This window comes from Thunnus albacares, chromosome 2, assembly GCF_914725855.1.
Source record: "Thunnus albacares chromosome 2, fThuAlb1.1, whole genome shotgun sequence".
Taxonomy (NCBI): Eukaryota; Metazoa; Chordata; class Actinopteri; order Scombriformes; family Scombridae; genus Thunnus; species Thunnus albacares.
The window spans coordinates 13,552,388-13,615,962 of NC_058107.1; the positions used below are offsets into that span (position 1 = coordinate 13,552,388).

Genomic DNA, 63,575 nt, shown 5'->3' on the forward strand with positions numbered 1-63,575 from the left:
GTCAGCTGTTCGAGGTCAATGATCCAGTTGACAACTTGAAAATGTCTGATTTCACAAGTTGTCAAAGCCTATCAAATGCACATCAGTCTTGGTCTGTATGGTGGCAGGAACTCATGGTAGTGGGTATTTGGGAAGAAGGCATTGGCTCAGCCTGCCAGCATTCAGTCCCCAAAAGCTTCACAAAAATAGTTTGTTAAATGCCACACAGCAATGGCCTTTGTTGGTTTTATTTTATTTATTTGTCTCCGTGGGTAACAAATTGAAGGGAAAACCTGAATAATGTGTGTAAAATCACAGTCTCAACCCTACTGAACGCTTATGGTTGATTTTGGACCACCGTGTTAGACAGCACTCCACACCTTCATCAAAACACCTGCATAATCTATGCAGAGGAACACTGAAGCTATTCTGGAGGCTTATGTTGGCTCAACACCCTTAGTGATGTTTTTTTTCCACCCAATACTAGTACACTAAAAAGCCAGGGGCTAAAAGGAATATATTAAAAGGTGTGTTGTAATCCTGAGCCAATTAACAGAGTAACTGATTAGCCTAATATATTTAAAGTCTTTGCAAAACAGTTAAGATTTATTGTTCACATGCAGCAGATTCAATATTTATGGCACGGTCACACAAACACATGGTTTGTTGTAACACGGAGATGGAAAAGGCCACACTTGACTGAATTTGGTCACATAAACTGGAGCGAGTACTCCCTGGGAGTTTCAGGTCAATGGCTTTCACTTGGAAACCTGCTCATTAAGTGAGATTTTTTAAAAATAAAAAGCAAAGATGGATAAAATTGAGAACAAAAGACACAATTCACGGATCAGTTTTGATTAGTGTATTTCCCTTGTTCATTACATAAAGTACTCAAAGATGCCAGGAATCAGATTTTTGATGAAAGCAAGACAAAAGATTCATCCCACCATGCTGTTCTTTTAGAATCATACTGATTGGGGTGCTAAAATTTCAAGTCAAGAGTGACCTATTCTATTTGATGCTAATTGGCAAAGAGAATGATTCTATTATGCGCAGTGGATGCTTTTTATATGCCTTTTATCTATGGAATATTGAATACAGGTGTGCTTGAAACTAAAGTTTTATACTTAGTGTTGTAGATCCTTACTGAAAGTGAAGTTTGGATGTACATTCTTGCGTTTACATCTGTCATGTATACTATTTACAATAAGGTGATAAAGCAAAATGTAATCACTGCACAAAAATTATTTCGGAAAATGTTAAGTGATACCTATACTAGTCCAAGACCAGTCCTCATACATAATGGAAGTATTATTTTTGCACTGCTGTACTTCCTATTGGTTTCCTCACACAGGAAATTATCAAACAGAACTGCTCACACAGGCCTGAGAGTCTATAGAGTCCCATTAAGAACAAAGACATACTGTATTCTCTGATGAGATTATTTGCACCAAAATTTCTCAGTTTAGGTTTTCAACACTTACACTATTCAAATTTTGCAGACTATTTATGATGTCCAGAAATTTATGGTGTCTTCCAAACAATGCCTCTCTAATGCTACTTGGGTCAGTTTCAGGCAGTCTGGTATAGCACTATAGTAAGAGTGTTAAAAGTTGGGCTGAGCTGTGGGCTTGGGGGTGTCCCTGCTGCCATCAGTAATTCCATAAAACAGCAGGGAAATGAGCTATGGTCTACCCTGAGCCAGGGTGCCGTGACAATCATTCCCTAGGTTGTCCTTTCCCCAGGACATCAGTCATTAAAGCTAGCAGACCTAAACCTAAATATACAGCTACAGAATGCACCTTGTTCTCCACAGGCCAGTGGCTGACAACAGAGAGAAAGAGGCTCCAGTTCCTGCACTGACCTGATTTTACTCCATTTCATACCTTACTTGGAGGATGACTTGTTCAAAAATTATATTTTTGCCTAATAAATGTCCATGAAGATTTGATGGAGCCAAAAAGATGACATTATAAGAATGACTCCTTCTGCTATAAAAACAAACCTGTCACATAAACATGTGGGATGACCATATTCACATAACGGAGCCATTAGCTCCAAGTGTGACACGCAGATTCAAACTTTCTCTGCTAAGGATGCCCTGTTGGCATCGTAATTTAATGTATTTGTATCACAATTTCAGAACATAGTGTACCAAGAACATTAGGCACCTAGTGGGCAGTACATATTGCATTGAATGTGTCATACGCAGTAGTCTCTACAGTTCAACAGTTTTGTAGGGACTTCTTTGTATTTGCACAAGCGATGGTCATTGAGCAGAAAAAGTAGGTCAAATATGCTGCTGACATAATCCACACAGAGAGTCACAAACTTTGCTGAAAGCTGAGTTTTTTGAAACCTGAACTCTACTACTGACAGCCCCGCCGATGATTGAGCCATACATGTTTTCCATGAAAACTCCGGGACTCTCCTGTATTACTACTCTTTCCTCCCGAGTCTATGACAGGCCATAAGGCTGCCACCCTTGAAATTCAGTCATGTATAATACCCATATAGAACGATAATATTTTCAAGTGTTTCCTATATAAAACAGGCCTTTATTTGTTTTTCTATCCTGCTTCCATGGATCCCAAATCACAGCACCTGTTAAGAAGCCTTTACCTAGCAAGTATGTTCCTTTGGATTCTTTCCAAATGATGTAAAGAAGGCTGTCTTGTAAAACATGTCTGGAAACCATACGGTAAATCTTTGGCATTCCTGACAAATAGGTACTGTAACCTTGATCTTTAAATTCCATGGTACAAGGCATGATGTCAAATGTAATATATGTAGGACACTGAGCTGATTTAATGCTTGTTAACAAACAAGCTGCAAAAGGATGAACAGGAAAATACTCTGAATCTGTAGTATCTCCACAAATACCGGTTAGTCACATACTGCATATGGCCAAATCTGCTTAATGCTGTTTGCAGATCCAGCACTATTAGCAATAAATTGTTAAAATCACTGTGTGATTTACGTTGTGTGAATTTCAGAGGAGGCCACACAGGCTGCTCATGCTTTCAGCATCAGACTAATGGAGTCTGAATGAAATCCTTTTCCTCTGAATTCTCACACGTTCCATATTTACTGGTCTCATTTGGTGGTTTCTGCAACAGTTGGGGTGAGCTTGACAAAATCCTGAGCCAGTCCCATTCTTTCCACTCAGATCATAAAACTCAAAATTTTCCTCCCAACAGAACAGTCCTTGTAGGTCTAGCCACCAGGCACAGTGCGTCCTACACAGCAAGGCCATGGAATAATTAAGCTAACTCTTTCCATGCCACATCACAGAAGAATATAATAATATATTGATTATTTGTTACAGTATAGCCACACAGAATTAATGTGGGAAAAAAAGGCCAATTACAGCAATGATTTACAAAAGTGATTTCACATTTTGAAGAGGCTTGTCAATCAAACATGCAAAACAAACAGCAAGCAACAGTAGGCCAGGGGTGGCAAGGTCAATATAGGTCACCAGAGAACCATCCATCATGGCTGGCAGACAGGGAGACATGCTGGCCTTGTACATACCCGTGTTTAAACAAAGGTCACTATGGTGGTCTCACACAGTTAGGCACTCATATTAGGTACCCACTGACAACCAAAACACAATCTTGTTGTAATGGTCACACGGAGTGAGTTGAATATTGTGGGACATATATCTCAAAAGTGAATTATAGCTTTAGTAGTATGAACAGTCTTCATAGCCAGTAAAAGGCAGAGAGGAACAACACTGCCAGCAAACATTTCAAACTTTTCAACAAATTGGCTTTGGAAATGCAGAGGGAGGAAGGGAGGATAGAAATGCATTCAACACGTTTGTTAGACCTCAAGGATACTCACAATGCGTTTTGGTGAGTAATAGTAGCAAGCCTAGATATTATTAAGGTCAGGGATGGCAAACTATGCTTTACTGAATATCTTTATTCATTTTATCATTTTGTACTATCTACCCAATTCTGATCAGGCTTTTATGATTTTATGATATTTTCTTACCACTCAGGTGAACCCTGTTCGTCATAGTGAAGTTGAAATTTGTCCAACAGTACGTTATGTTCTTATTCAACTGGTAACAAATTGTACTCAAAACAGAAGCTTTACTCCTTTTAATACCAGATGAACTGGTAAACGACCAGACACCTTTCTCAACATGCTCATTCATTCACCGACATAGAAACCCATCTGTGAAACATTTCCAACATGAATCCACTTTCCATGAGCTCCCCCGTGGTGCAAGCAGCTTTAAAATGCATTGATTGGTTACTATTTCAATATGGGAGGAACATTTTCCCCCTGACATTTTTATGATCCTATGTTCCTCCACCTGCTGAGGATTAGAGATGGAAAGAGAACTAATCATTGCACCAACACCGTGGTTTTGGATGAGACCCAATGAGTCACTCAAACACTCAACAAGATTCAAAAGCAGCTCGACTTCCCGGCCGCTGAGTAAGAGCGCCATTCATCAGTTAGCCACAAAGTCAGCTGCAGTTGTCATTTAATAGAGGAAAGAGCATAAGAATAGCAAGAACAATTGAAAAATACTGTGCCAGTTCTGTATAACATGTGATGCATGGGAGTTAGTGTTGCTTTGATCAAAAGTCTCTTTAAGGGATTAACTTGTCAAATATGTGACCGGTCCTTCAGTCTGGCTTAATCTTAGATGTTATGAAATAAATTTGTCCAGTTCTTTCTGCTCAAGGACCTTCTGCCAGGAACTTTGTCTCATAAACCTGGTTGCACATTTTCGCTGTGTGATCAGGGGAAACATTTAGACAGTTCTATTCATTTTAGGAAGAAATGGAATCAACGTGGAAGAAATCGGTGGCTGGCTGCCTTCAAATATCAAACCACACATGGTCTGAACAAAGAAATCATACATTGATACATGAAACAAATATATTCCTTCATGTAATATCCACAAGGACTATGTTTACTGTAGTGATGAGGCTCTTCATTATACATGTTTAATTCTTGGAAACTGCAGCCAGCTGTTGTTTTCACTGCAGCTGGTTGAATCTTCAGCACTTTGTAATTTACAATATTTTCTTTCAGTTACCATTATGTTATGCCCTGAGGATGTTCCAGCAACTGCCATTAGAAAGGTTAAATTCTACCCATTGCAAATAGCTTTTCAAATCTTTGGTTAATAGTGCATGGGAACTAAGTGGAAGTATGATTGTTTCATGATTGGAGGATTCCTTGATAAAAAACGATGAATGAATGCAAACTGTATAGCAGTCTGGATTTTAGAGAACACTTTAAAACAATACCATGGAAAATACTGTTTGTATATATAAATAGTTGCACACTGTATGACTTCAACTATTGACTCGTGAACATTTGGAAATTTTAAGTTGCCTTTTAACAGCTGAATAAATGGCTAATCGTGTAATTGCATAGTATTTCACACCTTCATTAAAGTGATAAAGCTGAAATATTGGTACAAAGTAAATAAGTGGTGCAGTAAATAGAGACATGCAACTCATTCTCATTCACTCATTCTTTCCTTTTACTATTTTATATACATCCCAACATTTTTAGAGTTTATTGTTAACACACATAAAAGTTAGTCACCATCTGTAACATATTTATTGTTTATACAGCACAGGGGAGAATCACAAATCCTGTTCACTGTAAAACAAACCCTATAGCCAAACATAGACATTTATTACACACAAAGCCACAATAAAACATTGAGGTGATTGTTTGCACAGTCTTTTGGGATATACTGTAGCCTATGAGAAACTGTAGCTCGACAAGATGCCTAATTTTTAGTCTGGCTAGTATCTTGGCTCTAGTGATGGAAGTCAGTTGGTCTGTCACTTGGTCAGGTCCACCACTTCCAGACTGCAATTTCTCATCAACTACTGGATGGATTGCCATAAAATGTTGCAAAGACATTCATGATGCCCAGAGGATGAATCCTAGTGACTTTGGTGATCACCTGACTTTTCCTCTACATGAGGTTGGCATGTGGTTTCAAGTGAAATGTCTCAACAACTGTTGGATGAATTGGTACAGACATTCTTTACCCCATCAGTATAAATTGTAATCACTGTAGTGATCCACTGACTTTTTATCTAGTGCCACCATCAGGTCAAAATTTCACTTTGACCAATACTTTGGTTTATGACGCTAATTTATTATATCGTGATAATGCCCTCGACATGTATAATCTTGATTACAAGAGATTGTGACCAAATACCTGCAAAACTACTACTACTACTACCACTACAAAACTAATAACTTTACCATCAGCCCCCGCTGTACTTTGTGTTTTGTGTAGTAAATGTTAGCATGTTAACATGCTAAACTAAGATGGTGAAGAGGGTAAACACATCAGCTTAGCATTGTCATTGTCAGCATCCTGACGTTAGCATTTAGCTCAAAGCACCACTGTACCTAATTACAATGTCACAGAGCTGCTAGCATGGCTGCAGGCACTCAAGCCCAATTCAAGGTTGACACATCTGTGTACGCGGACAGCTGGAGACTTGCACACAGACAGCAGACATGCACACGCTTCTATACATACTATAATCGTGGGTCTGCAACTGCAGACACATTCCACACATGTGCACTAGAAAACAAGGTGGTGACCTCATAACAGCAAGAGGAAGAGTTTGGTGTATCTGGCTGAACAACAAAAAAAAGAAGTAAGAAGAAAATTGTGTGTGACAGCTTAATGAGAATAGGACCAAGGAAGGGGAATACATTATAAACATACAACACACGAAACAAGTGTCCAGTATGCTTTTCTAGCATATCAGCAGTCAGTGCGGGTACTTTCGAGTAAACTATTAAATATTAAGTAACCTCAGTGGAAAAATGAAACCAAATGACAACATTATTGGCTGGGCAAAAACTATATTACGCTCATTGAAAACAGAAAGACAACACAAAAACAACAGCCAACAGCCAAGGCAACAGTATCCAAAGCCAAGTCTTAGCTTGAGAAATTTATAGAGCATTAGCAGGACTGTCCACACTCTGACATGACAATGTGTTTCATATCCACTTGTCTAATAAGCACATGGACTCAAGTGAGTACACATCTGCCTTTGAAGTTATTACGTAATTATCGCCTAGCAAGATGTAGTTCAAGTGTGCTGCTCTACACAGAGAGATCCAGCAAGATTTAGACATCTCACCTTCAGGATATAAACCAGGGTCAGCAGTTGCTCACCGAGACCTGGTCTAAGTCAAACACCTGAATCTGCTTCCTATCTGTCAGCCTCTTTCCGTCTCTCTCGGGCCAAGTGTTCATTCATGCCTAATTAGGATCTGATCAGTGTAACATCAGTAAAACCATCCAGTCCCAGCCAGAAATAGTGGTAGTGGTGGTGAACCAGTGGCCAGGGGGCAGGGGGCAGGGGGTTGGAAATTTGAGTAGTTTGTGTGTGTGTGTGTGTGTGTGTGTGTGTGTGTGTGTGTGTGTGTGTGTATGTATGTGTGTGTGTGTGTGTGTGTTGGGCTTGTGTTGTGTATGCTTGTGGATCTCTTTTGTGCCATAGGGAGGAGGGGTGGAGAAAGAAGGCTGTTGCTTTAAACAAGAATGTGTTCATTTTAAGGGAGAGGGGGAGGCCCTGAGCTCAATTTGTCGGCCTACTGAAACACTGCTAGAGGATTTTTCATCATTTAAAAGCACCAAGGAGGGGGAGAGAGAGAGAGAGAGAGAGAGAGAGAGAGAGAGAGAGAGAGAGGTGCAGTTGAGAGAGACAGCCTCTTAGAGCTGTGAGGCAGAAGTGATGGATTCAGCCCACAAAAAAGTGACAGTCTTTTCCTAACGGGCCACAGGCAGTACACAACCTGCCCTGGACTCTCACCATTTATCAGGAAACTACCTCCAACATCTAACTAGAGTTACAATTATTGTCTCTTGACAGTGTTTAAACTTTTTGTAATTGGATTTTTGGAACAATCTCCTAAATGCTTACTGAAGAGTTTCTGACAAGTTGAACTTCTGTTGGGCTAATGACAGTCTTTTAAATCATAGGCTTTAAAACACGTCTACCTCTCCACTGCTGGAATGGACTAAGGTGACAAAGAGTGAGTAACTAGACGGGCAGAGCGCTGAAGGAGGAGAGGAGGACGCAGGGGTGCAGCCGTCACACTTGGGATGACTTTCTACCTGGAGAAACTTCAATCAACTCTGCTGTAGGAGGGCAAGGCAACTGAGGGAGCCTCATCGATACTCCACAATTATCTCGTAAGAATTGTGCAACTTTTGACTTATCTGTTTTATTTATTGGTTCATTAACAAGGACAGTGCACATTAATGCACTTTTGCGTTATTAAATCATTTGTAACACATACAAAGCGAGTGAGCTCAGAACGAGTCAGCCCAGTGATATTTCTCCTTTCAATCTCCTGTACTTCACATAATGTCTTATCTTAAATTCAGCAGGCATCAAGCAGCATCTATTGTCCGACTCTCTGTTTGTTACCGAAGGGTTACTCTACTCGCTGATGACTAACCAGACAGATGACTCTGATAGACTCGGTCGAGGGGGGTTAATTCAGCGCAGGGTGATGCTGGAGAGCGGGCTCTCCACACTAAGTGCTTCTTCACTACTGATAAAAAAACACTCAGCTTGTCAAAACACAAGACCCTAAAGATGTAAAAAGAAGGCACGTGGGCGGTGAAGATGGTGCGTAGAAGATGATAACAACAAGAGCCTTGTATACATGCTGTCATAAGATATTTCTTTTCTAGCATCTAAAAAGCACTATTCACTTCTAAAAAGGAAATAAGACAACCTGACTATGTCAAGCAGTCTGCAGCTTCAGGATGTTCCCCTGGGCTCAAGAGGACAGTGAAGCAGGCACTTGAATCCTGTCTTTGTTTCTGTTGCCAGGGTAGTGTTTGGATAAGGGGGCTTTGAGGTAGAATGCTGGAACTTATCGAAACAATTCGTGAGACCCCCTGCCTCCCTGTCAGATTCAGATCACAAGTGAGGTACGGAAGAACGCACCAAGAGGCAAGAGACACAGAACGAAACCTAGAATTGAACTAAAACCTGAACTCTCCTGCTCCAGGGAGAGTCAAAACAAATACTGTCCTTTAACATCAAACTGAGCCGGTAGTTGAGGCTAATCATGTTCTAAATGTCATGTTACGCGCTTACAAGGATAACATGCTTGAGGAAAAAATTAGGTCACTCTCAAGGTAATGTAATAGTGAAGATTACCATGAGCAAATTGAATTTGACTCTGATCCAACACATATTGGGTATCATGCAGGAGACTCTGCCAGTTCTCAGTAGAGTTGACGCTAATTTGAACATGCAGTACAAAGCCGTCCTGCAAAGTGCCCACTTCTTTTCAGCTACTGACAAATGAGGTGTTGTGTAGTTGTGTTGTGATCTCCTGTTGCAGATGATGATGATGATGTGATTATGAAGCATTCACATAGAAAGTAGGACACCGCAAATGAAATGGGTCAGTACTCAGTAGATGCAGTATGGTTTGTAGGTGCGGCGGGCATAAGGGATGTAGTGGTCCTGCATCTAGAAGGTCTAGCTTTCTCCCTTCTGCCACTGCCATTGACTCTCCATGTGTGTATGGCAGCTCACTCTAATGAGGTGACGAAGAATGTGAGGAATGCCATGCTCATGCTGAAATGAGAGGGGCTGGGGTGAGAGACATCAACCAGTCTGAGAGAGGCTGCCCACCTTCTAATTAATATGTGCTGAGCATTACCAAAAGGCTGGAGCGCAGCACTGGTCAGAGGCACACTGACCTAACCGCTGCACCCACCTATCACACTTGATTTAACATTGAGTAAAGGAGTCGTGTAAACACAGACTTACCACCTGAAGACAGTAAAACCAAAACATTTTAGTGTGAAGCAGACTTGAAGGAATTACTCAAGGGGAGCTGCCAATCAAATTAGGATAGAGTGGTTATTCACTGCACCTCTGTCATTCGTCTTTAGGCCCTGAGCAGTGTAGACATATATGACACTTCTCAACACCAGTTAATCATTGCAGCTATTGGCCAGTCAATAGCAGCCTGTTAAAGTGAACTGATGTTAGTACAATAATGAGCTGTGGCGGCTGTTAACAGTGAAGAAGGAGGAGGAGGTTCTCTGTTGTTCCCTCTGGCAGACTGCGGATGGGTTAATAACAGGCTGTCTCTGGCGGGGCAGATGGGACTCTCTCCGGTCCCTGGGACTGAGCCGAGCCCAGCAAGTGTTGTTATTTGAAAACACGCATTAACGGAAAAAATACTCACAGACACGCACATACCGCATACACTCACACAAACACACATTTCATCACAAGCTGCAGACATTTTTCCCCTCAGCTTTGAAGTGTAGTGAAGCCTAGAGCAGGAGATTCCGGGCTAACGATGTCCAACATGGGACTCCTCCGCAGCAGGGGCAAATCACACAGCATTTCTCAGAGACAGAGCTCATGTTCCAGGGGGAGAAACCGCAGGAGCCACTAGCCAAATACAGTCATCAGCACATTACAAGGGACAGGCTCTGGGCTGCTTTACTATCTTGGTATGAGCTTACTTGTAAGCTATTCCTGATTCATTCAGGACTCGATCTATTTGACTATAAGATTATTTTCAGTGATAATTGAAAATAAGTTTTTCTTTGCATAGTGTAAAGAATATTTATGACCCTACATTCACATCAATCAGCATTTGCCAAAGTGACGTCATACAGCCAGGCTTTGTAAGAAGGATTAGTACTATGAAAGACCTCATACTGTGCTGTCAGAAGACAGTTTCATGGTAAATGAAACAGAAACAACACTCCTCTTTGAGGGTTTTTTTTTATTCATAACAGATCTTACGTTCTTCTTTACTGTAGGTGATTTTTTTCTTGTAAAGGTAAACTATAATATCAATAAGACTGACTTGTTACACAAGTGTCTTTTCTATGTACATTTTTTTTTTTTCAGTTAGAAGGTGTTTACACATTCTATTCTAGACAGATAAAACCAGAAGGGTCGAATGTGCCAAGGGTCATGTTCTTGGAGAGCGCTGCATTTCTCTTCTCCATGTCTCCAACCTAATGTGCTGGCAGCACGCCCAGATTAACAAGACAAAAACAGTTCTGCTCTCTTCCCAATCTTTGCTGAACGTTATTTGGTAGGTTATCTTTCACACAGTGATGAGCTAAAACAATTGTGGGAGGGGAGTACACGGGCGACCCTTACAGGGCTCTTCAAACTCAAGCCAATATAGGCCTCTCCATAATGCTTTCTGATTAGACAGGCCCCTTCTGACTCTTGGGAGGTGTTACACAGGACCCCTCTGTAATCCAATATGCAGCAGCTTTCAATTAAGGTGCCCCGGGAGTTCAAGGCCTTGTTATCCTTACACAGGAGTTACATTCTCCTCACACTCTCCTCAGTGGCATCTGCTCCGCTTTTAATAACAGCACATCATCTCCAAAAACTGCCTGCACTTATTTTTCTAATAAATGTCTACACTTTGGATTGTAGGGCAAACAGCTAAGCGTCTAATTTTCATTTTCTTCTAAGGAAAGTAATAAGCTGTGCATGATGGGCCATTTATGGAGAAAGCAGAATTTGAACTTGAGACTGAACTAAAGAGGTAATACCTCAGATGTTATCATATTTAGCATGCTAGATGGCTAAAGAGAGCATTTAGTCAAACAGTCAAAACAGAAACAGACATGAAAAAAAAGGATATAATAATAAATTATGACTATGACTATGCTCTTTCAGTGTCTGAATGTAACTTATTTCCGTCTTTTGGTAAGGGTTATTGGAAAGGACTGATGCAACAAAATCAATATTTAAAACAGTTTCATGAATAGCATCATCCGGTAGTGTATCAAATTTTCCATAAGCAAAGATGTCCAGGCCTGCAGAGAGGAGCAGATAGGAGTGTTTCTGTCTGTCAAGGACTAACAGTGGCAGTCACCCAAAGAGAACCGGAGCCAGGACTGCAAACTAAGCTAAACACACTCCCCTAACACCAATCTATCTGACTACAGAGATCAGCACATCATTAGACAAAAGAAATATTTTTCTTCGGGGCAGAGAGGGGATTAGTAACATCCAAACAGCATGTACTGTGTACATTTGATAGCAGAAAATGGATTTAAACAAACTGGGATAGCCAGATGTATTTAGTGAGTTACACATAAAAGCCACTGGGAAAAACAGCAGTGTGTGTTCATGCCAGTATTGATGCAGTATGAACAATGTACAAACCGTGAGATTCTTGATTTATATACATGAATATATGCGTTTCCTATCATGGAAAGTCACAGCAGCCATTGGGGTGCTCAGCGGGGCAAGTGGGCAATTTCCCTGCAGATCTAATCTTATACAGTAGCCCATATTTTCGGAGCTTTAATGGCCTGCAGACGTGCCTAGGTTGAGATGTGTGTGCTCGAGGCTGCCTGCCTGATCGTGACAGGTAATGGAGGATAGGACTAGTGTACCCTGATGGGCAGCGTGCTTCTGGTCTCAATCAGTATAGATGTGAAGGACTCCATTGATGTCCTGTCAAAATGAGCATGGAGCCCGATCCTGAGGGCTTGTAACTACAATAGTAAGGGAAAAAATAAGTTAAAGCATGCTCACTGGCTACAGACAGAAGCGAGTCAAAAGTGAGTCAGTGATAACATTTCTCTACAATACAATCATGTTCTCTATTTTCTTCTCCTCAGGCTTTGGTGAGTTGAAAAAAGTCATGGAGCCCCGTTCAATGGTCCTGCTGGGGCTCCTTCTAGTTTATGGACTAGTCTGTGGTGTCCACCAGACTCAGGGGAGTCCGTCCGACAACAGCCGTGGCAGGGAAAGGGCCCAAGAATTTCAGAGTAGTGATGATGGACTAGAGAAAGAGTTTCTCTATACAAGAAGGAGCAAACGTGCTCCAGCTGACCAACCACAGGACAAGTGCTCTTACACTTTCATTGTGCCCCAACAAAAAGTGACAGGAGCTATATGTGTCAACTCCAAGGAGCCAGAGGCCATGCTGGAGAATCGGGTCAACAAGCAGGAGCTAGAGCTGCTAAATGTGGAGCTACAGAAACAGAAGAGGCAGATTGAGACCCTTCAGCAATTGGTAGAGGTGGATGGAGGCATCGTCAATGAGGTCAAGCTTCTGAGGAAGGAGAGCCGAAACATGAACTCCAGAGTCACCCAGTTGTACATGCAGCTGCTCCATGAGATCATCAGGAAGAGAGACAATGCCCTAGAGTTGGCTCAGATGGAGAACAAGATCCTGAACCAAACCTCTGAGATGCAACAGCTAACCAGTCGATACAAAGACCTAGAGCACAAGTACCAGCACCTGGCCTCTCTGGCCACTAACCAATCAGCTCTTATTGTCCTGTTGGAAGAGCAGTGCCAGAGTCGTCCTCCCCCCCGTCATGTCCCTGTCCCCCAGCCGCGGCCTCAGCCACCTCCACCATCACCACCTCTCAACAAGCCTTACCAGCCACCAGTCCTTCCACGTGCTAACAACCCAATCAGCAACGAGATCCAGAGCGACCAGAAGTCTCTACCACCTGTCCTTCCAACGATGCCTGCTGGCACACACAGCCCGTCCACCACTGATAAGCCCTCTGGTGAGTCTAACAAAGTCCATTTCTATTTTTCTATTTTTGACGCATTCTTTCCAAACACACCAGTTGCCATCACTAATCCTGGTCACAAACAAAGTATTGTGTGTTTGACGTAGCTACTGTATATTTTAACTTCTGAATCATTAATCATATAACAACACCAAGCATGCATTCTTCCAGTCATAGCAAATTTAAATAAGTTCCACTCAAGTCCCACACATTCCCAAATGGCTCTCGGTGAGCACAGAAACGCTGTTGTCTACAGCCTTTTGGAGATGCATATCATGTAATTGCCATGATTCAACCCACACAACAACACAAAGTATATTAGCGAGGTAAATACATGTGCCTAAATGGATAGTTGGATCCGAGCCCAATGTTCTCTTGAACACATGTTAGTTGAGGATAAAGCTTTAAAATTGATGTGAAGGCTGTTTTTGTGGTATCAGTTCCAGTGAATAATCTATTGCCATTCCCTTTCATTAGAAGACGTCTGTTTTAAAATGGTGGAAAAAAGAACAAATCATTCCCAACATGACTACTTGGAGGTTTTTCCATTGATATTTTGTGTGATTGCTTGCCATTTTCACTAAGCTGCATGTGAACGGTAGCCTTTGTATGGAATGTTTGAAAGGAGGCAAGTAATTTCCTGCCCACAGCCACGCAACTAACACCCTAAAAGTTACATAAACCCTTAACACGAAGAGAGAACTCCACACAATGCAGGAATAGAGGGAAGAAGAGAGAATCTTGACAGGAATGAGCAACGGAGAGAGACAAAGGGATGGAGTTTTAAAAAAGGGGGGCGGAGGGGTTGAAATACGAACAGAAAGAGATACTGAGAGTCAATGATGTCATTTGTTCCATCTGCACCAGGCAAGAATCAGTCATATGTTCCACCAAAGCAGCAGACTTTATCAGGCAGAACAGGGCAGGGCAGGGCAGCTCTCTGGCTTGTATCTGCTCAACAGAGACATTCCTGAGAGTAAATGGATGGCACAGAGTGGGTAGAGAGAGATATCACCACAGAATAATTAAACAAAACCAAAAACAACCTTTTTACCAACGGAAGAACTTCTTGCTGATCACATAATTAAAACATTTTACTGTTATATGCTTGGATTGTCAGCTGAGCAAGACCTTTTAACATATGTACAATAACTAAGGTGCTTTGTTTTGTCTTCCATATACTTCTTCTGTAATTTTCAGAATTTATCTTGCAAACTGTTGACGCTCCCCACCTCTACGTCTCTATGTGACCCCCTAATGTATTCTTTTTGCATTTGTCTTCGTTGTGTCCGAGCACTTTGTAGACTGGGCCAGTTGGAAAACCATACAAGTGTGAAATCTTGAGAATTTAAACACTTTCACAGCCAATTGAAACAGGGGAGACAGTTGACCTATTAGTGTTTTTCCATATCTACTGGGGTCAGAAATTTAGGGCGCAATCATAATGGCACAGAGGAACATTAGTTTTCACCGATTTGCACCATAAAATCTAATAAAATAACCTGAGCGTGCACAGAACCTACAAAGCCTTTGAAGCATGAATTCTACTACTGCTGAATACAGTAGGGTTGATACTGCATTACTTTATGGTCGCTCTTCTTAGACAAACTGTCAAATTAGGCCTTTTTTTCAGCTGCAAACAGATAACACATGTTTATAAGCATACAGTAGAGGCTATCATGTTACTTCACATAACTTATTATAATACTGGAAAAAAAATCTAGCAGACTTCTTGGCAACGGAGTGCAGCTTATGACAAGGTTTTACAAGCTGTTCTTAAACTAATTTAGTTCCGACAATCCACATGATCTAAGGCCTAGATGGGTATGCCTCCACTGAAAATGATGTGTCTGTCTAATATAAAACACAGAAACCTAAGTGAAAGTAAGTAAAATAATAGCCCTGCACTGTAAAGCATTACAGATGATCGAAAGTTTTTGCTACTGTTTCATCATTCAATAGTCAGGATTCCCTTTGCCCTCATGCCAGTGTTTCTTTTGGCTGCACAGCCTGTAGCCATTTCCCTTCTGAGAGGAGCAGCCAAAGTCAATTTTACTGTTAAAATGAGAAGCGCTCCTGTTGAAAAATGGGATTCCCTATGTCAAGAGTATAAAAACTCTCTGTGGTACCATTTCCTTTTGTTAATTTTTGAGACACTGTTGTACTAAAGGGTATAGCAGGGGTTTAATGGACAGAATTTTACATGCTTTACAAGTTGCCTTATTTTCTACTCAGGTCCATTTAAGGATTGTCTGCAGGCTCTGGAAGATGGCCACAGTAACAGTGGCATGTACCTGGTGAAGCCAGAGAATGCCAACCGACTTATGCAGGTGTGGTGTGACCAGAGACACGACCCAGGTGGCTGGACCGTGATCCAGAGGAGGGTGGACGGCTCTGTCAACTTTTTCAGGAACTGGGAGACATACAAGGTGCAACAACCTCACACCAAATCAAGGACCTCATAGTTTAGAGGGAAACTGGTGGCTTATGTAGGTTGTTATGACACTGACCAGATGTGAACAAGTAATGAATAGGTAATAGTTAAGCTTTCAGAGTGTTTAAAGTAGTACCTGTTTGAATCACTGCCACAGCCTTATGACTCATTAATTCCAGCTACATCTGTTGGTCTTTGTGAGGTGATTTCACATGAAAAAAAGAATGTTGTAATACTGGACTTAAATGTCACAAGAGTTGTTTGTGTAAACATTTGTGATGCTCAGGAAAAACCTTATTTTCTAAATACTACGTCAAAAGTTGACTGTTTGCCAACAATTCACAGAGGCCCTGATTAAATCTTAGCTAAGTGCAACAATAGAGATCTTTCCAAGACTTTTGCGAAAGCCTTTAAACCACACGAGATCTGAAATTACATTTGTATGCTCATCAGAAGGGGTGTTTCCATGATTCAAAGCATGTGTATGTTAGGGAATACCACAAACCAACTCAAAGTATGACCGGAGCCATAACAAAGCAGTAAGACAGCATCCAGTATGTCGGATTTCTATATGCATGGTATCCTGCTGTGTTTCAATAAGAAAATAATAGTGGAAATCTGGACACCCGATGCTAGCCATAAACTTGACTCAGAGGGTCCATTTATTATAATGTTCCTTGGCGATAAACAACCCCACAGAAGAGCTAAAGTCATAATTACCTCCAGAGCATAACCAGTGACCCTGAATCATCCACCAGACATCCAAACAAAATGTTCAAAGAGCATTCAGAGAGGATTTTCTAATTATACCAATAATGTTTTCTTTCTTATCGTTGCACTTCACAGCAAGGTTTTGGCAATATTGACGGCGAGTACTGGCTAGGTCTGGAGAACATCTACTGGCTGACTAACCAGGCAAACTACAAACTGCTGGTCACGCTAGAAGACTGGTCCGGCAGGAAGGTGTTTGCTGAGTATGCCAGCTTCAGAGTGGAGCCTGAAGCTGACTTCTACAAGCTACGGGTGGGTCGTTACCATGGCAACGCTGGTGACTCCCTCACCTGGCATAACGGCAAACAGTTCACAACACTGGACAGAGACCATGATGCCTATACAGGTAGAAATCATAACGTTACAAAGTGCTCAAATGAAATGTCTGCAATCTAAAAGCAATTTATGGTTGTGTACACACTGTGACTGTCTTTTTGTTTTGTTTTTTTAAATCTTTCTAGGTAATTGTGCCCACTACCAGAAGGGAGGCTGGTGGTACAACTCTTGTGCCCATTCTAACTTGAATGGAGTTTGGTACAGAGGAGGACACTATCGTAGCCGCTACCAAGATGGAGTCTACTGGGCTGAGTTCAGAGGAGGAGCCTATTCTTTAAAGAAAGTGGTCATGATGATCCGTCCAAACCCAAACACCTTCCACTAGGCATCAAAACAACAAATGCCATATCTCTCACAAAACAAAAAACTTTACAGGTTCTAAAATCCATGTCATCACCACCATACCAAGCCAGGTGACTAAAAGGAAGACGATGTTGAAAGTGCAATATCAAAACATCAGGCCAATATTTTGGTACCTCCTGACAAAGAATTTGTGCACTGTTATCTAGCTGTCTGTACCATTTTCCCTTTTACATATGACTCAGTAAAGATGTGCTCATTGCTCAGGAGTTGTGTACACTGTCTCTGGATACTGATAGTGCCTTATTTTGATCTGTGTGAGATAGAAAATGACATTTTAATTTGACATGAAAATGACAGATTACAATCATTCAGTTATGTAGCTTTGAGGTAGGAACCCTACAATATGTATTTAGTATATACTGTATGTATAGTACTTTGCAGTTACAAGCAAATGACGATGACACAGGAAACGTATCCAAAGTGACTGTCTTTTAATTTCATTCTAAATACATTTTTTTTCAAAATGTGTAATTTATAGGAACATTTGCAGGCTTGCTACAGGGCTGATATTCTGGTCAATTATAATAAAATATACTATAAAAAATATTGACATTTTCTTTTCTAACATAAAACCCACAGTTTTGCAAAAACAAATCGTAACTGTCAATACCAATACTTGACTTTATGAACTGTTTGTTTATGCAACATTTAAGATCTACCAAAAGTTTGAAGAGATACTCTCTCTTCAAAGTCCTGTTTTTGTTGTTTTTTTTAAGTACTTGTTTTGAAATCATCCATTGCTTGAACAGGTATCAACCAATTTGCTTGTATGAATCAAGCACTGTATTTACTGTATAAATTTAGTGGTTTGTTGATGTCAATAGATCCAACACATTGCGTTTGTACATAAGATATTTGTAATATAATGTATTAAAACCTATTATGTCATTATTAAGTTGCAATAAAACATGTACAGCTAATGTCTTTTTCTTATGTGCCTCTAGTTAACAAGCAGTCACAACAACCGACTCTAAGGTAACTGAACTATTTTCTACACTGACACAACATTGATATAAATATATCAAGGAAACTGAAATGAATCAACCTTAAGAGTGTTTATGACTGCATGTCATGTTTGGATTTCAATAAAAAGTTTACACAGATCTCTGTCAAGACATCTTGACATTGGCCATGTGGACATAGCCTGTAATAAACATATCAGGTTTATAGCAGTGTTTTATTAAAACAAGTCTACAGCTCCACTAGCAGCTCTGTGACACTGTACTTAGGTACACTAAATGCTGCCACCAGCATGGCAATGTGCTCACAATTAATTTGCACTAAACACAAAGTATAGCTGAGGCTGATGGAAATATTATAAGTATTTCAGTATTTCAGTTCTTTTACATATGACGGTATAAACTGTGTAAATATTGCGCCAACTCTACCACTTTACTGTGAGGACATTACTCACGGTAGTAAACTCATTTGACAGTACAATTACACTTTAATAACAACTGCCATGAAATGATGATGACTTTTGGCTAATGTTATATTGTCATGACTCTAAAACAGTGTCAACATTGTATTGAAAGTGACAATATTAACCAAATGACACTTGTAGAGTACAGAGCAGAGTGTAGCATGGACATAACGTGTGTGGCCACGGTGCCAGTTGTCAGAGCTAATCAGCTGTATGTAGCTACTGTTGGGCCTTCTGTGTCTCCACTGGCAAGGTGATGTAGATAATTGGCATGGCTGTTAGTACAGTTGGGGTGTCACCGAATTAAACACACTTCAGAGTCATTGCTTTACATCATGGTTGAGGGTGGGGGGAGTGTGGGGGAGGGGTCAATGATGTCATGTAGTGCAATACCTTGGTTTTTCGCTTTAAAGGACCAGTGTGTAGAATTTAGTGGCATCTAGCGGAACAAACTTGGCAGAAATAGAATATAATATTCATGTATGTTTTAATTAGTGTACATTCACCTGAAAATAAGAATTGTTGTGTGTGTGTTGTGTTTCTGTTACCTTAGAATGAGCTATTTATATCTACATAGGGAGTGGGTCCTCTTCCACGGACACTACCATGTTGCACCGCCATGTTTCTACAGTAGCCGAGAAAGACAAACCAAACACTGGCTCTAGAGAGGGCCTTTCGCATTTCGTGGCCATCGTAGGTTTTCCTAAATGCTTCATTTGGTTGCAAACTGCAACCTCACTGCTAGATGCTACTAAATCTTACACACTGGTCCTTTAACTAAAGTAGCTAAAAATGTAAGAATTTGAATGGAAAACAAAAGTGACACAATGAAAAGTTTTAAGTGCAGAAAATAATGACATGCCTCATGAAAAGTTATATTACGGTAAGTGTTACCCCTTATCATAATGACCGCAAGTTATGACAACTCATTGCAGAAAACTATCAAGCTCCATGTATAGATTTAGCACACGAGGGAATGATGAATGAAATGTGACAGGCTTGTTAAACTAATGCATCCAGCAGTCCCATCCAGTGACAGCAGAAACCACCTTTACTTCACTTTGTGTCAATGAGATTTCCAAAGACAGCTGGAAAATGAAACAAAAATGACTTCACAGTGCAATGAACAAAGCTCTATTAATGTCCTATTTTCTGACCTGGCTTGAGTTGGAGAAGGTTTAGACAGTTTTGCATTTGAAATGAATGTATGTTTGAATTCCTGTGACTGACAACTTTAAAGACAATCTGGGATTGTCTAAAGAGACCAATTATCAACAGAGCAAAACATGACGTGTGCTATTTAAAATCCCTTGCTCCATATAAAAGTCAACTTACCATGTTAGCATTTTGCACTGCCAAAGTAAAGATGGATGCTTATGTGACAGTAGCCAAAACACTTGTCCTACATTATACTGACAAACATTGGCTTCTCAAACCGGCTCATAATTCAAAAGCTAAAAAGCATTCTTCTCTATGACAAAGAGGCTCTGGACGGGACAAAGGAAGACATTCATCACTTAAACTGTTACTCTTGTCAGCTTTGTTTTTTACTAAAGACTGATGGGACAGTAAAATGCACTTTGCTCCAAAATCTCCTGCCTTCCCAGATCGGTCAAAATATTTTTTATAGCAATTTCTTCTTAAAAGCAGTTTATGTCTGCTTTGTCAATTCACCTAATCGTGGTAAAACAGAGGACGATGTTTCATCGTCTCCATAAACAAAGACGACAGACTCTTTGGATGCCGTGTATGTCTGAGGACTCACCACGATGGAAAACCTTCAGTAAGGGTGGCCTGTGCAGCCCCCACTCTTCAACCAACGTGGAAAACCATGATCTGACATAGTGCTAACTCAGCACAAAGAGAACCGCATTTCCTGAGCCTTCAAACCTGAACCTTCAAACTGCCCCGTATTGTTGTTTCACATCTGTAAAAGTCCATGTCTTTGTACTTTTAATAAAACCATTTTACCTTTCCTGTACTCTATCAAATCCCCTTTCACTCCAATTTTTTGGTAAATTTAGTCGTACCAGCAGAAACCACCGTAGAAATTTTTCACTGGGAGCTTTAACCACCCACATTTCATGCTTAAAAACAACAAAATGACATACCACATAACATATAAATTACTGTTACCTATCATAATATGATGAATTAATTAGGGTAGACATTAAGGATTAAAAAAAACAATATGTGACTCTTGGATAACTACTACAACTCCTATTTAAAAAGCATTCAGAGCTTACAACATCCTTGAATTTGAGATGTCAGCACTTGTGTTCAGGATATGGTTAGTATTTTGACATCTAGCACTAAGAAAGGACTGTGTAGGGTTGGGGAGGAGGGGACTTTTTCTCTATATCTTTTTCCCATTTTCCAGTGGTTAATGAACCAGGCTCATTTTAAAATATTTTCCTGCAAGAAGTCAGTAAAACTGGGAAATAAAATTAAATAAGATAATGATCAGTGAAGTGCAATTATTAGGATCCACTGAGACTAACTTCTACATTTAAACAGAATTCTCCCTCCTGTAAAGAGGCAGTCATCAGATCTGCAAAGAAATCCCATCAATCTTTCATCTTTCAAGATATGTCATGTCCTTGTACTCGCTCCATTCTCTTCTTCAGTGTGATCGCTCTGTCATCTGTCGGCCTGTAAAGACATACTGAGGTAACATGCTATAATTTCAGTGTCTGGATCACTTCTTTGTCTCTGTCACATTTATGTAATGGAGCATTCCACTGAGGTGACACAACCTATCATTGCCATTGTCATGCTGCAAGTCAGCAAAAATACAACTCTGAACACTATAACAAATGAAAAAGCTACGCAATAAAAAAGTAACAATCACCTTTTTTCCAAGTCATTTATTCAAACCACTCCCCATTGCTGCTGTAAAATTATTGTGATGCATATGGGAGTTATTAGAGATGCTTAAAAATAGGAACACATAATAATGTGGTGAAGCTTGTCTATGGGAGAATAGTCACTTCATGTTTATTACTTACAAAGTGGAACTATTGAATTCAGGTTTTTTTCCATTTTCTAATCTGCATTTGACCCAATTTCCAACTGTGAAGATGTGCAGCTTCGCTTATAGATTTACAGCTACTTGCCATGAACACTGTTTCATGTTCTTCCAAATACGTTTGTGAGTCTTCTGCAGGGAACTTACAGGAAATCTCTTTGGGATGGACAAATGGAATTTTCCTTAGCACAATGGAAATTGTATTTTGTATGGTATTAGTGTGTCTATTCTACTGTTGCAGCATCCCACCGCTTCAACAAAAACTTTATTAGGAAGATATCTTTACTATTACTGGTACATTTACTTTTTCCTCCATGTGGACCTTGTGATCTTAAAGAGCCAAACTTGGTTCATTCTGTGTTTTCATCCCACAGCTCTCTGTATCAATAATTGCAGACAGACACAGTTGCTTTCCAACAAACGTGACAGAAAGACACATGTACAAACCATTTGTTTAATGGATCTATTAGATAAATAATAACAGCCTATTTCAGCCAAAAACATATACACAAGTTTGGCAAATTCTCTTATCACACAGCAGATGAGCATTACAACAATATCAATGTGTAAAACTGTCTTTTGAGGAAAGAAAGCAGAGGTCATCCCCAAAGAAATCATGGAAACGCTATGTTCAGCACTAAAAGCATTAAAAAGACATGTACTGTCATGCAGGACTGGCAACTGAACACAGCCATTCAATACAGGTTCAACATGTGACACAACTGTGGACAACACAAAACGAACACTCCAGTAAAGACAAAAAAAAAGCCTTGAGTATGCCAGTTACATCTGAATCTACTGATTCATTAAACCAGGTGCCAGTACAAATTTAGTCAGATATTCCTTCAATTAAGGCCAGAAAGGAGCCCCACACTTGGTCAAAAATATCTTCTTTCTCCATTACTCTGTATGTTACTCGTTCAAATGTAGCCACATTTGTCATCAGCTCAATCCATTCCTTAAAACAACATAGGCTAAATGATTTCCAGTGTCTCAATATTATTCTACATCCTGTTGTTGTGCCAGACGAACTCATAACCTCTTTCGTTCATTCACAATGATGTTGTCTGGTAACAGATCCAGAATACATAAAGCTGGAGATTTAATCAACAGTAATTGAAACAATTTATTCAGGAGAGTAATAACATCCTATCCTCCCATAGGTGCTCTTTTTTTTTCTTCTTTTTCTTTTTTTTTTTCTGAAATACAACATCTGTACAAGAGTATCAGCTTCTTTCTCACATCTCCAGCAGGTGTCACTGTTCCTTAGTTTTAGTTTGGCTAATTTATTTGGGGTCCAGTAGCTTCTATTAAGCAGTTTATACTGAATAAATTAAGATTGTGCTTCACATGAACAAGTATGCCAAGAGGCAACAAACTTTTTCCATCTGTCCTCTGCAGTTTTTTCACCCACATATTTTTCCCAACTCGTTCTCAACCCTTCCAGTCAGGATGAATGTACATCTCCAGTAAGCACATAAAACTTGGAAGCTCCACCTTATTTATGCCAAGTTATGTGGAACAACTCCTGAATCCTAGTTGGAGGGTCACAATTATTTTTTCTATTGGTCAGAACACAGTGCCTGATCTGTGCAAATTTCCAAAAAATCCTCTTGACTAAGATTATATTCACTCTCGGTTTCATCAAATGACCTCATTCCAGCTTCCCTCACCAAGTCACCAAGAAGATTGATTCCAGATCTGGCCCATTTATCCCACATGATAGTTTTCTTGCCTATCAATGTTTTATTGTTATACCAGACAGAGGCTTTAGGGGTAAGATATGGACTAGCTTCTCTCATCTGGTGAGTCCACGTTTCTTTGACAAACATACTGGATTCTTAAAAGGTACTAGCCTTCCCATTTGAGTCAGGAAAGCCTCCAAAGAAGCTGAGGCTACTAATTCTTCAATCTTTACCTTACTCAGGTCAGCACCCGATTGAGGGGATTATTCATCTTACATAGCTGGGAAAGTGAAAATGTGTAGTGATACAAGTCTATTTTAGACAGCGATAGACCTCCACTTTCTTTAGCCACATATAATTTAGTACGTCTAAAGCTTGGTTTTTTGCTTTCCCACATATAACTATCTATAATAGTGTTATACAATTTCAAAAGGTTAGGTGGAAAAGTTTAAGGTAGTATATATAAAATATATGTATGGTATGTAGGACAGGCTGAATAGCTTGAATAACTGGAGAGATATCAGTTTGCCTTATCATTTTGAAACCCAATGTTAATTTAATCCCTAAATATGTCAAACCTGACAGCATCCACTTGAATTGCCATGACTCTCTAATGGGGGACATATCTTAGAGAGAAATCAACATTATTCCTACTCTTCCACATAATATGTAATAACCTGCATAGATTGTCAGCTGAATACCTATTCCTGACAAATCCAATTTGGTCTGCATGTACCAGAGTAGGAAGTACCCTCTCTAATCCAGCTGCAAGTACCTTGGAAATGATCTTTTCCATCTACATTAATTAACGAAATTGGCCAGTAGTTTCCACAATATGTCTCTTCCCTTTTTATTCAGTTAGGTAATAACAGCTGATCTCATACTTGCTGGCAATCTACCTTCCTGTCAGGCGTCCTGGTAGTAGGCGTCCTAATAGCCTTGGAGCAAGATCTTCCACACATTTTTTATAGAAATCTAATGGAAATCCATCATTTCCTGGAGACTGACCTAACCTAAGACTATGAATTGCCTGTTTAACTTCTGCTAATGTAATCTCTCCTAATGAGTTTCTTTGTTCCTCAGTTAGAGGAGGAATTTTAAAAGAAGAAAAAAAGTTTGTCAGTTTTTATTCCACCACATTTCCTTGAGATGTGTATAGTTCCTGATAAAATGTCTTAAATACTTCATTAATATCACTTTTATTTGTAATTAGTTTATTTCTATCAAATATAGAGAGAATGATATTTCAAGTTTGCATCTGTTTCACTCTATGTACTAAAACTTTACCATAATCATAACATTTTTTATTAGTACAGAATAATGCAAGTTCAACTTTTTTGTAAAATGCTGTTTATCTCATGTTTTAATTTATTTAGCTTATTCCATATTTCTTGCTCAGGGTGACGTACGTGCGGTTTCTCAAGTTCTTTGATGTCTTGTTCAAACGTCAATAATTTATCCCTCTCAGCTTTTTTAATCAGAGAGCTATATTGGATAAGACGCCCCCGTACAAAAGCTTTAAAGACATCCCAAGTTATTTCAACGTCATCAATAGAACCCTCATTAATTCCCAAAATTCCTTTATTACTGCTCTGATATATTCACAGCAGCATTCATTATTTAGTAATGAATTATTTAAGCACCACCTCAGTGAACATTTTGTGCCTCCTTTAGCTAATATAGTTATGTCCGCTGAGTTGTGGTCAGTTAAAATTATGTTACCAATTGTAGCACAGAATGTGGGTGAAAGAAGAAAGTATAATTCTTTTCTTGATGATGAAATAAACTCAATATATAACCTAATCCCAGTTCCTCTGACATAACATCTATTGAGATAATAGATAATAATAGATAATAATGGATTCCTCATCATCTAGATGAGAAACGTGAGGCCTGTCCTCTCCTAGGCAGCTGTCTTGGGCAGGTATACCCCATGACTCAGGACTGGTGCTGTAATCCATTGGAAGTTGGAAGTCCGAGTCCGTATTCCCAGTATTTCCAACTTCCAATTTAAATGTGTTCCATTGAGAAAACATGGACTCCTCCAGCAATTGATGTTTGTATGGCAAGTCTCTGAACTTCACAAGCATCAAGACACACAGAGACTTCTATCAAGCACAAATCAACTGGATGGAAATGGCGACTACAAAGTTGTTACAGCACGTTTCACAACACAAACACTACATAAAGTAAAAATTGATGAAAAGCTAATTCTGCTTATTGTTCACTGTGTGTGCTGCCATATTGCTGTGATGTCAGGTTTGTTTCTGTCAGCGAATTCAGTTAGATGGATCTTGCCCGAGTTTCCGACTTGGAATCCTGACTTGAATAACTGTCTCGTTGCACTTTTGTGTGTCAGAGGTTGTTTTTTTTCCCAGTTCTGAGTACAACGGATAGCAGCATGGCAAGAAACAAAAATCATTCACCTCTTGCTGCTAATGAATTTTTATCAGTTACTGTTAATGCGTGCCATACAGGAAACAAACTGTCGTCTAACAGCTCAACACAGAAACAGCAGTACACTGAGGGCCTCTAAACTGTTACTCATCTGTGAGTCAAAATTACTGGAGCATGGATCAACTCCAGTACAACAGACTGACCCAGTTTCTATAAAGGAAAATATGAACTACATGAAAGGGTTTATGTTGGGAAAAAGAAGTGTTTTCTCAGAATCTGACAGATGTTCCAGTTTCTCAGGAGCATCGGTTAGCTTGTCATGCCAAAATACTTACCCGAACCCAACTGAGCCTTTGCCAGACCTAAGTTCACTTAACTGTAGGTGTTACGTTATGGAGAGATGCACAATTCACTCAAGAATACAGATTTTACTTTACCATACACTTGGTTGAGTTTGTGGGTCACTAGCATTAGAAAGGTTTTGGCTGTAACTAGCTGTAGATGTGTGCCTAATGATAGAGAGGTTCGTTTCTGGAACCAACAAATATAATATTCAGACTTATAGATGTGTGAGTAAATTGTACAGATCTTTTAAGCAACATATGTGACGCATTTCAGATTTAGCTTAAGTATTCATTTGCTGTACTACTAGGTGGAATAGAAACATGCACTGCACTTAGATACACACAAATTATTCCATGTTTAACAGATGTATTCTGTATGTGTTTTAATTACTTCTTGGTTAATTTGTCATACTGTAAAAAAGAATAGTAAAAAGGTGAAAAATTACAGTACCAACACCACCATCTCTGAAAATACTGCCATGATATTAAAGTTTTGAGGCATTTTATGTGCTCCCTGATCTTCTATCCCTTTCTACTAAAGCCATAAATGCCCTAAGACACCAGCATAAAGTCACATGGTAATTATTTATTTTTTCACAAGTGTAAGCTTACCTGATTTTTCACTGCTGGAGATAACAATGGCTATCAGGCAAACATGCAGTGTCCAGCCATCTTGTCTTTTTCACAGCAGACATTTTGACTTGTCAGGTAGGAAAAGCACAAGTGTTACTAATAACATTAACAATGCTCTATTCAAGTGTCCCATTGAGCCAACAGGCACAATAGTGTCATGTCAAAGGCCTGTTGTACACATACTTACATGTTTAGGATGTTTTAGTCACACAATTTATCACATATCAACCAATAAGTGTTCACAGACTATTTAAACCGCAAGCAGTGAAAGGACGATGTCTGCTTACGGTAAAAACAAAAATGAGCTGCAACACAATAGTGAAAATGTTCCTTATGTCAGTTAGTGGAGGAAACTACTTATTTTAACATTAGTAAAGTTCAGCAGTGAAATCATTCTTGAACTTACCTTTCTTTATAACAGTTGGTCAGTCATAGGAACAGAATGACAACATTTAGCTATCGTGAGAGAAAGATTACATTTCCTTGCCTGCTATGCTTCGCTTGCTTCATTTTCCTTCTCTTTTTTTTTTCCATTCTGTCAGGACGTTGAGAGCCTTCACACGTGGAGCACATGTGGAGCACACCTGTGCTCCGCATGTGGAGGATTGTGTGACAAGCTAAAGGTCATAGGCTAACTTTCCCAAATTGTCACTTTAAATATTTCCTGTATTGATTTAGCACTCTTATGGTGAGGACAGGCCTTCCCTACTCTGTTAAAGTAAGTTTCCAGTTCCTTTTTTCCTTGAGTAGAAATTCCTCCTGGAACAAAGAATGAGCCTTTTAACCACATGACTGTATTTTCATCTTGTGTAGGTGGGAAACTCTCACCGGTTTTCCTCTTCTTCCCTAAGCAATACTCGTTTCTCTCAAATTCCTGTGAGGTGCTTGAATTATTCCATTAACAAAGCAGAACGATAACAACATTATACAACAATATAGTATGTGAGGGCCGGTCCATTCTGATTCAATTACAGTCTTCTCTGTAGATTACTGTCCAGGCTAGCAGGCAGCATTGAGTTTTTTAAAAAAGCAGTCATGTATAATGGATACTTGTATCGTAGCAGGCCTAACATTGAGATCATCTGTAGTTAGAGTCAAAATGAGGAAATGGCTTTAATCACTTCCACATCAGCCCAACATGTCGACTTTTACAACGATGCCACATAAGAAGGTGGCATTTAAACTTTCTAAAAAAAAAAAAAAAGCTCGTTACAATTACATGTTTCTCATTAGAACTATTTAAAATGAGGGATAGTTAAATTTAAATTTCAGAACACATATTTTCTAACATCTACTTCCCATTACATTAATTACTTAATGGGTTACAGTATCAAACTACAAGCCTGAAGGTACGGTAACTTCTCTGTGCTCCAGCAGCACTAATGTGACAAGAGTTTCTGCTTACTAGGGCATGAATTAAACTGTTAGGTGATAAAAGGTTTGTAGTTTCAGGACTGCGGGTGCATTACTGCATGAGACAGACTCAGCCAAAGACCAGCACAAGTTTGAAGGGAGTTTAAGCACCACTGGTCATGTTGTAGTTGCAGAACTGTTACAACAAGTTTACAACAAAACTAATGAACATTCTGAAAGTACATATTAACAAATGTGTGAAACAGCTATACCTATCAGTCATTTACACCGATCCAACTGGTAGAATCTGTGTTACAAAGCCACAATACATCATCCCTTTAGAATGCAGTTAAAGACCCCTTGTGGAAACACAACTACCTCGGGTTTCCTGGCCTTGTATTCTGTGGTTCTTTTTATTCTCATATTCCACTGTACAAAGCAATTTAGCATATTATTTTAGGATCAGATGTCTGTGCAGTCTTATAATGCTGTCACTTAAACAATCCACCCAGTTTATTAGAATATTCAGTGACGAGTGATACTTCTTCCAAATCACATATTGCCAAATATCATGTAGGTTATCAGTAACTAAGAATATATTTCAGAGAGGTGGAATTAGGTAGGAAACACTGTTGAATTCTCTTCATTGAAAGTTGGTGGCAATCTGCAATGAGCAGCCTGAAAGTAAAGTTGTAAACTAATTCAAGAAAATGTCTGCAGAGCCAATTCAGTGGTTTATTAGTCATTTGGCTCCCTTGTGGTCTTACTTTTGTAAAACCCACATGCAGTGGTAATTTAGGAGGCTGTTGCGCAGCTGTGCCACTCAATGAATAGATTTCTCCCTTTGGATGCATTTTTTAACACAGTGGGGACAGGAGCAATAACACTGCTGAGGATTAGGCAGAGAATTTGAGTGGAGATCCAGCAGGAAAAGGGGCCTGTTATGTGATAAATTAATTTTATTACCAGCCATTTGAGACTAAAGCACTTTATTATTTTATATTCTACTACTTGGCCTCTGTGACTTTATGAATGGCCTATTTTCCACAAGCACTGCAAGCAGTGTAACAGCTCCAAACAAGACAAAGATCATTCATGTCAAAAGAACATAAAAGAGGAAGAGATGTCTTCCGACATCTGGTTATCTCATAGTCATCTATCAAAATGTGTTTTAATTTTCACACCAGTTGCCTAGGCTGTTTATTTCGGAAATGTTTTTCGAGTGAAGTTAGACAGCCCTGAGTTTTAGGCCAAAATGGCCTTTTAACTCTGAAATAAATATGCTTCTCATTTAGACATAAAATAGCAGAGGTTATGGGACTGGAGATGGGTGACCTTTGAAGGTGTATTTGTTATTCTCTAGCTCCCTCTGGAGGGAAAAGTCGCACATACATCACACTTCTCCAGATGGAATTCATACATCACTCCAGTTGACATGAATTTCATGCATGCCGGCAACACAGTTTGAACATAATTGAATGTTAACAACGCATAAATATATATTTCACTAAATCTTATTCACATAACATACTGTAATCTTCCTGTTTAAAGGGTGGCTGAATAGTGCATTACACCCCCCCCCCCCCCCCCCACCCCATCTGGATAATCTGAGTTTTCATGCACATTAACATGAATAAAATCAATCCACTTGTGAGACACACAAAAGACAAATCAGAGCCAAATCAGCGTCTTTATTTTACAAACAAACGCATTATTCTATTGACATTTTTTATATAATAAAAAAGCAATTTACAAGCTTAAGAACCAAAATGAAGCAGCACAGAATGATTATGAGTAAAATATATAATTTGAATAAATATATTTTATTTCATGCTATAAAATAAATTCATAAATGGCAATAGATACAACATCAGCTCTAGCTAGCTTCATTTACTTCATAGTTGTACAAAACAGTAGAGTTCTGAGGTTCACAGTTGGGTTGTGAGGTTGTATGTAGAGTGGACAAAACAGGAGTTAGAGCAGATCTGTTGTCATGGTTCAGTTCATGGTCTCCACTGGTCCTCGAGCTTCAGCTCTGTGGAAAATATGGGCTCATTGAGACCTTGAGGCAGAATGTTTGGGAATGGGAACCACTGACTGAGGACTTGTTTCCCCACCTGAAAAGAAGTGCACAATTATACTATGGACATAAAATGCATGTCCAATGAGACCACTTTTAACACTATATACCCTGAGTACTAAGTTTTTTTTTTTGCCTTGTCACCAATACATATGAGCCAGAGACATTATAGTGCAGAGTTTAGGGAGTTGTAAAAGGAAAAAAGGAACAATAGCTAGACTGAAAACTTCCCATCTGATCCTGAACAACTACAACTACAGTCTCAGTGCCTGAGGAGCCAAAGAAGACCGCTGAACCTCAACATGACAACAGATAACCCACTCCCAAAACAGTGGCTATACAGCCCAAAATCCCTTTCATTATTTGACACAGCTGGAGGTGCAACTCTGAACAGTGCCACTGAGTTGATGACTGAACCACACGCTCAGTTCTTGTGTTGCAGTTCACTGACTACCACTGGATTTTGATGAGCTTTTTAGATCACCAGCAAGCAACACCCGTTGTTCATTTATATATAGATTTTTTTTTCGGAAGAGGAAGTCAACCTGTCCAAAGTTTCAGAAAATATATAAAAAATAAATCAATATCAAATTGTCCTGGTCCAACTTCAATTCAACAGCTCCCTGACATTCAGTTTGTTTGATATATGACAGGCCAATATTTAATATACTTGATGATCCCAATACACCACTTTTAAAAAGGTTATTGCTTTTTTTAAAATAATACACAGTGGACAGAAACTGACAGAAAAGCTATGGAAGACTTAAGATTTTTTTCTAAGCCTGTATCAGTGTTCGTAAACTACCTGAAGTGAGTTTATTATAAAAGGAATAAGGACGAGCTGCAATTTCAAAAAGTAGTCTGACAGCCTTCCCTGTAAACACTTCCTTTTGATTACTTGTGGCCCATAATGCATCTCCTGTTCCTCTCAGAAGTGTGGAACAAAGAGTTGACAAAGAGTCATTTCGAGTGTGTGTCAAGTTCAGTTGGATCTGTATGTGTGTGTACTATGACATAACTAACTATAGTTCATGAAAAGCATTTCAACAATTTCCCCTCCATTCATCTATGATGAATACACGGACTTGTATACTCATTTGATAAGAAAAAAATAACCTGACTAGTCTAAAAGCACCATTTAAGGGGAAAAGGTCCCTAACCGAGTGATTGAGGCCATTATAGCTGAGTTCCTTAAGGGTAACTACAGAGATTAACTAGACTGCCCGGATGGAATTCTTATGTATAATCAACGAAAAACTAAGTGCACAACTGATGACAAGAACTCAAGTTTTAAATTTATCCATTGGCAATTTTATACAATTTTGTGGTTGAGCAACGTGCAATTCAGCTACAGTATATGAGGGTAAGCTTGTTTTTTTTTTTTTCTCCACAAATATTCTGTTTATTATCTGCTAAAAACCAAAGCAGCTGTTACCTTGCCAGATGCTCTGAGAGAACAGAGAGGAAGTAGATTTATGTTTCTCATGCATCTCCTTCCTTCATTGAAATGTCTAAAACTACAGTACATTGCAAAAATTGTCCTCAGTGGTTAGAGAGGAGGGATACAGTATAGTCTCTGAACATGTGGCAACAGCTTGCAGGGAACAAGTCTGCCTCATTTGACTGTAATCAATTGCTACTTTATAATCAGTTGTCCGCCCCATGACAAAAACAAAAACTAATCAAATGATAAAAAGCGATAAAAGCGGGGAGCAGGACTGAAGCTGAGAAAGTACAAAATGGACGAGAATGACTTTGTATAATTTCTATTCATTCCTAGTACCACTTAACAATAACTGATGTGGCCATATTTGATTATAATCTCTCTATTCAATCAATTTAAAAAGTAAAGAGGCACAGAAATCGAAGTGCCAGGATCTAAAATGTAAAGCTTGTGGCAAGGCACTAAGTTTAAGATGCCACTTTTTGTGAAGTATTCTCTCTTTTGTTTACATTGGCTTTAGACAATTACAATACCTATTGCACAACTTTTATATTGTCCACTGTTTATGGCTTAATAGATTATGCTAATTATGACTTAGCTGCTTAATGCCTTCTTAGCAAATTGTTCAAATTTTACACAAGTGATTGTTTTAAGCTGGGAACGTACATTCCTTGCAAATAGCAATGAACTAGGCCTACATTAAAATTAAGAACCCATTTTCCTTAATAAGCATTAAATTATGAAATACACTCAAAAATGTACTGCTAAAAATCACCTATTAGTCTTTGGTGTGAACTCTTGGCACAAAATTGTTTTAGCAGTTTGTACCTTTTACTCACAAAACAGTACTGACAATATCACCAGAGGGTACGCATTTCCTCCTTTCCTCTACTGTATATGAAGGGCAAGAGTCATCATAGGCAGATTATAATTAGTCAGCGGCTGATTTTGGTGAGGTCAGATCAGCTGTCAAATCTGCGCATCACATCAGCAGCTGGCAGAAATAAACTTGACGTAAGTAAACATTCATCTAAAAAGTACTGTATAGCTTGACAGACTGTGGGTGACGATGACCAAAAGTGTTAGTGATAAATCCGTACAAAAAAAGATAATGAAAAGCTAGCTATACCGATTCTTGCAAAATTCCCTAAAATTTGGTTTGCTATCTTAACTGTCAATGAGTGAAGACGACAATGACGGCACATTCAGTGGAATAAAAAGGACTGCAATCTTGACGTAAGACATAATTGACAAAAGACAATATTCTCCCACAAAATGCACACAAAGTAGAAAATTATATGAAGACTGGAAAATAATCAAACTCAATTCATTGACACAAATTCAGCATGGACCAGATGGAGCAAAATAGAAGCATATAGGAGGTGCTCTTCAAAAAAGTCAATAAACAGCTGGATGGTAAATAAGAAAGCAGGATAGCACGAAAGGGACCACCCAGCTGAGCTTTAAATTTGCAAAATGCTATGATAGGATAATCAATCAGGCCTTATAAGTGCCTTTTTATGCATTTACTGTGAATGCAGATTCTTTTAAATCACAATGGAAATAAAACCAAGTCTTTATATACTAACAGCTTCCCCATCCCCTATGGTTCAAATAGTATTGATAAAATACAATGTTGTCATACGCATGACTTGTAGCCAATAGTATTAATGTGGTTGCAGAGTCTCATTTGAGTTCACATCATGTAGTACTGACTTTTTACCCAGAGGAAAAATCACTGCTGTGAGGCAAGTACTACTCTGACACTGCCGCATCAGATTTAAGACAGAGATTAGCAAATTTTATCACTGGGACAACTCCCATCCCGCCCACTAACTCTGCAAAGTGCATCAATACTTTGGATCACCAGCTACCTCTAACAACATTTACCTCTTAGCCTTAATCTAGCCACATCTATGCCAACACCATAAAGTAGGATTGACAAATGAGGAAAACATGTTCCAATTCTGCATTTGACCCCAACCAATGCAGAGAACAAAGATCACAGATCATTCGTCCCATCATAAAATGCAGGACAGAATGAAAAAAAAAGGGAAAAAAAAACAATAGCTCTTTCAAATAATGGAAGAAAAACCATTTCAGAATGGCTGAGATTCCTTTGTTCTTTCTGTTTGCATATTATTGAGACTAGCATACTATATTGATTTATGTGAACAGATCTAGAGCTGTTCCTAATGTGCTGAGTTGACAATGAGTACTCTTGTTTCTGTTAGACACTGAGTTTGAACATAGAAGCCTACCTCAGGACAAAACATGTTACACATATAATAGTTCAATATAAATCTGCCATCAGAGTATAGAGGAATACAAATGACTTCACTGTATGGACGTAATTCACCCATTTCATGGATGACAGCATCTAAAACCGCACCTTGGCCAACAGAGTGAGAGTAGTGATTAAATATAAAATCCTTAAGTGTTTTGTGGAACAAACATTATAAGACAGCAAAATCATTAAAGTATACAGGGCCATTCTTTTTCTCTAATCTCTGCATTTGCCAAAAACAAACACATAAGTAAGCTAGCAAATTTAATGCACTCCTAACATAGCACCTTCTTAAATCATCATTTTAACCTGGCTGATCATGAAACATTTGACATGGACTTTGTCCCTAATCCATACAATCAGCAAGGAATATTTCCCCTAAGTATCAAGGCTTTGTGTTGAGAGAATATTCTTTACAGGGTTTGGCAATAAGATACTGTACATACAACTGAAAATGGATTTCAAACGGTGAACGCGTCTGTGCCTGGTAGGTTCTTGGCTATGAGGTAGAACCTGGTGAGTTTCATTTAAGTTAAAATACTGTCTGTTATGAGTATGTAGTTGCATCATGAGGTATTGAACGGATATGTCACACGAAGCTTTGCACTGGCAGAAAAATCATTCCTTGTGAGTAAGTGACCTCCTGTGGCCACATGTGCAAAAACAGGTCAGGTAAAAAGGTGATATGACAAGCATCTTACCAGAGCTTTCACATTATCAATTATTGCAACATGCCTATATAACTCTGTAAATATGTTTAAAAAAAAACATGGAAAGATAAAAAGAGAAATCATTTAGGGGGTCTTGATTATTGGGACCTCCTCAAAAATAGTAAGTTGTAGCTCCCTAAGTAACTCCCTTTGCTTGAAAGAATCAAATTTCTACAAAGCACCCATTTGCTCTCTGCATTCAACACCTAACTTTCACAAAATGGACAGAAACCCTTGAAGGAAGAAATGTCCTTAGTAGAGGGAGCCGATTAAAAAGAAAAAAAGTCCTTTAAGTTGAGTTGAAATAAACATTTCTTAAAGCTTCCTTAACCTGAAGCAGGACCTAAAAATCACATCTCGATGCTTGAGCCTCCTCTGGACTGCATTTTGAACTCTCCTCCATTTCACTGGCTGGCGCCTCTTCTGCATATTGTGCCTCAAAGGCCATCCCCTCAGATGTATCCTCTTGGTCCTTCTGACCCGAGCTTCCCTCCGTCGTCTCTGGAGAGTCCATGTGATTGCTGCCCTCTGATGCTCCTATGTGCTTCTTCCTCAGGTGCTGGTTAAGGGTGCCCTGAAATGGGAAGCATTTGCCACAGATCTGACAGTGGAAGGGCTTGTTGTCTGTGTGGCCACGGATATGGTACTCCAGCTGGTCTTTCCTTGTGTACTTCTTGCCACAGAATTTACAAACAAATGGGGTAATTCCCATGTGCAGGCGCATGTGGCGGTCCAGGCTCCCTTTCTGATTGAAGGTCTTTCCACAGTAGATGCAAATGAGTCTTTCATTGTAGGGGTACCACTGACTCCGAAGACTACGCTCTCGCACATCGTTTTCCAACCCTGTGGGTCCCACAGCTGATTCGCCGTCATCTGAGCCTTGTTTGATATGACTCAGCACTCCTGCTGGGATGCCCAGGGGGCGCTTTGCCCTGGTTCGCCCACCTCTGAACCCACTGAGCATGGAGCGGGATGGACTGGAGCTGCTAAGGTTGACAAAGCATGGGGAAGACAGCCCTGAGTAAGAATAGGCAGCAGGCTGGATGACAGGACCATAAGAACCCACACTAACAGCCAATATCTGTTCTCCATCTACCAACTCTGTGTGGTAGCCATCATCACCAGCTGAGGAACTATCTGAGTAAGTGGGCCTGTCGATCTTCTCTATCTTCACATGCACATCTGTTACTTGCCCATCTTTGCCAATAAGTTCCACTTGCTCCGTTTCTCCCTCCATGGGAGCATCATGCTCTGACACGCTATCACTACTGCCACGGTCCGACTGGCCTTCCTCTTGCTGCTGTCGCCCCCGACCCAGGCCTTTTCCTGCGAGCTCCAAGCGTGCTTCGTGTCCTGCCTGACTCTGCCGGGAGTAGTAAGGGGGGGAGATCTGGGTAGGGTTTACAAAGAGGTTGCTGTCATTGACCCCATTGCGGCTGGTCTGCGAGTCGTCCTTGTCTGGGCTGCAGACACTAACTGGGAGGCTGATTTTGGAGTGGATGCTCTCAAGGATTTGGGTACATTTATCAATGATGGCCTGCATCTGCAGAAAGCTGGCAGCAGTGAGGAAACTGATAATATCCTTGAGCTGCAGGGACATATGACCTGTATAGCAGAATGCAAGAAGCTGCTCAAAAACCTCAGGGCTCTTGATGACCGAGATGGAAAGGCCACTCATTGTGCTGAGAGCTGAGTGATCACGAAAGTAGGGTGAGCTGGCTGCCAGCACAGCCTTGTGGGCTCGAAATGGCTGGCCCTGAATGTGAACGATGATGTCACACAACTTCCCTTGCAGCCGCAGCTCATTGAGCTGGGTCAGAACCGTGTTGCTGAACTCCGGCACATCAAACTCGATGTAGCTGCCGTCGTCCATGTCTTGGATATGTTTCTCCAGTTTGTCGACAGCCTAATGATAAAAGACAAAAAAAAAATAATAATAATATTAATTAAATGGTTGATTAAAATTGCAACATTTTAAACAAACACTCAGTTTCATCTAAGCAATCCCCAAATACACCCAATTCATTTGTTTTTTGAATAAAATTGTCAATGACAAAAACACAAGGGTTACTTTGTACAGTTTGTAAGAAAATATAGGCCAAAAGAAACAGCAAAAACAGCATTTCATATCCAGACTAGGCAAACTGTAAACATTTCACATTCAGTATAACTCCAATATTATCAGCAGATAACAGATATAATGGTATTTACATTAATGTTAGCAAATTACAAAAATATACAAATTAAAAGCCATTATTAAATTGTTACCTGTTCAGAACATAAATGAATTACAGGTAGTGTATATTTTTCTTATGTTTAATATATACTCGTATTTTTATCTTTAGATATAGGGTTAGGTGATATGATGACATTGTGTGACAATATACATACATCAACCTTCAAGATTTCAGTTTGGTAGCTATCCCTTCAATATCTTTTTGTATTCGGCCATTATACATTATGTTGCAAACATAATAGATAATTTTGTCCGTATTGCTCAGTCCTATTAATTATTCATGATATGATGTGTCCAAAAGTAACTTGCCATAATTGCCATGAACTCTCATATGTTGATATTGACCTCAGCCTCAATAATCCGGTACCAGCCAGGCTCTATTGTTGAGGAGGGAAAAGGAAACAATACAGAAATCTTTAAAGAATTGCTTAGGTACCCTGATTATAATGGCATAAAGTTTAGGCTATAGACTGTCCTGTTCAATTCAATTCAATTACACATTCACAATTTCACACACTGGCCTATAATATACATGAGTAAAAAATGGTCTTGTGTGGGGAATGTGGATCTGGAATAAGACCCAGCAGCAATTTTGCAGCAGTTTGCTGGTGGAATGACTGTCAACTGCCTCATTAAAGTATTGAGATGTTCTTCACAAGCTAAAAAACAACAGACATCTGTTAACCCACAACTGGAAACCCAAAACTCATGTTGGTGATTTATAATCATACTAACATGCATATGGCATTCAGATATGCTTTCATAATAGCCACCATTTGGCAGACAAATTTCTTTCAGTGTAACATACAAAAAGTGCAAAAGTATGAGAAGGCGCCTAAGCCATAACTGAATTCTTCACTTGCACATACATATATACTGGTACTAAGCACTTCCACATACATGAATACTCTCATGAATATATATACATATATAGGTGCATATACATATGTACATAAATACAGGCATGCACATACATACATATACATGCATGCATATAACACATAAACCGATACATACACATGCATGCATAACATGAGAATATGTGTGTATGAGTATGAGGGTGTGTGAGTATGTATTTGTGCATTTCAGTATGTATGAATGTGAGAATGTGTTCATGTAAGTATGTATACAAGCGTGAGAATGTATGTATGTATGTGTGTCACTGTATTTATATTTGTGCTTGAGTATGTATATATGCTTGTGTTAAGTATGTGTTTGTGCATACGTATGTATGCATGTGTGTGGTTGAGTATGTATGTGTCCGGAAGACACTATACTTTAACAGGAAGTTGCTACCACAACATGGCGCTACGGTGATGATGACTACTCGTGAAGGTGCAGACAGGCACAAACATGAAGAATGAGCATGTTATTTTAATTGTTTTGATTAGCTTCCAAGTCCATCTCTGAAACAGCAATAGAGACTTTGTTATTTAATTTTTCCAAAGTTTATTAAGATGCATCGAGAGCACACAGAGTGATACCAGTAGCCGTGTTATTTAAAAGGTAGGCCCACAAGAAAATCGATCCACACAATTCTGTGTAAAATGTCATCTTCTTGACAGGCACATCGACAGTAATCACAAGCTTGTGAGATAGAGAATGGTATTCCATGGCTGCATCGATGGCTACAGTCGCACCATTGTTTATCTGGAATGTCTTGATAACAACAGAGCCTCCAGTATAGCGTGCCTGTTCCAACAAGGAGTGCAGAGCTTTGGCTTGCCATCTAGAGTGAGGTGTGACCATGGCATGGAAAATATAGAGGTTGCCCAATTTATGCTGAACAGAAGAGGACTGAACAGGGACCATCATCACTGGTCAAAGTGTACACAATCAGAGAATTGAAAGGTTGGGGGCAGGTCTTAATAGGGTCATGGCATGCTACTACAATGATTTGTTCAGCTTCATGGAACAAGGTGGCATACTCAACTCCCTTTGTGAACTTTTTTTGTTTACATTACATTTACCTACCACATGTTCAAAGATCAATCCAAGAATTCAGAAACCAGTGGAATAACCATGGGTTATCTACCTTACAGTTCTGGCTCTGGGATATTGTTAGTAACACTGGATTTAACATAGCCTAGTTATACAAAGCATATTTCAAGTTGATGAAAACTTTGGAATTGATGATGATGGACCTTTGCCTGAACAACAGACTAATAATGTTGTTGTTCCTGAAAATACTTTCAGTGCAAATGACACAACTATAGAAGCGATTCAACACTTTGTTGATCCATTAATGGATGAAGGAAATCATGGGCCCTTTTTGGCCGTTGTAAATTTGTATTAAGTAGACAGTCAGCATATTTTAGTTCAAGAAATTAAAGAGAAGTGGGTTATAATGGTGTAACCTGAAGGGAGGATGAGAACAGGTGTAGAGATTTAGGTATAGACATGATAGAAGCAATGTTAGACTCCATAATGACACCGACAAAATGCAGTCTAGAACGTTATTGCTTGAAGAAATTTTGATAGAAATATGGCACCACCAAATGACCACCACACTGACAAGCAATCGGTTTGAGTATCAAGTAAAAACCATGAAAGCTTTATAGGCTATACAAAAATTTGTTTTTACAACATGGCCTGAGAAACCTGCCACAGTTTTCTTTAGTACAGTATAGTGCTGACACATCTGAAATTTATGTATTAGTATATGTGTTATGTTATGTATTTATGTTTTTTCAATTTAGAGACAAGTTTTTTTCATTGCTATGTAGGGTAAAAATCCCTATTAAGCCCACCAAATCCGCTTTTCAGACATTTTTAATATATAATGCTCCAATTTAAGTGTGAACATTTTCATTAAAATGAAAGTCTAATCTCTAATTAATTTATAACAATTTCTAATGTTTTTATTGTGTAATTTGTCAAAATATGTCAAAAGTATGGCATGGGCTTAATGGGTACCTATTATAACCTTTAAGCCCATGGGTGTTCCAAATAAGCCCACTTCATGACTTGTTGATAAATAAATATATATGAAAAAATCTGTTCTATTCAAATCTGTAATCTCTTAGCTCTCAATAGCTATTTTCAATTTGTCTCCACTTCAATCTTATGGCCTGTAAATGGCATTTGAAATGGGCGTGACCAGCCATTTTGCTGTGTTGTCATCAGTCTTTTAACCATAGATTCAGTGAATCTATGGTTAAAAGACAATATTTTATTCTATGCACATGATATTAAAAAAAAACGACTATATGCAATAAATTTATACATGGTGTGCTAATATAACATCAACAGTATTAATTGATCATGCAGAGAAATAATTAGTTATACTCATTTATATCCACCCCAAACAGTGTAATTTTTTTTGGTAGCGTCCCCTTTAAACCACCCATATAAAAATGTTAATTAAAAAGTAAATAAAGATAAACATCACATTTATTATCTATTTAACAGTACAACAATATAAACTGCATACAAAAATGTAAACTATACATACTTATCATGCTTTATGTCATTGCAATGAACCATACTATGCAGCTACTGTATTGATGCAGCATGTGGTCTGTTTGCTAGCATGCTAAAACTCATATTTTGATTTCAAAAGACACAATATTTCTAATTCAAGTAATATTTTAACATTTGTCTTATTCAAGTCACTAATCTCTTAAAATTTTGACAATAATTGAGTATTTACCAAAAATAGGAGTAGAAATATGCAAAAATGTTATTTTCTGAGGGTACCAAAATCACCAAAGTTTTTTTGCAACTTCTTTTGGGATCAGCAGGCACATGTCATACATATGCTTCGATAACTCAATATTGACAAATCTGATTGACTTACAATGAAAAGTGTCATTGATGTAACAAGCAGCTTCATTGGAATAAACATCAAACAGCAAAAAATTATGTTTTTTTAAAAAATTTGACTCAGAAGTTGCAAGTGGGCTTATATGGTATGTGGGCTTGACATTTACCTCTTTGATGGAAACAAATGAGCTTGATATTAGATATCGAGCTTGATATGGAGTTTGTTTGCCATGGAGTTAGTTGAAATTAGACGGCTCTGTGTCTGAAATCAAGCATGGTTGCTGCTAACTTTAAACCATGTCACCATCCCCTAACATTATTTAGCCTCTGCCATTCTCAAGATGGGTGTCAACAATTCAGGCAAGATTTTAATGGGGTAAACCATCTTGTGCAACCTATTACACTATCAAAGACATGGACTTTTAGATGGTTCTTTCACTCTGGCCTAAACCAATTTTAGTATGTTATACACAATCAAAGTGCCAGCTCCATGCCTATAAACATTTAATTTGATGTCAGCATCCTGGATCCCAAAATAGCAGGTTTAGATCCTTTTTTCATTTTGAGCTAAACATGCCTGTGTCCCCACATACACCACCTCCATCACTGTCCCTTGACACAGAATTCACAGTTTTGATCTTATACTGTCAAACTCCAAGTCAAATTCAAATGCTACAAGAAATCAAAAAATTCTTTCAAAGTAAGCAGTTTTGTGATCATATTTGAGCTTTATCAATATGCATTAGAAAGCCAAGTGAATACACCAATAAATGGCACCTTCACTGTCCAAAATGCTTCAAGAGCAATCACCAATCTATTGCCATTAATATGGACTAGAGACTATTGCTTTTCACTCATTTACTTCACCTTATGAATTCAGTCTGACTCAATAACACAAGAAATGGTCAAACAGATTATATTTAATAACATTGCTTCAGGTTTAAATTCAACGCATTGAGATAAATGAAAGCTGTCAGTTAAGATGTGACACATTTATATAGAAACATAACAAATGTGCCCTTGCATCTGCCTTAGAACAGAAAAACAAATGACCAAAAAAGCTGAACAGTGCTGTAGTTGAGTGAAATATACATGTAAATGTGTACACAACACAGTACTTATTTACTTTTTTGAAATATATTCCATTTTAAAGTTATACAAACATTAAACACAATAACATTGCTGATTACCTTAACAGCTTAAGTGCATTTTAAAACATAACCTATAACTAGAACTGGGCTTCTACCACTGGTGCCTCACTAGCTTAATGCATGTTTGACATGCTTGAGGTTGGCCTTTAAGCCCTGCCAGCAGCCCCAAAAGTTACTTGTGGAGCTATTCGGAATTGCAGTGTCACTTGCATTCCCTGTATCAAATGAACTTTTTTGAAGTTTTGATGTCTGGTGATGTAAAAGTTTTGTGGTGGTGCAAGTGTGTCTTAATCAGACTAATACTGTGTATGACTATTAACCTTCTGTTTCTTCGAGGTATGAAAAAATTCTCTTCTCAATGACAATATTCTGTATGTCCAAATAAGAATAATGGCAAGAGTATGCTTTGATAGTGTGTTTGTTGGAAGCCTGTATCAAGTAACCTACAATCAACATTTTCAGTTCATTCCAGCTACTCCATGCCAAACCCTTGGGTGTTTTGAATTGCGAAGTCCATGTTAATCTTAAAACCACTGTAGGAGTTGTAGATGGGGAGTCAGAGGCAATTGATGCAGGTATTATCTATTGGGAACCTCCTATCTGTGTCACTGTCATGTAGAAACTCAACGGAGGGACAGGGAGAGAATCCAACTGGGGGGACATCATTTGAGCCTGTTACAAATGCTAAGATGTCTCCCAGCTTCTTTCGTCCTTCCTCTAGAGGCATAGAAATAAGGTTGTTTAAAACAAGAAAATAACTTAATATTCAATAAGTATATCATTATTAAAGAATTGAGAAAGAGAAATGATGGCCCACATGGTGAAATTATTCAAAATCACAATGTTCCTGAATTTACCATCAAAATAAGATAAATAAAAGTGATTTAATCCAAAAATTGAGACATTACAATCAAACTAACTTATTTCAATTTTTCATGAATCTTAAAATCTGCTATGTCCTCCAAAACAGGTTTTGGAGGACCTGTCTGGCCCTTCCACTATGCTGCCAAACAGGGTTTTGGACAGGAAATTTGGTTCCACCATGAACCAGGCAAACAGCAACAGCCCTCCCAGCAATAAAGTATTTGTCTTCTTTAATAGCTGGAAAAAGAAAATAAAGCAAAAGAATACATTAGAGCATGTAACAGCTTGCACCCAAACAGAACACTGAATACATTGACAATCCGAGACCTTAAAAATTACAGTCAGCAGAGGTGTTTCTGCAAAATCACATTAAAAAGCAACTAAATCCCAAATCCAAATAGGTTTGCTTTCAATATTTTCATCTAATGGTGAAAAGCAGGGTAATGAACTATCCCACTTTCCTATGTACAGTTGGACACTTACACACAGTTGTGCCCCAAAAGGAAGTGGGAAACATCACAGGAGTAATACTAGCTGCCACTACTTGTCACAGCAGAAGAAAACAACATTCTTTTCATTTTTGTAAGGTTTTTGCTAATATTTTCTGTATTAAGGGTGAGACAGTCTACATAATTTGCAGCATCTCCACATTTTATCCGGAAATCTAGCACATAATTATTTCTTCTTCTTAGTTCGAATTTCTATTAGTTCTTGGGTGACTTTTGGCCTTAACACAGAAGATACTTTTTACACAGACTGTTACTTCCATTTTTAAAACCATGTAAATTTGCACCAAACATGAATACAACCTTTGGCCTTTGTGCACTTGACTGGGGTTTGTGCTGTCGGTGTAGAGAGATTTTCAGGTAAATGATCATTTTAAGCTGTTAATGGTACACCATTAACAGTTGGGTGTTCACTTAATGTTTATCTGTTTGAACCATGGTCTATAAAACACAAATATGACATTCAGATGAAAAAAATAGTGATGAAAGTTACTTTTTTTTTTTTTTTTTTTTTTTTTTTTAACATGGCTCATCTTGTAACTACAATCTAAGACGCCATTTTGAAGGAATTCATTCATTATTCATCATTAAAATGAGCCACTGGCTTTTAAATGGCTTGTAGTATTAGGAGCCCTTCCATCTTTCCTGGCATCAATAACAGCTGCTGCCCCACAAGCCTGCCAAAGCAGGGGTGGGCTATGCAAATTTATGATTCTAGGTGTTCGCTTGATTTTTGATGAGGCCCAGTTGTGAAAAAAAAAAAGTTTTTCTGGTGACATTAATGGCCATAGAGAACCTAACTGAATAGTCAGGAGTATCACCATGTAAATAACATCCCAGACTGCAACATCCATGCCAAAAATAGGGTTCATGTGTGCATAATATTCAGAAGTTATGCAAAAATTACTACGTCTCACATGTATCATGTATTTGAAAACATACCTGTTCAATTCAGTGCCAATTTGAGGCTTCCCTCTCTTCGTTCAAACATTTCAGACTGTACAAGTGCTTCCATTGCCAGATGGAGAAATTCCCTTTTAGGCCCACCAAGGTCCACAGCCTCTTCACTCATGCCTTTGTCATTTGAAATCTTCACAGACATCCTGTGGTAGGGGTCGTAAGTCGTTAATTTAAATCTCCAGATAGCTCCATCCAATACAGATGCAGTTTATGTTAAGCCTGCATGCATCTCAGTGTTGATCTTTGCAGCAATCTCAGACAAAATTTATTCAACAGGAATCTCTTCAGATGAATTGGCTTTTCTGAAAATGCAATTGTAATAAAAAGATAAGTAGGAGTAACATGAATGCAAATATCAATTTTCAAGCCAAAGTCCATTATGCTATTGTGGGGGTATTTGTGAAAAACACATACAACTTATCAGTAGCCTACTTTCTATGTTTAAGGAGCTCGCCCCACAAGCTGTGAAAAAAATGTCTCATTTCAAATACTGATGATGATGCACAGCTTCATGCAGAAATCGGTATCACCGTTTTGCTATCCAGCAGTGGATGCAAGAAAGTCTACAAAACAATTAAATACATTGGTACCACTGAGTACATGAACGAACTTCACCTTTATGATAATCTGTTAAAATTAGATATTTGTAGGTACTGGTCAGAGTGTGAATGTAGCATGAGGGCACTCCAGCTTATGCATGGTTTTCCTTGCCTATGTATTTCTATAAGGTGGGTCCCCTAAGTGTTTGTTTTTTTCTGACCACCAAGTTCAAAATGAATAAAATATATCTAAAACATTTTAGTCTTTAAGTGGTGTCTTCAGATACAAATTTGGCTAGGTAGTAGAAGACAGACAGATTCTGTTGTTTTCCATCAGGTTACAAATAATGCAGAACAGCTTTCTCCAGGAAAACACCCAGGTCAGAGTCAGAAAGTTAACAAATTATTGTAACCAAGTAGTAAGCAGTGGTTTAAGTGAAAAAAGTGCCAATACTCCCCTTATTTGCGATTTGCATGTTGGTGTGGGTATTGACTCATAAGTGCCAGTACTGCGTAACAATGAATACTAGCCCAAATAAAACACTTGCTACCAGCAAGTTGTTTGCAAATGTTAACTGAAATCTGAGTCATGTTTTTGTGATTCCAGTTCAAGTGCAACTCACTGGTATGTCCACCTACAGAGTTTTAGGCAAGACAGTGAGAGGGTTGAGAGCAAGCCAAGTAAAAACAGAGACCGCAGCCTCCACCACACTACACAGTCCCCCACATCAACATAGCTCACATTGCTGTATCTTTCTACAATGCTTCATTCTGGAGATATTGGCCAAAATGTGATTTTTGAACTTTGAGTGACCTTGACCTTCATACTCCAAAATTTAATCAGCTCATTCTTCACTCATTAACAGTCCCTCCATGAAGTTTCATCCCAAATTCCTCCTTTAGTTTTTAGTTACCTTGCTGACAAAAAAAAAAAAAAAACAGAGGCAAAAACATAACCTCCACCCATCTTTGATGACAGAGGTAAGAAAAAGAAAATATTTTATCATTAAAATTGAGTTGTTGTTTTTTTTTTTTTAATATTTAGTTCAAAAACATAAACAGTGTCATATACTATATTACATGGCTTCTCATTTTCTATTGTTTACTTAAACCTTAATTGAGTGGATTTAGGCAGTTATTTTTAAACACAGCTAACCAGGTTAGGGCGCAACCCAATGGCAGTAGTCTGAGAGGCTAACAGTAATGAAAGGGGCCATCCAGATACTATCCAGTACAGCAAAAATAGTGAGAGGATGGCAAAATAACATTCTTCAAAAGGGGTGATCACAAGGCCATATTTTGCTATGTATAACTGATTGCTGTACTCAAAGATTTAATTCATGCTGCATGTGTTGTATAATAACAATAAAACAAAATCTGACCCTGTAACATTACCATCGTTTTTGTTATTGTAGAAGGCTAATACTTAGCTAGCTAGCTACTTACTAACATTGGGTTTTTAGCAGGCTAATGTAGGCTATATTACATTCCTTGGCTATTTTAATACTAACAGGGTTTGAAGGGGGACACTTTTCTGAAGCATCAAAGAACATAACCTTTGAACATTGTAGAAAAAAACTCACCTTTGTCTTCTTCTGGGCTTCTATGCCCCGAAATACGGGCACGTGTTGTGTTGAGCAGACTGGATGACAGAATTTGAGAATTCCCTGCTGAGTTTGGAGCTGCTGGGTTGCATGATGCTGTGTGATCCCAATAGTTGAAATAACCCAGTTAGCTCTCTTTCCATTTGGATAAATAGTGCTTGATTCTTGACTTCTGTTGTTTTCCACAACTGTTGCAATGGCATTGATCACAGAAGGAGATGTAAGCAGATTCTGAAGCTGCTGCTGGTGGTTGGTGTGCCACCTTGTGATAACAACTCCTGGTTAAAGTACATTGCCTTCCAGATACATACATACTCAATCACAAACATACATACATTCATACTCAACCACACACTAGGGCTGGGCGATATGACCAAAATCTTATATCCTGATATAGGTCATTTCATATCCCGATAATGATACCTATCCCGATAAAGCACATTTTAATTCAATGAATAAATAGTTGGTCCGTGACAGCGGTGGAGAGTTGGAGAGCTGACAACAACTACACTCATTACGTTACTGTAAGTGCAATAAAAGCTTTGCAAGTAAAAAAAAACAACCAAGAAGAGTAATTCCAATGATGAAAAATATTGCCATTGTGTGTGATTTGTGATACAACGAAATAAACAATAGAGCATAATATGAAACGACAGACTTTTTCTATCATCACACTATATATATCATCATACTGCACAGCCCTACCACACACATACATGCATACTTATGCAAACACACATACATACCAGGCAAAAGCATATATACAGAAAGGTGACAAATTAAAAGGAAAAACAATCATAAAATGTCTTGATAAGGTGTTGGGCCACCAGAACAGCTTCAATGTGCCTTGGTATTGATTCTACAAGTCTCTGAACTGTACTGGAGGAATGAACACATTTCTTCCAAAAGATATTCCCTCATTTGGTGTTTTGATGATGGTGGTGGAGAGTGCTGTCTAATACATCAGTCCAAAATCACCCATAAGTGTCCAACTGGGTTGAGATCTGGTGACTGTGAGGGCCATAGCATATGATTCACATCATTTTCATGCTAATCAAACCATTCAGTGACCCCTTGTGCCCCATGGATGGAGGCATTGTCATCCTGGAAGAGACCACTTCCATCAGGATAGAAATGTTTCATCATAGGATAAAGGTGATGACTCAGAACAACTTTGTATTGATTTGCAGTGACCCTTCCCTCTAAAGGGACAAGTGGACTCAAACTGTGCCAACAAAATCCTCCAAAGCATAACAGAGCCACCAGATCCCCTCACTGTAGGGGTCAAGTATTCAGACGTGTACCGGTTTTTCCTTTTATTTGTCACCCGCCTGTGCATACTCATGCACAAACATACATTCTGACACACATATATACACACACACATACATATATACATACATATATATATATATATATATATATATATATATATATATATGTGTGTGTGTGTGTGTGTGTGTGTGTGTGTGTCCGCGCGCATATATATATAAATTTAGCACAAAAAGTAAGGAAATTTGCGTTTGGTAGATTATTTCTTTGTTGTAACAATGCTTCTTGGCAATAAATCTTATACCCTTGGAAAGCCTGTTTATTCCCCTTTTAAATTGTGCCACATTTGTAAGGAACATGCATTTGTGGGATGAGCAGCAGAGCTGAGTATGTGGGTTTCACCCATGAAAAATATGCCAAATCTTCTCTGCCAATGCCAAACAGCTTATTCTGCCATTGACTCGTTTGGTGGATTGGATGATTGAAGTTTGAAGAAACAAGACATTTTGGCACTTTTAACAATTTATTCATTTAACAAACAGGAGCCTCAGTAGCGTGTGGAAGAACCATACACAGCTACAACAGCCTAGCACCTCCTCCTCATGCTGGTCACCAGCCTGGTCACACACTGTTGTGGGATGGCATCCCATTCTTCAACCAGCATTTGTCGCAAGTCAGTCAACGTGGTTGTGTTGGTCACTCTGGCACGAACAGCACGCCCAAGCTGATCCAACAAGTGTTCAATGGGGTTGAGGTCAGGACTGCTGGCAGGCCATTCCATCCTCTCCACTCCCAAATTCTGGAGGTAGTCTCTGATTAACCCCACAAACTGACAAATGCTGGTTGAAGAATGGGATGCCATCACACAGCAGTGTGTGACCAGGCTGGTGACCAGCATGTGGAGGTGGTGCCAAGCTGTTGTGGCTGTGTATCGTTCTTCCACACGCTACTGACGCTCCTGTTTGTTAAATGAATAAATTGTTATATTGCCAATATGTCTTGTTTCTTCAAACTTCAATGATCCAATCCACCAAACGAGTCAATGGCAGAATAAGCTGTTTGGCATTGGCAGAGAAGATTTGGCATATTTTTCATGGGCACAACCCACATACTCAGCTCTGCTGCTCATCCCACAAATGCATATTCCTTACAAATGTGGCACCATTTAAAAGGGGAATAATATATATATATATATATATATATATATATATATATATATATATATATATATATATATATATATATATATATATATATATATATATATATATATATATATTTATGCATATATTGTGCCACAACATAAACAGGATCAAGGGCAAGTATTACAAGGAGTGTGAGAACAAAAAAAAGACAAGGTCGATGATGAAATTCAGAATCTGAAAATTCAATTCCACACTATTTCATCCTTCATTTCATTGTCATTTATTCATTGAATTTGTTATTCTTTGTTCATTCATTACCATTATTGTTAAGCAGGAAACTGAAAGGAGATTAACTGATTGCAACTGATAACATAATGTACCAGTACCCTACATAGACTGGCTGTGGTGAAGCATAACATATGAGGGTATAGCCTACACTACATTTGGCAGGGAAAGAAGAAAATCTGGTTCTGCTTGGAAAGTGAGCATGCACCAAATGTTCCTAAAAAGTCTTGCATGAAGCCATTTGAGGCTTTATGGATATATCTGAATAAATGAGTGTCAGTAATGACACTGAGGTAACCGTTTCTGTAACTACTTAATTGTTGATAAGGTTTGTTGACCTTCTCATTCCTGCTGATGAGCATACCTGACGATTGCCTCTCCCAGCATTGAAGCACATTTTGGCAAAATAATAGATCAAAACACCCCATACAGGGGACTGCCGCACAAGTACTCACATACCACCTTTTCACAATAATATACTGACTTGAGCTGGTTGATAAAATATTTACAGACATAAGGCCCTGCTTTCTCAGCAGAACTGGTTAAGCCACATTTTGGAACACCACGACATCGAAATCAAATTTTACTGTACCTACTACAATTCTGATTGTAAAGGCAAATATTTCTGTTGCTAAAAACAGAGCATGTTTCAGTTCTCCAGCTTAACCTTCCTCTCCCCCCACTCCATCTGCCCTTATTCCATCTCTCCCACTGCACCTCCCTCCCTGCCCCTCACTGGCAATTCAGCATGATCTTCTGCATACTGAGTCCCTGTCAGCACTTTGGGAACGTAAACACTTTCTCCAGTTGCCAAGGCTTGCCAAGACACCTGTCCAACAAACCATATGTTCTCATCCTGGCACAGAAGAGACAAGAGATGTAGCAAAACAGGGAGAATCTTAAGGTGTACATTACTTTCACTCCCTCTTTACCAGCCTTAAAATACAGCATGTTCATACACTAAAACATTTCAGTGATGGCTGCCAACAGCATGCATACTGGAGCCAAGCTGAAGGGCAGCCAAAGAATGCATGCTCAGTGGTTGAGATGCACATGCTGGGTGAGGGTCACATGCTTAACTCACGTGAGAAAACCCAAAATGTTTAAACTCAGCTCAAAAATTCCATCTGTGGCTCAAGTTCCTTGCCTGGTAATAAACCTATTTGATACAGCTGCTTCATTTGGGTAAGTATGAAAGATGCTACATATATTGTGATTGTTAGTCTGACCATAAGGTCAGCACAACTCTGGTGGACACGCATCACTTAGAGCTTTCAAGTCAATAACTTTAGCATGTCACGCAAAAAACCTAAACAAACAAACCAAAAAAAAAAAAAAAACAACCATTAGAAGAAAAATCTAAGTCAGCAGGCGTGCATTGTATGCTTTCTTCAACATCAGCAGCATTTAACCTACTTTGAAAAAACAGCTTGTGGGGCAGACCAGACCCAGCACAGAGTTGCTTAACAAGCAAAGGTTGGGAGAGCAGTTTAGACAGATGGTAAAAAAGAAGATAAAAATAGATTTGATTTTGATACATTACAGGGTAGGTATGATGTGAAGAACTGAGAATAACATGGGTTACTGAAATTGTTAAGCTTGGTGGGAGCTCAGTATGCAGAGCTAAGCACTGTCTGTATCTGTAGCCCTTGGGTGTTTTCTCTTATTTGATTTCTTAAGAGTAAACAACTGGAAAACCAGAAAATGCTCACCTTTCATTTCAGCTGACCCATGTGCTTATCAGATGAACCCAAGCGGAAGTCTTAAAGACTTGAGTCCCTTTTTCAACAATATATTCATTCTAAAACTTGCGGTTATAGAAGAATAACATCCAGCCAGAAAAAGGCTGAACAGAAATCATTACAGACAGAATTATACAGTGTTTCATACAGTAAATCGTAAGTGAAGTAAATTTGCCATAGTCAAACAATCAAGTTCTTCTTGGTGACATGGTGTCACTCAAGGCTGAGAGGGAATCTGATTGGTGCGTCTAGGAATTTTAATGACACAAAAAGGTAGCACTAAGGCATCCACAAGAACAGCCAGATGATATCTTCTCTGTTTCAAGTATCTGTAGTCACGACAGGCAACAACTGATTTCCATTCAGATGAAAGTAAGTAGTTGATAGGGAACCTAGGTGATTGACAATACCAGCACTCTGACTCTTCCCTCCATAACTGTTCCTTTCCTCCTGCACCAGATGTTCTATCTGCTGTCAACCTTGACAAATTTGACGTATCTTGTTCGCAGCGTTTACAGTGCTTTTGATGACCAGCACTAATTAGCTTGGATATTATCCCACTACATTGTCTTTTCCCCAAGAGCCACATTGCAGTTATTCCACTATTTCAGTTACAGTTGGCAGTGACACATTTGACACAGTGCTCTTAAAACAAGTTTTATTATCGCCAAATGGTTAGGTTTTGCAAAAGGTGGCATAGAAATCAAGCAAGGCAGCTGCTGTTTCTGTTGAAATGAAGAGGAACCCTGCATTTCAACAGTAAATGCCTACATGTATAATCAGTTTTTCTCTCTTTACTTCGGGTAACAGCTTCCTACATTTCCTAAAACTATGAAACATATCCCACAGCTAGCAAGTAAATACTTGAGAACACCTTTTACCATGTGATCTACAATACATTAGAAAATATAGTCAAATCTACCGTTTATCAATATTCAAAGTGATTATTATCACAATATCATGAGCTAAAACCAAAATTTTATTTTCAACAGTTGCCACAAATATCAGGGAAAATGACCCTCTCCAAATTTATAGTATGGCCTGGTAACTGCCTCAGACAAAATGAGTACAAACAATAACCTCTGACACTGTCCTAAAACTCCCAAGAATTACCAGATAAACACAACAGACCACACAAAACATCACTTTATGCACCTAGTATTCAAAGGCTTTGTCTTTCACAATCACTACGGATTTCAACAGGCGGTTCACACCAATGTAGTTTTACAGCTTATCCCAAACAGAACCAGGACTATAAAAAAGAAGGTTGGATGGGTGCAAAGCCATAAGCCTACTCATGCAAAGGTCGTAATTGGTTTGGCTCCACTCTGTTCTGACATGCCTTGTAGTTAAAATATTCAGCCAGGCTTCAAATGCAATAGTCTGGGTGGGGGGGGGGGGACCAATTCTGTTGTTTTCACACTGGGCTTTTAAACACCACACAGTTAAACGCTATGTAAATGGATGTCACAGTGATGCTAGTAAACACAAAGCTTGGGTCCTAGGTGAACCCAGGTGTATTGAATAACCTGCCATGTCCCTGCACTTTGTCCTTTCCTGCCATAACATTGTATCCAATTAGTTTACAAGTACAGTAGTTACCAAGAGTGTTGCTAACACTAGTATCTTAATCCATTTTTCAGGTAAACAGATGTCCTGCGAAACCCTGTGGGTAACATTACAGGTTTATAGACTGAATAGAGACAGGCCTGCTGCCACCTCATACATGAACAGCAGAAATGAAATAGGATTTATTATTATTAAAATTATTAAAAGTATTTGTTACACATTTAGTGTCTGAACTTATTCACTGATAGTTCATTATGCATGGACACTGGAGGACATTTGCACCTACTGTTAAACCCATCGTACACTGCAGATATATTGAGGAACAAATGTGCAGTCTCTCAAACTTTATTGCAAACCATTCTGTTGGTAAGTTAGTTAGCTACGTTAGCTATTGATGTTTAATGGAGCAGCTAAGCGTTAGCGTTAGCTTGACCAGTACATCCACCTGCCTTTTGTCTCTTATCTCCACTGTTTGTCTTTTCTGTGGCAACGTGTACATTTATATTAAAATTAGAAAACTGCATCGGCTCACAGGGCCGAACCGCCCCACTATCAAGCAGCACAAGCATTGGCTAACTATATCAGCTAGCCTGAAATCGAGTAAGCATTTCAGAAAAAAACCGCAAACTTTCACACAGACTTCGCTGTTTTCACGCATGCTGGATTAGTTTGTTTACACTTTGTTCGTGTTCTTCTAAATATACAAAAGCTTGACAATATTTTATCGTTTGATAGAGAAGTTACAACGTCGAACGCAGGTACAAACTATGAAATTGCTACGATGCTAACGCTAGCTAGCTTATGCTAACAGTTAGCGCTATCTTAGCTATCGACCATCCCGTGTTAACCAGTGGTCCAGGCTAGCGCTAGCGGCTAACATTAGCTAGCAATTAGTTGCTAGCGTACGACCGCTGGTAGTCATTTCCCAATTACTAACAATAAGAGAAGAATACACTGACATAACAAACACATTATGGTCACCAGTCCAAGTCAAGGTTGAAGTCCACCAAACTCACCGTCTTGCAGATTAGCATTAAACGTTGTCCATTCCCCTCAGTAGCTCGCTAACACTACAGCCAGGCCTCCCCCCCTCTCCAGTCCAGATGTGTCAGACAGTTGCTGCTGCAATTTTTTGCATCAACAGGAAGTGTTCTTTTGGCTCTTTGCATTCATTCTATCAATGTGTTTTGCAGCAGCCCCTCCCATGCTCATGTCAGTGTAATGTACTGAGACATAATGTTCTTAATGCACGACGTGATGGGAGGACTTAAATGTGAAGTAGCCGGTCTCCAAATTGTTTCAACAAATAACGTGGTTACAGTCTTATCTCCTGACTACACCCATCCTAGTATACGTCTGCTTTCACTTTACAACACTGATGGCGGGAGAAAGCACTAAAACTAGTGCGGGTTATCAAATATATTTGTTCTCCTGTTTTGTTAATGTTCTACTTACTGTAACACTATTTTCGTTGTGTGCGCGCGCGCGTGCGTGTGCGTGTATATGTTTGTGCTTGATTTGATGTTCATTTTCGGTTGTTGTATTTCTGTATCTTTAAACTTTGCTTTAAAACGATTTTTATCATGTTGATAAAATGCTTTCATGCTGATGTTAGCACCATGAAAGGTGCTATACAAATAAAATGGACTATTCCTCATTGAAATCTGGGTTGACATAAATCCTTATTGCCAGCTTGTGCACCATGACCCCCACAACAACCACACACACACATTTATCTTTCTAATAGGAACTGTTTTTATTTATTACAACTAATCGTTTAGTCGATTGAAATATATTTGCAACTATTTTGATAACCAATTAATCATTCAATTCATTTTTTCTAGCAAAAATGCTGAATATTGTCTGTTTCCAGCTTCTTTATATTGAATATTTTCTATTTTTCTTTGTCATATATGATAGTAAACTGAATAACAAGTCATTTGAAGAAGTGACCTCAGGCTTTAAGAAATTGACAGGCACTTTTTACTATTTTAATGACCAAACAATTAATTGGTTAATTGAAAAAATAACTGACATTAACCAATAATGAAAATAATTGTTACTTGCAGCCCTAATTTCAAAGCAATACACCCTGCAAGGGCCTGAGGGCAGCATTTGGTTATCAACAAGAGACAACCAGAACTGTGCTATTGCACCCCATAAAAAAAATTGAGTTGAGTTAAGTCACTGTAACACTTTCAAAGGTGTTGGTTAAGTATGACCTCATGAGCAGCTTTGATAGTCACATATTAGTTTGGTTTTTCAGTCATGTGCTGTGGTTGATAAAACTTTTTTGGAAAGGAGTTGTATAAGCTGTTTTTATGGACACATTCTGTCTCTCACTTCTGCAAAGACACCACAAAGGGGCGCCAGAGACTAAACTGATGATAAAAACATAAACTTTGCATCAGATTCCACCCTTTCATTAAAATTAACAGCTCTCAAAAGGTTGAGAGTCACACAGAAAATATGCTATTCAACCAATCAGATGTCATCACACAATAAAGTGAAAAATAAATTTAAGTGGTGAAGAAAAACATATGTATTTATTTATTTATTTTTCAACACAATGAGCCACCTGTTTGTGTGGTCTTTGGTTGTCAGGTCTTTAAAACGTTGGTTACGATTTGTATATTAACTTTGTGCACAACAATTGACTGAGCACTGGAAAATAAGTAACATTTTGCAGGATTAAATGCAGGACTTTAGGAGGAAGTATTTCCTCCAGACAGTGGGAAAAATATTCTAATCTGATCATCTGCATAGTTGTTCCCTTAATCCAATAAAACTACAAAAAATAACACAATGGAAATACTGTAAGTGTAAGCTGCATGCAGGATCTTGAGAAAACAGGACCTAAATTTAGCTTCATGGTCATGTTTGACCATCACTCCATGTAGGCAAAGATGCTTGTTTGCTGTAGTAATCTCTTTTATGTAAACCTTAGAGCTTTGAATAAAAATTTAGAGCACTGTAAATATCATTATTTATAAGCACTTTGCACTTTAGCAAAAGTTAGACGTACATATATTAATACAATAATAATAATGATAACAATAATAATAATAATAATAATAATAATAATAATAATAATAATAATAATAATAATAATAATAATAATAATAATAATAAATATTGTACATTTCATAATATTTTAAACCAGTGTGCAGGCTTGTTTTTTTATTTTGACCTCAACCAGTAGCTATAGTTCATGTCCACATTTCATTTTATTTTTACTCTTACAGTATAACAGCTATTTTTTAAAAAATTGTATATGTAATGTTTTATTTGACCGAGCATTGTTTTTGTATATTTTAGGGTGTGTGTTTTTCTGTTGGTAGAAGGAACAGGTAAACTCTTGTCTGCTGTCTACTGTTATGGGCACTTTATCAGCAATACTTGTAGTGGAGAGGAATGAATGTGTGCTGTGTGTGTTTCTTTTTTTTATCGAGTGTGAGTGACAGGTTGGCAGCTCAGGTGAATATCTGACCTAATCTGTGTGCAGGTGGGTGATCAGCATAGAGAAAGGAATCGCTTTGTCATTGCACGTGCTTCTTGTTAAACAAGTCACCCCTGTATTCTCGACCGTGATTTGCTTTTTTTTTTTTTTTTTTGCTTTTTTTTTTTTCAGGAGATTGATGCACAACTGAAGGTGCAGCCAAGGTATGGTGATTAGAGATGGTTTTGTTGATCCGCGAGAATGATCATGGTATTGATAACATTTCAAACAAACTCATAATCAAAGGGTTTCCTGTTGAAGTTGTAATCTTTCCTCAAATGGGGCTTTGTTACCTCAGTGTCATTTGGTTGACCAGGAATTATTTGGTGGTAAGCTAATGGGGCTGGTTCTGAGTGGTGCAGCGCCAGGGATCGTATAGGGGCTCCAGGTGGTGTGGCCTGGGGCTCTGATGTGCTGCTCCTTTTTAATCCCAGATGACATTGCAAAATCCCCAAACCCCCTGCTCCTGTATAAGACTGTATAGGAGCAGAGACCAGATGATTTGTTTAAAGAGCACATATCATGTATCAAACTGGGGGAATAAGGAGCTCCACTGTTTAATGCTAAGCCTGAGACCATAGGTTATATTTGATATGAATTTGTCCATTGTTTGCAAAGGAGATTTATTTGATTCTGGTCATATTCTATAATAATTTGTTTATTGTAAATTCAGATTTTGTATTGTGAATCACAGTTTCTCTGATTTTTTTCCATTAACTAAAATTCTTTTTTTTTTTTTTTTAATCACATAATAGCATCTTCTATGGAGTATGTAGTTTTTGCAGTTTTATTGCAATATTAAACATGGAAAAAGTCCACTGCAGTCAACAAATACCATCCTAACTGTGGTTTGTTTGGTAATGTAGAATAAGTAGCCCAATTTTTAAGCTTAACATGAATAACACATTGTCTTCTACGTGTGCCAAGAGTCCCAGAATACCTTGGCTGTCAGTGCCAGGGAGAACAATGGTCTCCCAGTGCTCCCGTCCAGAAATAGTCTATAGTTCACTGATGGAGAACATATTTCCCAATAGCAGGTGTCTGAGTCAGTCAGTGCCTGATCCTCACCGTGACTGTAAATGAAAGGGCCAGCTCGTCCAGGTGCGGGAGCACCTCTTTGGCCCTCTCAGGTTTCTCCTTGAGCTTTTTGTAGAAGAATGAACAAGAGAAATATTGACATTAAACTATGTGTATTACCATTAAAAAGCATATGCATCATTCACTTTTAAATATGACGAGGGCAATCTGCTCTCTGAAGCTAATGACAATTATCATTAGGAGTGACGTGTAGGTAACCATGTAAGTGACAGTTTCGTTTTTCAGTCCGTGCTCCGTATTGGACAGAGAGTCGAAACAACCTGCTATAAAACTATAAAAGCAAGCACAAACGCAAGCTTATGAAATTTTTATATTCTACAATCATAGTCAGTTTGACATATCTTCATTTCATTTTGAAATCAGCTGGGCTCCAACCGTAGCCAATCAAGACAAAACGTCAAAAGCAAAAGAGAGTTTTACCAGTAAGTACAATAAGCGCTTGCATTGCAAGGATAATGAGCTCTCAGATGTGTCATATATTTGCCTGAGAAATTAAGCCAATTTGTGGAAATGGTGGCCTGGGGTTGAGGGAATACAGAGTGGCTTGTAAAGATGAGTGATATCTGGCACAGCATGAAGAGAATGAGAGGTGTGCTGCCCGGTGCTTAGCTCAAATGAAAGCTCTGATTAGTGGAGCAAAGATCAAAATGACAGAGCGGTGGAGGCTTCAGCTGGGCCTTTGTTATTGATAAGTCTGTCATCTCTGCTGATATTGGAGCAGTAATGGCAGCTGATGATTAGGCCACTCCTGAGCTATTAACTACATTTCTTATCCTTTTACTGGGGCCCAAGAGAGCCTGTTAGAGAGACAAAGGCATCCTTTATGAGACTGGCTTCTTAAACGGCATCCACCTGACCTAAAAGGCACAACTGTTACGTCTTTCTGCCAGGCCAAAGAAGTCGGGGACGAGATACATGTCAGAGGTCGCAGTGTGCTGCTGTTTGAAATGAAGGGGTTCTGAGTGAGTAAGCTGCTGAAAGAGGGCTGCAGGAAAATTACAGAAAATTGGCTGTTTTGTCAACATTTCATCAGAAGATTTACAGAAAGCTGACCCCGACCCTTTCTCTCCCCCTCTTTCACAAGGCTAAGGAGATTGAGTGGGTCGGAATTGACTGACAAACAAATCTCTTCTTTATTTCTTTCTCGCTTTCTCTTTCCCTCTCTAGAAGTGATATTCAATATGATCTCTTTTTAATGATCCTAAGTGGCTGAAATTACATATCCTCAACACATATTGTTGAGCTTGTTTCAGTTTTATTCCAGGGCACACTAAGGGCATAAAAAGTAATTATCGAAATGTTTCAACTCTCCAATGAAAAGAATAATATGCCATTCATTTTGTATTATTATACCGAAGTGTACAAGGATCCAGCGCATTCATTTTAATATTTAGCTGTTTTATATAATTGTAAGGTATGACAGCATCAGAGGATTACCATGTTTGGCCCAGGAAAGATAAAAAAGGTAATATATTTAAGTCAGCTTGCAAGTGTACTAGATTGCATACAAGCTTGTTTTGGGCCCAGCATTTCCATCTTCAGCTCTATGCTTTGTCTCTGACCTCAGCTCAGCCTTGGTATTTCCCAACAAAGGCCAACAGGAATCCTAGGCTTGTTGATTTAGCCCCCAGTGGCCGGAGGCAAAGCATCTTTCATTAACATCTAAAACCTCAGGAATGAGATACTGGCCTCACGATAAGATCTGGTAATGCAGTAACATGGAATTATGGAAGAAGAAAATTGCCATTTTGTATATAAGCACCTGTGATCTCCCATGAAAGCCCCCTGTTCCCCGGGTTGGGTCAGTCCCAGGAGAGGAGAGGGTCCTGGAACCCAATCCATCCTGCAGAGGAGAGATTTTCAGGCTGAGGGCCTAGAGCTATGGAAGGTGCTGCTGTGGAAGGCCGGCTCAGAGTAGCAGACAGTGATCCTGTGTGCCTGCCAGAGAAAATCATCTCCTACCCACAGGAGAAATGCTCTCCTGTTCGCGGTTCTGTTTGTGGTCAGCAAATGCTTTAAGGTCAATACAAAACATTTATGAGACACTCCAGAGGTATTGTCACAGTACTTTATCAGTTTACCAGTAAGTGTGGACAAATCAGAGAGTCGCTGTGAGAATATGGGAGTTCTCGTTTCCTCCATTGCTCTTAGAAAAGTATGTCAGCCCTGCCACTTTTAGAAAGGTGTTTCTTTATCTGAGCCTCTGTGGAGAGAGCATGTCAGAAACAATAGAGTTATGTAGCATTCTGACATTTTGAAAAAGTTGGATACCCTGTTACTATACACTAAGGTCAAGTTCTGAATCCTCCAGAGAGCCTGGAAAGAATGCAGGTGTTCTGCCTGCAGCAAACGGCCCGGAGAAAGGAAAAAAAAAAAAACAGTCTCCCTTCACCATCCCTGAGCCTTGTTTATCCTGCAGCCTGTGCACAGGCAAAGCTGTTCACATGGCAATCGCTATGATGAATTTTCCAATATCTCTGCTTTGCAATCTTGGCATGTAAAACTTATTGGTCATTTACACATCATTATATCAAAGAAAAATCTATTGGAAGCTAAGCCAAGGATTTCTTCATTTCATCCAAAACTGTATGCAGGAGGTTCTGTAGGGATTTTACAGAGAATGGTTTATCTGATTTTCCCAGGCTTCTTATAACCTTGGCTGTAAGTTTGAATGGCCAGTTGTCTTAATTTCAAAACTAGTTCAAACGGCTGGCAATGAGCATTCAGGGTAAAATCGATCAACTGGAAAGAAGTGGCTGGAAGGAAGGAAAGAAGAAAGGAAGGACGGAAGGAACTGAAGGAAGGAAAGAAGGAAGGAAAGGAGGAAGGAAGGAAGGAAGGAAAGGAGGAAGGAAGGAAGGACAGAAGGAAGTGAAGGAAGGCAGGAAGAGAAAAGTCTTATTGTGGTGAAACTGATGTGTTTTTGTCTCCTCTGGATAGTTTCTTCATCACCTCTTTAAATTTTAAAGCATTTGGCACGCAGCCTGTGGCAGGTTTCTCTTGAGGAAGCAGCAAAGCAATGAGGGTCAATGGCGCCATAAATCTTAGACTGTCAACTTTGGAATCTGACATGGACACTTGAGATATGCATATTTAATAGAACATTCATGTCAGTGTGACTTGAATGTCCAAGTGAAATGCATTTTATATGAAGAGAACTGTTGCTAGATGCTAACAAGTGAGAACAAAGCTGCATATCCGCAGGGGATCCTTATTGCTGAGGGATCCTTATCTTGTGTTTTCCTGTGATGCAAAATGGATAACATGCGTAAAACGGCACATAAGTCCTGCCTTTGGGTTTCGAAAGGCCTGGGGGGAAAAAGAGCTGGCAGCCATGTTTTTGCACCTCATTCCAGAGCAATGCAATAAGTGACATAACTCTGGTCTTAACGTAAGAATGAGACTTGCACTCAAAGACGAGCTCTCTCCCTTCAACCTCTGTCCTCCCTCTCCTCTAGATCAGAGGTCTGCGTTACAGTACTGTATGCCCTTATGAGTTAAGCTTTATTGAATACATATTGTCTGCCCTTTAAAGCAGTATATTTCGGGGCCAAAACACAGCAGGTGCTTAGTCCTGTATAATCAAGAAGAAAGCCTACTGTGCATGTCCAAACTGACTGCATCTTCAGACGCTTTGATTTTCTTTCCCAAAAAACAGCATGCACAGTACTTTTATAGTATGCATCATAAGAGGGCTCTGTCATTTGGCCTTTATTTCATGAAAACTATTAAACAACAGGATATTTTATGGTTCATGTTTATGGTGCAAGAACTTGCAGCCCAGTTGTCTAATTGTTGATTGTCAACAAAATAAAACAATCATTTTCTGTACCAGAGTCTAAAACAAAAAAGCTCCATATAGCTATATATATACATATATATAATGTAAATAGTTTCTGGCAACAGAGAGGGGTATAAGTTCAAGACAATATTTGGAGGCTAGGAGACTGACAGTAATTCAATTAGACAGGAATCCTCACCCGTTCTGTGGGTCAAAGTTATCCATGTTAATCAGTAGAGACCGGAGACATATAAGCTGCTGGTTTCCTGCTGGGGCTCCTCTGTCTGACTGTGCAGTGTGTTACCACGGTTTGCATTTAATATGAAAAGTTGTGTCAATACAAACTCACCATTATACATGCATGTCATTTAGGAATGATTATTTAAACCTAAGCTTTAAAATATTAACTATTACTCATGTAAGGCATTCATGATTTCATCAGTATTGATTTATAAATTATTGGCAGACCTTTTGTTTCTTTAAAATGCAGTTTCAATATGTTGAGAGTTTTTTTTTACTGATTTGTTTAATTATTATTGATATGGAGCAAATGTTAGATATTGTATATAAATAAATTGGAAATTGTCAAATTATATATGAAGTTCTTTTGTTATCAATATAACATAATCATCCAATGCAATCGTAAGTAAGATTTACTAACAATAAAATATGTGTAATTATGCACTCTGGACAGATTCTATAAAATGTATCACATAAATGTTTATGTATTTAATAAATTAATGGATTATTTCTCATGCCATTCAGAGTGAGTCAGTGATCCATGAATCTTTACTTACCATATCATAAAGTAAGTATTGTCAATTACTATATTATAAAATATTTTTTTTTTCTGCAGGTTGAGTACAGGATAAAATAGCCTTATCCCAATAAATTAATAAATCACATTTTTATTACCCCACGTAAAGTGGCAAAATACATCACTTTTATTTTCAGCATTGCTTTTCTGGTGGTCATGACATCATTTAGTCCATACTGACAATCCATTATGCAACAGTCACTTATGCATCATTTAAGCTTAAAATTGTTGTTTGTGTTGCTGCCTTATATCCAATTTAATTTTAAATTTAAATGAAGAAGCTCTTTGAAGAAGTTTCTTTTGACGTTAACGCACATTTCCTTACCCTTCCACGTTGTGGCAAGTTGTGTCATGGTCTTGTTATTTTCACAATGTGACAGCAAACTTTCCTACCAAGCCTATGTGGTTAGCGTGATAGCATGTGGCAATCATTGTAAAGGATCTTAAAGACAGCAGCTCCTCCTCTATTTTCCATAAAGTGTTGATACTGAATGCTTCAAGAGAAAGAGAGCGACACGTGAATATAGAAATAGCGTTTCAAATGGTATTCTGAACAAGTCCAGTTTGGTACCAGAATGAGCTGTGACCCTCAGAGTGCCAATTTAAGAATGCGGCTGTCGTCTGGACATTTTACACCCTGGGAGATGTCTGCAGAAAGTAATTACTTCAACCAGAACGCTGTCAGCTTGGCTAGAAGCAAATGATCTTTTGTCTGAAAACAAAAAAAGTTAGTATATCAATTATTTAGACAACTCAGATTGGAAGTAGTAGGGGAGGATATTGGTAATTCCTTTTGAAATGCGTAACCACAAATTAATAAAATGTTTCAGCATGGGATAAACTGCATGGAGATGATGGTTACTTCAATCAGGCACCTACCTGCAGCCTCCCTACTTCAAGAACAGGTGGATGCAAACAAACACACAGCGAGAGAGGACAAGAGCCAGAGCTGTCATCCTGACTTTCAGATGAAGTGGGGGATTAGGATAGAGGTGAAAGCATGCTGAGGACCATGGTGACAGCAGATGAAGGGAGATAGCGCAAACTCTTGTGGAATTCACAAGCATTCAGGCAGAGAGGGGTGGGTTGGAGCGTTGCTACGAGAGCACTGAAGTGCACCCAGAAGTATTTTTGGTAATGTAAATTTCATCACAAAATGTCTATAGTGATGATTGAGTGAGTTCCGCCGCAGAGAAAATTATATTTCTGGAAAGATCTGAAAGGTTAAATATGCTTTTCAGATGACAAAGTCCTCTGGGGAGCATAACAGATTGCTGACAATCTCTCTCTGTTTTGAACTGTCATGAAATCATGTACCGTGTGTGTGTGTGTGTGTGTGTGTGTGTCTGTGTGTGTGTGAGACCAGAAACCCAGTACACCACCAGTCGAGCTACTGACAACACTGATATTAATACGAAGAAAATGATGTCTTACAAATTGTAGCTTGTGCTCAGGGTATTCCTGTGTGTGCATGCATGTGTGTGTGTGTGTGTGTGTGTGTCATATGTCTGTCCTGGTGTTATGGCTGTGCAGGAATGTGCTTTTCAATGTGTTTCTTCTCCTGCCGGGTCTGGCTGCGGTGGTCCTGCGGCACCAGCCATTCGTCCACAGACACGCTGACTAGGCCAGGCCGGGCTCAGGTATCTCCACTAACCTCCCCTTTGTCCTGCTTTAAAGTAGGCTCTTTTGTCTGCTGTTTTCTGCAGGTCATTGTGAGGAGCGCTTCTTAGTGTCAGCTTTAATTCACACTGTAACCCTAGCCGTGATGCCTCCCAACTATCCACGCCGCCTGCCTGACTTTCAGCTGCTCCTTGGAGAGCTGAGGCTGCATAACCCCCCCCCCCACCCCATATAACTGCACCCAGGGGACGAGTGGCAAACTTTGTTGCTTAAATA

The 63,575-nt window shown here is 38.9% G+C and overlaps 2 protein-coding genes across 5 annotated transcripts; one reads left to right on the plus strand and one right to left on the minus strand.

Annotated features, from left to right (window-relative positions):
- The first annotated feature begins 7,705 nt into the window (after positions 1-7,705).
- angptl2b (angiopoietin-like 2b) lies at positions 7,706-18,008 on the plus strand. The gene is made up of 5 exons (XM_044366578.1): positions 7,706-8,197; positions 12,650-13,552; positions 15,794-15,987; positions 16,839-17,109; positions 17,225-18,008. The coding sequence occupies exons 2-5, from the start codon at positions 12,673-12,675 to the stop codon at positions 17,422-17,424; spliced, it is 1,545 nt and encodes a 514-aa protein (XP_044222513.1). The 5' UTR covers positions 7,706-8,197; positions 12,650-12,672; the 3' UTR covers positions 17,425-18,008.
- Positions 18,009-32,344: 14,336 nt separating this feature from the next.
- zbtb34 (zinc finger and BTB domain containing 34) lies at positions 32,345-53,953 on the minus strand. 4 transcript variants are annotated; one of them, XR_006406118.1, is made up of 5 exons: positions 53,501-53,953; positions 46,451-46,567; positions 44,311-44,471; positions 42,919-43,099; positions 40,894-42,715 (listed from the first exon to the last, which is right to left on the minus strand). XR_006406118.1 is itself a non-coding variant. In XM_044366597.1 (3 exons), the coding sequence occupies exons 2-3, from the start codon at positions 37,401-37,403 to the stop codon at positions 35,190-35,192; spliced, it is 1,575 nt and encodes a 524-aa protein (XP_044222532.1). In that variant the 5' UTR covers positions 37,404-37,459; positions 53,501-53,926; the 3' UTR covers positions 32,345-35,189. The 4 variants fall into 4 exon arrangements, 2 of the variants coding, with proteins under 2 accessions (XP_044222532.1, XP_044222525.1); XR_006406117.1 differs by lacking the exon at positions 46,451-46,567 and having other exon boundaries at positions 53,501-53,952; XM_044366597.1 differs by lacking the exons at positions 40,894-42,715; positions 42,919-43,099; positions 44,311-44,471; positions 46,451-46,567 and adding exons at positions 32,345-36,752; positions 37,392-37,459 and having other exon boundaries at positions 53,501-53,926.
- Positions 53,954-63,575: the final 9,622 nt, after the last annotated feature.

Excerpts from the sequence above, each read along its gene's own strand:
- angptl2b (XM_044366578.1), top strand. The coding sequence starts at position 12,673 with ATGGAGCCCCGTTCAATGGTCCTGCTGGGGCTCCTTCTAGTTTATGGA. Across the intron at positions 15,988-16,838 it reads GGAACTGGGAGACATACAAG|CAAGGTTTTGGCAATATTGA; the intron begins GTGCAACAACCT and ends TGCACTTCACAG. Across the intron at positions 17,110-17,224 it reads AGACCATGATGCCTATACAG|GTAATTGTGCCCACTACCAG; the intron begins GTAGAAATCATA and ends AAATCTTTCTAG.